Here is a 63,280-nt window from a genome sequence, read left to right as displayed (position 1 = left end):
AAATAGACTTTATTTACACCATGTGGCCTAAAATTGCAGAAGCTATTTATCTCGAAGATGCGGAAAGTAAAATCCTGGCACTAGATTGAAATGTTTGAAATCTTTATTATATTATAATATTTTGCCGTAAATTGAAGCTTTACGCTACGTTTATACGCATTGTCAATAGGAATATTTTAAAATGAAGAGTTTTTAGAAAAGTAATTTCACCTTTACTTTTTTAATGTTCAGATCCAATAAAGTGAATAAATTGTTCCATGTTGAACCTGTGATGTATAGAGAGGTAAGTATGGAGTCAGTAAAACAGGCCGATATTTATTTTTTTCTTTTAGGCAATCCATTTCGGACTAGATCCAGTCCATCCTCAGGCCGTAACGTCGTGAGCCTGTTTTACTCGAGCATTTCAGATCCGGGGCGACCCCTACAATATAAATATGGGCAATATTAGGGGTCGAAGGACCCCTCATTTTAATGGTCATTCCATTGTCCTTTCGACCTTGCCCGACGGATATGCTGCACCTTTACAACCAAGAGGTGCATTCGAAAGCATAAAGTCTTTGAAATTCTTCCGTGGGAATACAAGCGTGGGTGGCACACTGTTGCCGCTCGCACTAACTGTTAAGGCCATTGTCAATAGTTGCCCTCTCTCTCCTGACGTCATGGCACCCACTTGTTTGGTACCTCTCTTAGCTATTACTTTTGACGGTTTCTGCACTATGGTTAACCCTGTTTCGTCAACGTTGTATACACTTGACGTTTTGACGATTAAATGCTGTTGCACGAGATAAACTTGTGGCTTCAGGTTCTCTTATGGAAAGGTCCTTATTTCTTTTTAGAAAACCTAACAGCCAGTCTTTTGACACCATATGGTTGTCTTTCCATACTTAGTTCACTGGGATACCATTTGCAACAGCAAACAGGTAGGTACGCTAATTGTCGTAAATCCTTTGTAGTAAGGCCAAAGTATAGTTTTTCTGAATCTGCAGCATAGTTAGCAAGTTCTACTTCTCATGAAAAGCGAACTAGTCAGCTGGGATCATTAAAATCCCAACAGCCAGTACATGATGTATCGAAGTGACGCTAAGAAAATTCCCCATATAATTCCAAAATATGGGGAAGGTTTAGAGTTTCATTACTACATTTCCATTCAACCCCATTTTGAGGAACGATGGATACAGTTCAACATTTTTGCGCTCACCGAGCTTCAACAATCCATCAAATTATCAAATTAGATGGGGAAGGTTTCGAGTTTCATTACAAGTAGACGCAATTCAAAGAAATGAAAAGCAGGCGGCGTACAAGATTACGATTCCTGAATTGCTAGAGCAAAATGAAAAAGAGCATCAGGAGGAAATGAAAGAAACCGAGATTCAATGATTTATTAGACATTCTTATAAATAATCTTAAAAAAATGGACCGTAATGTAAACTTAAAAGAAAACAAGTAAAACATTTTCTGTTGTTTTTGTCCCTATGTAACGACAGTATACGTTACCACAATGAATCCGAATACTGGAAAGAGGATATTGGTAGGTACCTTCTAATTTTACGAAGCACATGAACATTTGCTTAACAAATAGATTACCCGAAACAGGTGGCAAAAATCAAGGTAACTTATTATCATTTGTACAGGTTGAAGAATAACATCGCCGAAGAATCCGCTCCGAGACCATCAACCGGCACTCTAAGGGACGAATGTGATTTGGAACCGGTTGCAGAAGTATCAAAACTTGATAAAAATTTAGAACGTCTACAAAAATATATGAAAAGATCCGAAATATCTGCGCTGGGGTTTCCCAGCGAAACATTCAACACCAGCCACTCGTTTGGCAATAAGCTTTAAGAATTGTTAGAAAAACCAATTAACATTCTCTTTACCCTGGTTTCAGCATGAGCCTGTTGGCCAGGAGCGTGGCAAGGTAAAATTGCGCCTAGTGCAAAGTTTGTCCGAAGCGCCTTTTTTAATAATAATAATGTGGTCTTTGCATATTTTTTATTATAAATAATACTGCACTTCTTAAATATATAAATACAGATTTTGCATACTTTTTATTTAAAAAAATGTTTGACTAAATGTTTATTTAAAATTTACTTTAGCAAATTCGTCGATCACTTTTTTGTAATTGATATTGCAACATAATTCGTTTTCAATAGAAATCATTGCGAAGTCATTTAAACGCAGTTGAGTCATGACTGATCGAAGAAAAGTTTTAATCAATTTTAACTTTGAGAAACTGCGTTCCCGGTAGCAACAGAAACAGGTAATGTCAACAAAATTCGCAACGCAATTACAACATTTGGGAACACAGATTCGTAGCCATTGGTTGAAATATAATTTAGTGCTTCTAATTGATCCTCGAGCCTGTACGCTGTACGGCTGTTGCTGTGGCTTTTATTTATTTCTCTTATTCACTATACTTATTTTACAATTATTATATTACTTATTTACGATCAATCCTGACTCAAGTGCACTTAAAATTGCAAAATAAAAACTTTGTAAAATACTTTTGTATAATTTTTATTTTAAAAAATCTTAGGACTTTTTGGCGCCTAGGGCACTTGCCCGGTGGCCCTACTGTATGCCACGGCCCTGCTGTTGGCTTTGGCTGTTGTAGCTGATTTGGGCTTCACTTTATCTCCGTGAGTTCAGGATACTCCTGGGCCGCTTTTTGATTGTTTGTCGAGTACCAGCTATGGGGGCGATTGCTTTGATGGGATCTGCGTCGGAGTTGTCGATATTGCAGTACGTTCTTTCCGCCAACTGTCGCATGTGGTCTTTCAGAGTGGAGATGGCTAGGTCCGCCCTTAGCGTCTCGTTTCGCACAAACCATGGTGTTCTGACGATGGTTCGGAAGGTCTTTGACTGTGCCGCTTTTAGTCTCCTCGCGGTCGTGTCCGATACGTACGTCATCCAACCAGCAGATGCGTAGTCCCTGCGTTATATTCTTATATTCAAAGGATCTAATACCCAGTTTTGCTAAAAACAAATGTTTTAATTTGTAAAAAGTATACACTGAATTCCACATATATAGGTATATAATAAATCATTATAAAAAGTGTTTGTCCTTAAGAAAATTACAATTCATCATCCGTGTCGATCTGATTTATAGAAAGGCCAGCGACTGGTAAGTTTTTCCAAAAGGGTAACCTATTAACTGGAATAGCTGCAGAAAGCTTGGTTAACAAGCCATCTTTTCTTTCCTGTGATATACCTCGGTGCGTTTCAAGTGGTTTGGGAAGGTTTATACCTGATTTTAGAGCTTTGGCAGTTAAGAAATTTAGTGATATAAAGTCCTCATTAAGATTCTTTCTGTACGCCAGTGTGAAATCGCCTCTCGTAAATCTGACTTGAACCATAGACTGCAGGTAGGGTCGAGGAGTTGTCTTGTTTAACTTGTATTGCGATGAACAATCACGCCATTCGTAAAAATGTTCTAATTCCATAACACCAACAACCACATTTTTTCCAGCATTTTTAACGCAATCTTCAAAATCTTGAAAGTCATACACTTTACCTTTATTCTTTAGTGCATGCTCTACTTGGTGATGAAATTGATCAGCACTCATAAAGGTATGACCTGGTTCGAAATACTTTGGGTCAATTACCGTTGCAGAAATGTCACTCGAATTTATAATATAGACGAAGAAGGTAAACAATCCCCAGTTCTTATTTTGTGAACTGCAGTTATCAACCCAAATCGTTATAAACAGCACTATTTGAGCGGTCATTTAGCTACACCATTGCTGTGATGTACAATGCATTGCCGTCGCCTCTTAAGAGTTTACCAACTCGTCAGTTCATAAAACAATTGTTTAATCTTTTATTTCACTCTTTAATTTGATTTCGTGTTACTGTTGATTATTCCTGTTCGTATTGTCTTTTATCTTTCAATCTGTTCATTCATCATTTCACTATACTTTAGTAAGTAGTTATTCTAAAATAATTTTGTTTTCTTTCGCTGTTTTGCTCTGTACAAATATTCTCTGTTTTGTCATGGTGTAGATGGAAGAGCAGCGTTTTGCTGAATCTATGCCACGAGGCTCTAAAAAAATTTTTTTTTGGAATAAATATGATTATTATTATTACTTTCAATCATGGGTAAAGGGTAACTGTCCTTGGTGGTGTATTGGTTAACCTTTCTGAAATCAATACAAAAACGGTACTTTCCATTAGACTTACGGACCAAAACGACGGGCGAGGACCACGGGCTATTAGAGGATTCAATCACGCCTTCTGCAAGCATGGACGCGACCTCGCCTAGAAATGAGAGCAAAACAAGTTTTAATTATATTTATTATCAAATGTGCAACATATAGAAATAAATGAACAAAAATATTACAAGTACCTACAATCGAAATGTACAATTTAAAATATACAATACAAACCCGTTTCCACACCACCCAGGAGGTAGAGTTAAAGCGCGTTTTTTTTATCGTGGTTTCCCCAGGAGGCCTAATCCACGGAACGTATTTACAAGTTAAAACTAAATATTTACACTACGCTATGGAGAAAAACAATTAAAAAATAATGTTATATATTGTACGTTGTGGGTCTTGTTGATGATGGTAAACGGGTCCGGGAATGGTTTTATTTCAAACTGACTTAAGTAGAGGATGTGCGCGCTTCGCGTGGCGCCCGTAGGTGTCTGAACTATCGTGTTCCTGTTTGTAGTGATCGGCATGCGGCGTGGGTTTGTTATAGGGTGGTTCGCTCATGCGGGGGTAGGTGTCGTTATTCCACTAATTTTGTTTAGATACAATTTCTGTCTACATGCCATGTGCAGAGCAGCCTATGTTAACTTTAACCTTTACGAGCATATAAAGCATATAAAATGCAGTTTATTTTAATCACACCTGTTTTTTGGTTTGTTTGGTCCTACCAAACTCCTGATAAGTTATAAGTTAGTATCTAGGTAGTATACATATTTTGTCGGTACCAAATTTAAAGCGTTCTCGGAAATTTAGATATTAACATCAACGCAAAAACTTCATTGTTTAAAAGAGTTTCATTATCCGCTATGTCTTGTCCTTTATAATAATAGCAAAGGACACTGTTCGTTGAGCGTAAGAAATTCTTTCACCCAAATCTGCATCATTTTGATGACGTTTAGTGTCATATTCAATCTTGTAATCTCTTACAATATTTGTTATAGATCCTTTGTTTTAATAATACATAATCGTTTATTACTGTTTTGTTGTGTCTCTGATGATGTCTAATATATGATTGAAAGTAATTCCGCCAGAATGTGGGAGCAATTTTATCGTGCCACAAAACACCAAAAAAACAACGAATAAATCGTAAAGCAGTAATATAATGGATAATTTCATGTTTTCGTTATACACTTTATGTTGCTTTAGAGTCCGCCTAAGTTTAAAAACGTGTCGTGTTTATTTTTAGTTTATATTCCTTATACTGTTGTAATATGATGGATCTAAGGTGCCATGTATTTTTATAAATAAATACATCTTGATAATCCAAGGTTCTATGTTTATTTTGTATAATGTTTATAAAATTAATTAACAATAAATATTTTATAAATTTACGAGTAACTATTGCCACGTAAGATTAATTATCGTAACGGTAGCGAAGTATACTATAAACAAAAAGGATGTCATAGTTTTAGCATGATGAAATTTCAAACGCAATGTTCTCAAAAAGTTTTTGTAACATATAACTCCAAGCAAGCGAATTGTCAGTATTGCTGCTGCTGAACATATTTCCGATAAATAAAGACGACGCTCCTTGTGCACTATATTCCGTAGCATGAAGGGTCAAGCTATTTTCTTCTTCTGTTTGAAATGTTGAGTATGTCGAGACTGTTAATTTGAACTCAAAATCTTTGGCGTATCCTGCAATATATCATCTATTAAGAGCGATGCAACGCGATTGAATTTTAACCGTATGTAAGGGTTTCGTGCATTTTTAAGAATTTGCCCATTTTTTTATTATGCAGACAAGGGACGAAACTACGGACGTGTAGAAGCACTTTTTAAATAATTGTTATATAACGAAAGATAACCGGCGCTAAAGTTTACTTAATTTTGATCATATTCAAATTGAAATAGAAAGTATACTAGAGTTAATTTTGAAAAAGTGTTTGTACAGTACGTAGTTTCATCCCTCGTCTGCACAAGAATTCGTGCACGGAACCCTTGTAACTACGCGGTTTGCAAAATTTTTCGTAGTTTGTGGCGCCGCTCATCGACATATGCAAAACCAAATAGACGTCGAATGAAACGTATTCAGGAAATTTTTTGTACCTACTTAGGGCTACTTTAGTTAAGCTTCATTCATACAGTGGCGGATCTAGACATATTTTTCGGGGGGCCCGGTGCTTTTGTGGATTTTCAAAATAAAAAAATAAACGCCAAGTTAATTTTTTTATTTATAGAGAGTTCATGCGCGAAAATTGTACGCCGCTTTAGGGTAAAAGGTTGTCCATGCCAAACTCCCAATCGGGGAAAATGATGTAAATTTTTTATATAGACGGGGGGGTCACCGGCCCCCTGTGACCCCCCCCCCCCTAGATCCGCGCCTGCATTCATATGTATATTAATAACTCAAGTGTTGAAAATGAACAATTCTGTATTTTTATTACCTTTTTTTATAATTATAATTAAATAAAATTATCCGGATTATGGATCTCGTTTTCGTTTCCTGTTTTCTATTGCCCTTAAAATATGAGTAGTTTCAGGATCCCGAATTTCCATGTTTCGCGTTTGTCGCGGATCAACTAATTTGGGCAATAGGCAGTCCATATCAAAGGAGCACAATTTTTCTTCCGTTTCACTTTTCCAAAACTCGTCGTTCTTAAATATAGAGAGCCATTTTAGCAAAATTAATAAACTTGTCAAAAATCTATCAATTTTACAATTAGGGTACACCTATCGTACTGTATAATTTTTTGTTCAATCCTGTCTCATCTGCGTATGTACCTTAATTTGTTTACGTAGAATTAATGGACTTACCAACGTGTCTTTGATTAGCTCGCGTATTTTCTTTGAAAAAATTCTTAAAAGATGGTTCTTGCACTCTAGCTTTTCTACTACAGTTGTTTCATAGGCCGTCAGTAATTAGCTTGTTATAAATTATGCCATACATTTCTAGGCTTCTGGAAAAGCCTTCTGCAACTATGTCCGCCTCCATAGCAGCCGATGAACGACTCCAGTTTTTATAACATTTGTGGGGTGATGACAGCTCTTTCAGATATTTTGCAGATAGTGCAGAATTTATTTCTAACGCCTAAAAAAGGCACTTTCTTCGTTTGATATCCAATGATTACGGCTGCCCGTGCCAGAGAATTAAAATTGGTGTGGTACGACCTTTTGGACCAAGTATCATCAGAGACAACAGTAATTAACAGAATTCCGTTTTTATCCACATTTTTATCGCGTAAGGCGATTTCCTTTTCTTCTTCGGCGGCTTCTCTCATTGCTGTAAGACTAGCTATCCCATACGCGTCCCAACACAATGGCGTCCATATACAGGGTGACAATTTGAAAACTTACCACCCCCCATATCTTAGTAAATAAACGAGATATTTAAAAAAATCAAAATCCGTTTCGGTAATTCGGAGGGGGAATCACAATGACATAGTTGGCGACGCACCCCCTCCAACCCCCTGCGCCCCAGCCACCCCAACTTTTAAATCTTAAATAGTGACCCCCCCATGTGTGATACGTCGTTGGAAAGCTCTGAAAAAATGCTTTCCAACCATACCAAATAGCATTACATTTAGGTTAGTAAATATCGTGCAAATCAAAAAATAAACTAATATGATACATTTGAAATCTGTCGTATTTAAAACGCAACCGACGAACATAGACGAACTAAGACAGAGAATAATTCAAGAATGTCGAAATATTGCAAAACCAACATTTGAAAAGGTTCGACAAGAGTTTGAGAATAGATTATAACTGGCGATCAAAAATGAGTTGATGTCGAGTCGGCTTTGGAAGTTCAAGTTAAATACGATTTTCCATGTTTATTTTTTGATTTGCACGATAATTACTAACCTAAATGTAATGCTATTTGGTATGGTTGGAAAGCATTTTTCCAGAGCTTTCCAACGACGTATCACACATGGGGGGTCACTATTTAAGATTTAAAAGTTGGGGTGGCTGGGGCGCAGGGGGTGTGAGGGGGTGCGTCGCCAACTATGTCATTGTGAGTCCCCCTCCGAATTACCGAAACGGATTTTGATTTTTTTAAATATCTCGTTTATTTACTAAGATATGGGGGGTGGTAAGTTTTCAAATTGTCACCCTGTATAGATGGAAATATTTTATTATGAAAATGCGATTACCTTTATTGAAGGTGTTTCAAAGTTTGAATTTATTCTTCTACTCGATTTATCCGCTTTCGAAGTACCAAATTTTATGTATATAGAACATAAAAGAAAACTCTTTCTTCCTGGTGGTATTTTTAAACTTTTACTGATACAAAACACATGTCTGACATCATTCCCACGCCATGACCAGATAAGCAACCCATCATACACTTCTTTTTTGTACGTTGTTTCCAACAGCCACCACCACAGGTATGTACGATATCGTTCCGACCCTTTCACAGCTGCATACATCTATTGTTTGCAACCCTGCCAGTAGGTGGTTGTGTAATGCTTGCAAAATTGTTCACAATTTTTCTAAAGTATCCCGCCAAACCCAGAAATTGTCCGACTTTTTTCACATTACTTCGTACAGGCATCTTTTAAATGGACAACACTTTCCTGCTGTCGAACGCCAGATGATGATATGTCCTGTCCCAAATAATCTACGTTTCTTGGAAGAAACTACATTTTGACAATTTGAAGTCCGTTCAAAATCGGATTCAATAATTTTTGGAATTCTGCCGGATCCGAAAGGCACGTTCAAAAACTCATAGGGTCCATCGAGCGTCACAAATGCGGTGTATTCCATTGAATCTGGACATGCATTGATACTTGATAGTATCCCGAAGCCAGGTCTGGTGTGATGTAAAATTGATATCCTACTGATCTGTCACATCTATCAATGGCAGTGGATGTTTGAATCCGTAATAATTTTAAATGAACTCTCTAATCATGGCTTTGACCACACCCCTTCCACAGGGTAAACGATACGGAAGATAGACAATAGGTTTTACGGTGGATATAGGTACTTTATACTATTTGCCTATGTTCCAGAGGCAAAAAATCGGATAGATTCTCTTACCTAAAATTATATCGAAACGATGGTATTCTTCAGAGAGTTCCTAAAAGATATATCAATGCGAGAAATTGTATTTTAATCGTTTACCGTTACCGTTACATGATCATTTATAATTTGAACAAGATGGCGCCAAATCATTTGGTAAGTCAAATCGTTAATCCAACGCATCCCCTTTATGTAACGTGGGGCTTGTAAAAACACCAGCTCCGCACAAACTTACCGTTACAACTTCTTTACTTAGCTTAACTTGAACTGTTTTTTTAAATATTGGTAACGAAAATGAGTTCAGAAATGTCATAATTGTTATTATATAACATGCACATAATTTTAACATATTTTGAATGAGAATGAAGAAAAACCGTAATGTTATTACAAGGTCAAAAATAATGAGGATGGGCAGGATTATCCCATTTGGTTTTAAATTTGTACAATGACAACTGTACAAGTAGTCAATACTGTTCTCCTTCAATAGGGTACTTTAAATGAAAGACGTGATAGCAGCAGAAACAAACATCCATGTACACCTTTAGAATCGATGGTACAATATAAAAGGTAGGTATTATCAACACTTACATATACATGGTTAATTATAGTACCGGTTCGCTCACCAATAATAAATTGTTGTAGAACTAATCTTTCTTTTCATAATTTATCTCGCTTTTGTCTTGCATTCTTCCTGGTAACTAAAAAATTCCGTACCTAGCGTATAACAATTCCTTCTCTACATTCTTGAACTATTGATTCCATTGGTTTTTATTTCACTCACATGTTCTCTTACGTCTCTGGAATTCAATGTGGAAGATATTTCTTGTATTCTGTTATGTAGGTTAAAGTCGTAGCAAGTAGTCCCTTCTGAGGATAATTTCGACATCCGTCCTGTTAGAAGGGGACCCTCTGGCGGCGGCGAGATTGGGCTTGTTTTTCAGTTTCAGCATACCATCGGTCCAACCCTTTGCCTGATTTCAATCGTTCTCCAAGGTCTGTTTAAAAAAGCACTCGTCAGTAGTTGTGGAAAGAATAGTACAGCGGAGCTGACTATTTAGTCCTTATGCTGCTATTATTCGTTTTGAAATAGATTCCGAATGAGGAACTTATCAAATATTTGGATATTTTGACAATAATACTGCTCGTGCTTCTTCTCAAGCGCGTCCTTCACAAGTTGGTTCCATCTCACAGCGACTTACCTCCTTACCGTAAACGACCAGATGTGTCTTACTTCTGGGATAAAATTTAAACAAGAATTTCGCATTACCTAAAATGGAAAAATAACGCAGATACAAATTCAAATGAAACGAACCAACTCTGTGCTTCGTAAATAATCCCCCGAATTTACTTAATAAATATTTCTTATAAATAGGATGTCCCGTCATTATTTTTGGTGTTTAGACCGAAGTATCGTTTCCACAACAATATCTTAATGTAGAAATCAGTATTACTTACAGTTACCTGATCAATACTATTGTAAATGATTAGCATTGCTTTCATTCTTATAGAGCAATGCTATCACGAGATTATAGGTTTACTTTTGATAATAACTGAGCATGTGCCAGCAGTGGTTAGAAAACACTTACAGATAAAATACACTTTCTTTTTGCAATATCAACTAAACCAATTTACGCTATCTCAGCGATATTACAATACTTCAATTATTAAACAAGAATCAACCATGAAATATAGATCTGCCACGTAACATTTATCTCTTGTTTATTCAACTTTATTTCTAAGAGTGATTTAAGTGATAAATAAAGGATGATAATTAAATTTTTTTTAATTTATATCTAAATTCCTACTAATTCACTGTTAATGAACAATTACTCTGTGATTAAAAACAGGAACTTCAAAGTTACTGCGCTAGTATGTACTCTAGTTTGATTTTATTCAAACAAGTTCGAAAAGACGTCATCAACGACTCTTTTTTTTTAAATCGGTTACAGAACAAGGCATACTAAAACTATTTTTTATCCGTAACCACGCATCGTATACCGCATTTCGGATTATCAACTAGCAATTCCAACAGATAGACGCTTATCAGGACAACAGATTCCATTGCCGTTTGTTTTTGTAAGGGATGATGCTTTTCCTCTTCGACGACACTTAATCAAACCGTACCCAGGAGTTCAAGTCAAACGCAGCAAGGAACGCATTTTCAACTACAGGCTTTCTAGAGCTCGTCGCACTGTTGAAAATGCGTTTGGTATCTTAACTTCGGTTTTCCGTATATTTAGAAGCCCAATGCTATTGCAACCGGAGAAAGTATCTACCATTATAATGACATGTGTCCTCTTGCACAGTTTTTTAAGGCAAAGTAAATCCTCCTCAAATAGTTACACTCCGCCTGGTAATGTTGATACCGAAGTAAATGGAGAAGTAATTCCAGGTTCCTGGAGAAATGAGCAAGCCGATACATCATTTTTACCATTCACCAAAATCCCCAGAAAGGCCACAATGGAGGCGAAGAATTGTCGTGACATGTTTGCAAAATATTTCACAACAGAAGATGGTAGAGTAGAATGGCAAGGCGAATATTGTTAGCACTTCTTTGCATTGTTGCGTACCGAAAGAAATATATGTAGTTATCGATATATTGATGTAACGATAATTATCGATGATAAATGTTGTGGTAAGTACAGCCAGCCGGAAAATACTTAAACTAGCGTTTTCAAACTTTCACAATTGTATTGGCAATTACTTCATTTTTATCTAATAAAAATTGCAATATGAAATTTAACTAAATGAGCTCATTGTCTTTTCTTAACCGAGCATCATATATTTATTTAAAGTGAATAAAAATATACTTTACCTCTTCTGTGCGTAACGTCGCATGAGGTTTTCCAAAGCTTTTCAAGAAGTTATGCATGATTGGGAAAGCAAACCACGTGGGTTTGTAGATGTCATCTGCTCCACTTCGGGAAGGTGCAGTATTCATTTTTTTCTTTATGGTACGATAAGTTGCCATGAGAGACTCCTTTTTTTTTTAATTCGGTCACTGTAACCTGTATACTCATTTCAGATTTGATCGCACTCCACGCGTCTGCCACTGCATTTCTATTTTTATGGGCCTCGTGTTGAGGGTTCCAAATTACGGGATGTTTTTCGTATAATTGTAAAAACTCAATAATGGCACTATTAGTCCACTCCATGTTGGACCACAAACACAAACAACAACTTGAACGACAAACGTTTTACAAATGTGTGTAGCTTGAAAAATCGATTCGCAAATAACTGCGTCGATTCGGCAAACTTCCCTTTGATTCGGGTACAATTTACCGACTTTTATCCGAACCTGGACGAACGCAAACGTTGGGCGAGTTTGGCAAACGTGTCACCGTACACACTACTTGACAAACTTCACAAACCACAAACGTTTGTCTAGTTTGCCATAGTCTGGGGCCGGCTTAAGCTATTTGTCAAATGGCAATTATATTTCAAGCCTCGTTCTTCGAGATTACACATACGTAGTACCATGTTTTCGTACATCAAGCCACTAGTTCAAAGCATGCTTAAAAGTTTTCAACCTCCCGCTCTCCTCACACCCGCCGACGGCCCGGTCGGTCTCGTTTCCCCTAACCTTCATACTTGTTTTTAGTGCGCGTCAAGCTACATCGGTGTTGTTATATTACGATTAAACCTTTTTTTTTGTTGATAAATATGAGTAGTTTGAAGGATACGGAGTTATTAGATCGATTAAAAAGATTAGAAGATAAGTGTTTTAATCGACGTGCGAAAAAGCGTCCACGTGTGGTGCGACCGTTATCCTCCAGCTCTGAGTCAGAGAATGAAGAGTACAGCGGACCAACTATTTCCCCTTCGTTACATGACGAGCCGTCAACACATAGTCGTTGGCATCTAGAAAACTTTACAGGTTAGTTGTATTTATTTTTACTTAGCTACCTGATGTATAGATGAAAAGGAAAGCACGATTTGAAATTTATTACGTATTTAGCTAGTGATATTGTATTGTTTGAGTTCTTTCTTAAGAAGAAACATAAACAATTATTTACAAGGTGAGCTTATTCATTAGATAAGACATACCTTAACAAGGCAATGGGAAAAATACTGTTTTTTATTGGGCCATAAAGCTGACACGAGAGGTCAGATAGGTACCAAATGCAAATTTGCTTTCCCAATTTCTCATACCTGTGTATCATAGTAATATGCCTTCCTCTAACTTCCTCTAATATACCTTTGAAACAAAAAAATTATCTCACTTCAGTTCAGCTTCATCCTTAAAATCCTTCATCCCCCCTCCCACGCCCCCCCAACCACGGTAGGAATAGATATTTAAAGAGGAATAGAACACATAATATATAATAAGCGTTGTACTCTCTGACTAACTTCACAATCGCCACAAGAGCGTTTAATTATCTATTTCTACCACGCGGGGGAGGGGGGAGGGGAGGTGAAACTGAACTGAAGTGAAACAATTTTTTAATTTTAAAAGTATATTAGAAAGCGCTACAATCTCACAGGGATTCAAATATCCCCACTAGCAAGGGTTGAAAGTTGAATTATTATGCATCCCCTTTGGTAAGGGTGCAGGGTAGGGGGGTTTATACCACGATAAGTTCAAGATATTTTCTCATAAAACTCTTAATTATAAAAATAAAGTATAAAATTTGGTTAAAACATCTACATAGAAATTTCAGAATTCTTCAAAATACAGGGTCCGGCAATGAAACGGGAAGATTTGGGGTGGGGCTTGCAGCGGGCGGTGAAGTGGTAGGGAGGACAGTCACAGACCTGTCGGGACCCTAGTGGCTTGCCATTTAGTCTACAATGGAGCGTTGGACGGGTGAGCATCGCGGTTACGCAATTAAGGCTTATTACCAAAATGGCGAGAGTTTAATGCAAACGCGTCGAGATGTTAGACGGCATTTTAACATACCGCGTAACCAACCGGTTCCGTCAGACCATGCGATTCGAATGTGGCTAAACAACCTCGAGCAAACTGGATCGACGTCTAGAGAAAGAGGTGGTAGTGCCAGAAGGATTCGAATCCCTGAAAATATTGAACGTGTTCGACTCCATGAGTGCATACGTGTCAACGGAGGCCATTTGACAGATGTAATTTTCAAAAAATAATGTTTTTTAACATTGTATATCAAATGGCTACTCTTTTATTTCCCAGTATGGTATTACTAATTACCAAAAAAATATTTTTTCGATAATAAAATTATTTACGAAATCTTCCCGTTTCATTGCCGAACCCTGTATAACCAACTCAAGCTCTATATCTTTTTTAACAAACATTATACAAAAAAGTAGTGTATATCAAAGTTCTGTAGAATTTTATAGTCTACAATTTCTGATAACAATATTTTTTTGAAAAATGAATCTATACAAAGATATGACTGAAAAACTAAAAAACCAACCAAATTTCTTTGGTTTTAAGGGTGGTGCGGGGGATGCACAAGGTGTGGGAGGTCGAAAACTTGGATTCTTAACCACCAGATATTCTTTCATGACATGCAAAAAAAATTGGAACTACTTCTCGTTTTGCAGGGAATGGTCCATTTTCAGTCTCTATTTCCTGGACTAATGTAAAACCTCTCGCCTCTAACCAACACATAGGTTTCGACACGTTTTGTACAAACGCTTATTATTATTTTGTCACCAAGGAGGATTGAGCGTATGTCCATTTCTAGGTGTGGAGTTCTTAACCAAATGGTTTCCGGTGATCTTATTTTGGCAGATAAAGGTTTCCTTATCAAAGATATTTTACCAGAAGGTGTATCTTTAAACATTCCACCATTTTTAAGTAGGTACTCCCCAGTTCGCAGAGCAGCAAGTGTACGAAACTACAAAAATGGCAAAAGTTAGGATACATGTAGAAAGGACTATCTGATATTATATATATATATATATATATATATATATATATAAAAGTAAAATACTAAACGTGCCTACAAAACTTTCCTTGGATCAATGAAAACCTGCAATGTGTTAGAATTGCTTCAAAACCATCTAATTTTGTTTGGAGGTGTTATAATATGTGACAACAAAACTAAATTAACCAACACAATAACAGAAGCTGACAGTGTTCCAGCTTTGGGCTTTGGAAAGAAAATTGAGATTAATTTTCAACATGGTGATAAAATGATGTATTCCAAAACCAATACCTATTCGAGTATTTACCTACATGTCATGTAAATTTTGATGATTTTAAATATAATATGGATTTTGGAATTGAGGGGCCCAGTGCAAGAACCGGCTATCTCCACTTTTTTGTGAAATTGATTTATCTATATGGAGTTATACTTGTTTACGTTCTGCATCATTTGGTGTAAGAACAGGGCATCTCCTGCCAGTAGTCACTTAGTTATGATGATTTGTGGAGATGCCTGAAATATTTTTCCGTGCAATAATCAGGTATCTCCAGGAGATACCCTTTTCTTGCAGAGTACCAACGTGCAACTTTATACTGCGTCGCATCCGGGCGCAAGTCATATGTTTTGATGTGTCCTATTAAAGATTTGAAATTTTAAAAAAAGGAGAAAATCCTTCCTTACCTGATGCTGATGAAGCACTATACACCAAACAACGCATTTTAAAACCAAAAAAATTCAAGCATTTAATGGAACTAGCAAAGGAGTATGTACCACAAAATGATATGTGGTTGTAGAATAATATAGAACAGGCACAGAACCAAGCTGAGGCAGAAAAATCAGGAAATACAGACTCCGACCATTCCGATTATGACACTGAATAATATAAAACACTTTGTTTGATTTGTTGCATTAGATTGAAGTGTAAATGGGCCTTACGTATTTTTCTTTTATTATTAATAAAACATGTTTACTTATGTTCTTCCTTATTAACACACCCGTTTACTTACAAAAAAATAATAATTTAGACAGTGCGTTATTTATTTTATATTACTGGGCAAAAAGCAGGTATTTCCAATATATATATTTTTTTTTCTCAAAACTGAATACTCAAAAAAGAACAAAGAAAATCTTAATCACCGTTATTTACAGCTACGCGTATGGTTTTATAGAATACAAATTTATAGCAACGTTTTTTACGCCTCCTGTAAAATTTTAAAAAGTGGAGATACCCGGTTCTTGCACTGGGCCCCTCAATTGGAAATTCAAAAATTTTGGAATTGAGTAATTGCCTATCTTTTAATTAAAAAAATACCAAAAAAAGTGGCACAAGGAAGCAAAAAAAAGCTGTTATTTTCAAATAAATCAGATTCAAAATTTTTTGTTTGGTGACTAAATTTGTGTCCCTTCTTTAATTTTCCTTTGAGCAACTAGAACGCTTAAGAGGCTGTACTTACATGATTTACCTTTGAATATGTATTTTCTGATTTTGAGTCAATAAACGATAAAAGGATGAAACCTTTGATTGTTCATGGTTCCTGACAAAAAAATTAAAGAGCAAACACAATTGTGGAGGTGCACCCTCTTGTTTATTTGAGAAACAATGTTTCTTTTGGTTCCTCGACCAATTTCAGTGGTTGTTGCTAGGCCAAATCTACAGTCTGGTAAATCCAGACTCAAATCAGTCTGGGAAAGTGGCGATTACTCACTCTCACTGCTGGAAAATTTATCCACGCTATTAGCAGTAACATGCATATCTTGAAACCTTGAGGAGCCACTAGCAGTATCCAAACTATTTGTATCTGATAAGAAACATTAAATGTTACCATCTATATGTGTGCTATCCTCATTGCCCACTACGTAATCAGGATCACTATCACTACTATTTGCATATGGATCACTCTCACTACTCGAAAACTCTACATTACTCATGGATGATTTGTTAATCATACTATTCATATATTTGCTCACCTAACACAACACCTCAAAACAAAATTTTTAAGGTTAGATTCTCTTCGCCGTTGGGAGAAAAAATCGGCAATGTGAGTAACAATTGGACCTTTTGGATCAGATTCATATATTTATCTGAATCGTTGCCAACTAATCCCATAGTCCACAATTGTCGAGGATGGAAAGGATATTTAGTATATATTTTATTTAAAGTCTGAGCTGCCTGGAATTTCGAAGAGCCGTAGCAGTTCCGTATATGAAAATAACCGCCTGCAGCAAGCGTAATACTAAAGCTCAGTTTTGGGTACAAGATACGATGGCTTGAAGCGCCTCCTTAATTTGCGTAATGAGCAACGACGCTGCCAACAAAAAAACTGCAAGACTACATCTTAAGTCGTACTGTGCGCAATGTAACGTCACTCTTTGGGCAAAATGTATTGTTCCATACCATACTAAATGATGTAATACATAAATAATTATAACAATAAATATAATTTACAATCAATTATTTGTACGTATTACTCTACCAATGTAAAAATAATGAATTTGATATAATAGGCAAATATTTTTAGCATGGATCTTGGAAGTTCCCAGTGATCTATATTGTGTAGATCACCCCATATGGCCTATACCTAACCAGAGTTTTTTTAATTTTTTTTCTAGCTATAGGGATGTAATTTAATTCAATTTCCAAAGATTTTTCTCGATTTTCGAAAAAAAAATCTTTGGGCTGTAGTGGGGTAAGAAGGTGCTACGTAATCAGTTTGTCCTCCGACTGCGGAACCAAGCAATGCAAAGTCGTCTATTGGAACATAAGGATTTAAGATGCGAGCGCCTTCCGGGATAGGACCTTGTCAATAATGCTGGATAAAAAGTTAACGTTTCGCCCACTTTCATTAAAGGCGCGTATCCACTGGCATTACATTTGTAGCAACATTTGTAAACGTTTGCGAATATTGTTAAACAGCCTTGCAAAACGAAGTACCCACCGATCAGAACATGTTGTTTGAAATTGTTCACAAAGCAGTTTTGAGAGCGTTTGTCGCGTATCCAGGTTTTTTTATTTTGAGGAAAACCGAGAATAGAAAAATTGTAAAAATGGCCCCGTTAAGTAGACAGAAACTTGCCGCCTGTGCTGCATTAGTATTTTGTGCACTAATAGAAAAAGAAAAGAAGAAAAAAAGAAGGAAACATGGATTTTGGGTGTCTCATTTGATTTCTGATATCAAAAGTGACAGGAGTAGCTTATTCAAAAATTTTACTTGAGTTTCGCCAAGAGATTTTGATTTTCTGCTCTCAAGAATTTCTCCAGAAATATCTAAAATTGACACGAACTACCGAGAGTGCGTCTTTGCCGAAATTAGACTGGCCATCACACTTCGCTTTCTAGCGACAGGAGATTCCTATGTCAGTCTTATGTACCTCTTCAGAGTTTCGAAGCAGCTCATTTCTAGAATAATTCCTGAAGTATGTGCCGCCATCATGAAAGCATTAGCGAGCTATGTAAGGGTAAGTAAATAACCATATAATAAATTTGACCTTTATTGAGAAAACTAGTTACTGTTGAAATGACATTTTTGACATACGTCCAGTGCGGTTTTACTCAGCGTATAGATCATACCTATCTATGCGATGATATAAATGGTATTTTATTTTTATAAGTAATTAGTATTTGTCTGTGATTGAAATGGATTGAAGTTTGCTAAATAAATAGTTTCCTGCATTCATGGATGCAGATTCTAGGTCAGGATTTTCATCTGGAAAGTTTGTTTCCCAATGGTCATTTTCTTGTGGCTGCTGACAACTGGTGGTATATGTTGCGTTGCTACTTGCATTTCGATGGGCTTCGAGCTGTTGAAGGATTCCTGAAGTTGGCAGAACATTAGTGAGTAAAGTTAAGTTTCGTTGTGGTTGCTGCGAGGGTTGCTGATAGCTGGCGAACGATGCGCTAGTGTTAGCACTTGTATTTTCATGGGTACGGAACTGTGAAGCATGATCGGAATAATGAGAGCTTGAACCAGCAGGTGAAGGAGCAGGGGTAGTTAGTGCATGTGCTAGCAGAAGTAACGCTTCCAGAAGATGACAGATGACCAGAGGTGTTCTTAGGCACCACATCGTCGTAACGTCCCATATCAGCATTAAAGAGGATATTACTAAACATGTGCTGTACCATGGCCTGTGTTCTTTGACTGTAAGTACGTAGCTTTGATGCGATATGCTCCCCATAAATATCACAAGAATCCCGGTCTTGAGCTGACCGCATAATATCGACTACTGCAGAAATACGAGGATCCTCGTTTGGGACGTTTGAATTTTCCTTATTCCGTTTCGCTCGTTTTGCTTTTTGCAATTGTGAATTTGGTAATTCATTTGTAGACGTTGCAGAAGTAGATGGTAATGGTTCCTCTTCTAAGGCTTTTTTTTGATTAAGTTCTGGTTCTGTTCTTTCTCCAATTGGTTCACTGTTTTCATTGTATACTTCTTCGGCAACTACTTCATTATCATCAATAACCTGAAAAAAAAAATGCAAAAATAAAAAATGTTTAATAACAAAAATAATTAAAATATGCATATTCTAAATTAACGTTGAGGTGAAACACATATTTTAAATTGACGCAAACAAACGCATACAAATAAAAAACAATTCTTTCTTTGCAGATGCCAGAAACCGAAGCGGAATGGTTGCAGACATGCGAAGAATTTGAAACGTTATGGAATTTTCCACAATGCATTGGCTCGATTGTTGGGAAGCATGTAGTTTTACAGTGCCCTAAAAAAACCGGAAGTGACTTTTTTAATTATAAGTCGTTTTTCAGCATCGTTCTCTTTGCCCTAGTTGATGCTAATTATAATTTTCTATATGTTGGTGTTCAAGGAAGAATCTCAGACGGAGGAATTTTTAAAAACACAGAGTTGTATGAACGTCTTCAAAATAATGCTTTAAATTTGCCATTACCAAAACCGTTGCCTGGTCGCGAGAAAGCTATTCCCTACGTAATTTTAGGAGACGAAGCGTTTGCCCTGGCTGATAATTTAATGAAACCTTATTCAGGAATTTATGAAAAAGGTTCAATACAAAGAATTTTCAATTACAGGTTGAGTCGAGCACGCCGAGTAGTGGAAAATGCTTTTGGTATCCTAGCATCTGTCTTTAGAGTTTTAAGAAAACCAATGCTTCTAGAGCCACATAAAGCAGAATTAGTTGTGATGACTTGTATATATTTGCACAACTTCTTACGCAAAAGTAAGTCTTCAGCAAATATTTATTGTGCACAAGGAGCCCTGGATAGTGAAGTAGAAGGGAAAGTTATTCCTGGTGCTTGGAGAAATGATACTGAAATGTTGTCCCTGATTAATATTAAAAAAGTTCCTCGAAAGTCTGCAAAAATTCCTCAGGAAATTCGTGAAGAATTTGCAGCATATTTTTCCAGCAATGGAGCTATTCCATGGCAAAATGAACATGCTTAGCTAAACGTACAGTGTTAGTGTTTTTGTAAAGAATGAGTTTTCGCTTGTAAAATTAGAGTAAAATAAAAAATATTTCTCACCTCTGAATCTTCTATTTGGGAATGAATCATCTTTTTTGTACTGCTGACAGATTTCCTGCATTTATTCTTATCCATAAGAAATCCAAATGCCTCATAGGCAAACCAGTGGCTTGTGTATACCTCCTCCCGCCCTCCAAATTTTCAGTTTTATTGTTGGCCATCCTTATTAATAGTAAGCCTGGATCCACATGGGTACGTGATCACGGTTTTAAAAACACAAAAAACTGCACTCTAAAGCGATAATGCTGGAAGCTCCTCCAACTTTCATGTCAAAACATATAACAAGAAAAACAGGTTCACTAAATATACAGACCTTTTCCTGTTCCCAAACTTTGAGTTTCTTTGTTTCTTTCTCTTCTAAATGAAGTTGTCAACGAGTTTATTTTAGCCTTTACAATATCGATGGTTGCATTCATATTTTTGGCTATATCGGCCCAGGCGTCATGTTTCTTAATTTTATTATAATAAAAACCATGTCTGGCATTCCATAGTTCCGGTTTTTGTCTATATAAATTTATTAAGTAAATACACTGCTCGTGGTCCCATTCCGTAGTAATATCCATCGTAAATAAACAAATTAAATAAAAAAATAATGATTATTGTTCGAGTTATTGATCAATCACTTCAACCACAACTTTTAAACACTAAATACAAGTAAACAAACACTTATCGGATCTATTTATCTACAAACGTAGAATATCGCGTCTCCACTAAAATCAGGCAGAAATCCACAAACAAGTCAAATCCTTTGAAGTTACCGACTTTTCGCGGAACAGTGACAAACGCCTGCAAACGTTTGCAAATGTAAGTGACCGACGTATCCACCGGATAAACATCGTGTTTGTAAACGATTGCAAATGTTTCTAAACGTTCCGTTTGTCAGGTGGATACGCGCCTTAAGAGGCTAGAGGGAAGCATTTAACCGTAAAAAAAACAGTCGAAATTGCGAAAAGTATGGAGGTGTCTTAAAGAGATACACCTCATATACACATGTTCACGGAGGGACAGTACAATCCATTGCACCAGGGTATAAAAACTCGTAAGGTTTAAAACCATTTCCAGGTTCAGAAGGCTAACAAAACATTTTGTTACAGGTGTCGAGATAGTAATGATGTAGCATCTAAATGCGGGAAGAAAGCTAATTACAAATTTTCTGGCAGAGTTACAAGTAAAAGAAGGCCCAACGCCAATTTTCGTTAAAGCACGTAAAGTTCCTTCTGCACTTGTACCCAAAGAAGAATTAGAAACGTTGGAGAAAGAGAGGGTTAATTAAAGTAAATAGATCAGAATGGGCAACACCTATTGTCCCAGTTGTGTAAAATCAAATGCTAGAATTAGGATCTGTTGAGATTTTAAAATTACCCTTAATACAAATTTAATTGTAGACGAGCATTCCATACCAACAGTAGAGGAATTATTTTTGAATTTAGCCGAGGGAGACAAATTCACAAAACTTGATTTACAACAAGCGTACTTTACTTATTTACAGTTAGAAGTATGTCCCGAAGAGATTTATCAAAGCATGAGGTTAATGTTTGCTATAGCGGTAACACAATAGAAACAATACTACAAGATATAATAATAATAATATTGCCTTTATTATTCAAAAGAAAAACAAAAGATTTATTCCAGTACATTAAAATTAAGGGCGAAGTTCAGCACTGCGGCAATGCCACAGTCTGCTCTTGCACTTAACCCCCTTAATGGAAGGGATAACGGTCTTTTTAGACGATATAAAAAATTACAGCACCTAATAATATAGACCCCTGCAGAAACTCGTAAACTAAAAGTATTACTGTAATTTTGGTTTGAATTTATAACATATAGCAACAGTTCTTATCCGTACACAACAAAAACGTTATTTTCTAAAATAACAAACATTATTTTACACAATGTCTATATATATATATATAAGGTAATGTGGCCATGTACAGCAATAAGGCCAGGGCATAGTATTTCAATAATTTGGGCACTTGAACCATAGGTGTCAGTAGGTATCCTTAAAAATGATAAGTATATGATAGAAACACGTGCATGGTGGGGCTTTTTGTCAATTGTCTGTTGTTACATGAGCACTTGTAATAAAATATTTTGGCGGGACCTGTACGTATAAGATCTTCGCTCGTTACTAGAGGTGAAAAAATTAAAACAGGTAAGTTCTTAATTTTTTGTTATTTATTACATTTCATATTCAGACCTTTAAAAAGTATCTGTATACTTGCTTTAATTCTATATTTGTGTTTATTCCATTATTATAATAAAAACAAAATTATAGGTTATGTCGAGCAATATGGCCACTTGACATGTAGAGTAATATGGCCATGGCCATATTACTCTACATTCTTTGTGTGTGTGTTTAGAATAATGTTCCATTCATTTATAGCATGCCACGCCGTCTGTGTATGGGGTTGCTGGGTATGTGGAGCAAGGAAAGTATGGATGGTGCTCTAGCATCTATTGCTGCTGGAATGCCACTCAATAGAGCCAGTATTACCTACGGGATACCTAGACGAACCCTTCGAAGGTATGTAGCAGAAGGTAAACAGGAAAAATCATCTCTTGGCCGAAAAACCATACTAACAAGTGCCCAAGAATGTGAACTAGCTACGCGCATCATTCGTCTGGCAGAAGTTGGTTACCCACTTACTTCAAGGGTCCTGCGTAAATGTGTATATCGTTACACCAACAAAATAAAAAACCCTTTTCGTGTGACCACGGAAATGGCAGGGCGCTATTGGTTGTGGGAATTCTTAAAAAGAAATACTCAGAAAGTCACAAAACCTAAACCCAGGCAGGGCCCAGAAACTCAATAAATTTATTGTAAAGGACCATTTTGAAAAGCTTGAGACAATTCTTAAGAAACTCGATATCATCGATAAACCGGAGCGGATTTATAACGTGGATGAAAAGGGCTGCCGCTTGAGCTTACATCATCAACAAAAGGTGCTTGCAAAAAAGGGGGCTCGGCGGGTTCATATTGTTGCCCATGAACACGGAGAAAGTGTCACAATTTTCTCATGTGGCAACGTATTAGGAGCAGCAGTACCTCCAATGGTACTGTTCAAAGGAAAACGAATGAAATCTGAATGGCAAGATGCTCTTCCCCCCGGGGCCATCGCACACATGACACCAAAAGGTAGCATGAACGTTGACACATTCTCCCTGTGGCTTGAACATTTCGCGAAACTCAAAGTGCCTGGACCCTGCATTATAGTCTTCGATGGTGCCAAATGCCACTTAGGGCGGCCGTACACGGACTGCTCGAGCAGTTAGCGGCTGAGCGACGTACACGGACCGCTCGAGCGGTCGGTTGTTGGCTGCTCGAGCTACGCTACCAACCGCTCGAGCAGTTGATTTACCACAGTCGAGTCAATGGATTCTGACGAGGAAGCACTGCTTTTGCTGCTTCCGCTCAAGCGGAGACGACGACGGCGGCGACGTCAAAACAGAAAATTTTGGGTTCATCCAATTTTGGAATTAAGAGAACAACATGGACAATTCCATCATTTGTTTATGGAACTTATAAGTGATGAAGAAAAATTTTTCAACTATTTTAGAATGTCAAATCACTTCGTTTGATGAATTGAATAATATACTAAAATCTAAAATTAAACGTGAAGACACAATTATGAGGAGAAGTATCCAACCAGAAGAAAGACTAGCAGTAATATTGAGGTTTGAAAAATATATACCTAGTAATTATTTAAATTTTTATTCATTAGAAATATTGGAAATGACATCATCGGACAATACTGAAGATGATGAAAGGTCTTCAAATTGAGAATTTTGGTCATCAGCCACTGACGTAGAGGGGCCAGACGCTGATCTAGAGAGGCACTGATGTAGAGGTTGAGGGGCCTGTATTATAACCCCATTGTCCTCGGTAATCATTAAACGATTTCAATTTTTTCTGTATTAACATGGCTGTAACAACAACAAAATATTTATTAGTATAATTGATTGATTTAAAAATATGTTTTTACAGGTATTTGGCAACTGGATGTACATTTATGGATTTGCATTATAGTTTTAGAATAGCATCAACAACAATAGGTAAGATAGTGAGGGATGTTTGCAGAAATATATGGATACATATGAAGGATATGTGTATGGAACAACTAACTGAAGATAAATGGAAAGACATAATAAATGGTTTCAAAAAAACTGCTAAGTTTCCGAACTGCCTCGGTCCCGTTGATGGCAAACATATAAAAATAATACAACCCGCGCAAAGTGGATCGGCATATTATAACTATAAAAATTATTTTTCGATAATACTTCTAGCAGTATGTGATAATAATTATATGTTCACTTTCGTGGATATAGGCTCATATGGAAGGCACGCTGACTCGACTATTTTCGAAGAGAGTTGTCTATATAAAATGTTACAAGAAAAAAAGTTAAATATACCTCCACCTTCTACAATATCACGTTAAGCAAGCGTTGCAGGAAAATTTAATGCGTCCATATGGTGGCAAGAATTTAGCAGAGAAAAAATTAATTTTTAACTATCGGTTATCACGTGCGAGGCGATATATTGAATGCACGTTTGGCATATTAGCTAATAACTGGCGGATCTTTCATAGACCACTTAACGTCAGTGTTGATTTCGCAGTGGATATAGTAAAATCATCATGTGTTCTTCATAACTACGTAAAACAACGAGATGGAAATAAATTAGAGGATACGTTTGAGGGTCTTTCTCATTCTATAATACATTCAACCCAGCAAGTTCGTCCAGGTGGACCTATGTTAACGACAATCCGTGAAGAATTTGCTAATTACTTTGTGAGCGAGGAAGGCAAACTAGATTGGCAATGGAATATGATATAAATCAATAAATATGTGTGTGACTTTATAATATGACATAAACTTAATAAATGTGCGTGTAAAATGACTGACTTTTTTACTTACCGACTTGATTTTTTTCTTGAACTGGTTTTTCATCAAAGTTCTCAATTACTTGGGCGCAAATAATTGCCCATGCATTGTTCTTCTTTATTTTGTCGCTGTGTTCCTTAAGTTTATAGTTCCAAATAAGTTCTTGCGTTTTAATTGCACTAATAAGCGCATCACTATCGCACACGCCCTCCATGTTCAAAGATCAGTCGACAAATGAGACGAGCGAGACAGACAGACGCCGCGAGGCCACAAGGGCCGGGGGGAGATCGGAAAGCTGTCGACTGCTCTAGGTCTAGCGCAGTCAACGGCTCGAGCAGTCGGTGTATGCCTCGCGACCGCTCGCGCGCGGTTGACGGCACGATGGAATTTCGTCATGCAGTTGACGGCTTGAAGCGGTCGCGACTGCTCGAGCAGTCGTGTGTACGGCAGCGAATGAATGACTATAGTTCACCGCGCGGTCGCGGCTTTAAGCAGTCAGTCTCAACTGCTTGAAGCAGTCCGTGTACGGCCGCCCTTAGACCACAGCATCGTAACTACAGCAGATAAACATGACATTACATTGTACTGTCTTCCCATAGTAGGGGAGCTAGCACGAAATCCGCTGAACGAGAATGATCAAAATTTTAACCGATGGAGTTCCATTTTGCCCTATCAGAGTATGCTAAAATCGATCATCTGCCGCCTCAGGTCATATGACTTAAGGCGCTGCGGGTACTTCTTGCGGTACCAATTCTGAAAGGTGGTTTTTAGAGAAAATAAGTTATACACCAAATGAAAACGTTGATAATAGCTCTTAAAAAAATATTTAAAAAAATCGCGCACATTTGATAACTCCGTCAAAAAACAATTCTTAGTCGGTTTTTCACGAACTTTCTACGGATATAACTAGGTTACCGTTGGATAAATGAAGCTGATTTTTTTTACAGACTAATGATAGGTACAGCCAATGACTATGAGAGTGTTTCTTTTTTAAATTTTTTCTCTAATTATAAGATATCTTATTAAGATAATCTTATAATTAGAGAAAAAATTTAAAAACGAAACACCGTTAAGTCATTAGTAGTACCTATCATCAGTCTGTAAAAAAATCAGCTTCATTCGTCCAACCGTAACCTAGTTATATCCGTAGAAAGTTCGTGAAAAACCGACTAAGAATTATTTTTTTACGGAGTTATCAAATGTTCGCGATTTTTTTAAATATTTTTTTAAGAGCTATTATCAACGTTTTCATTTGGTGTATAACTTATTTTCTCGAAAAACCACCTTTCAGAATTGGCACCTCAAGAAGTACCCGCAGCGCCTTAAGTCATATGACCTGAGCCGGCAGACGATCGATTTTAGCATACTCTGATAGGGCAAAATGGAACTCCATCGGTTAAAATTTTGATCATTCTCGTTCAGTGGATTTCGTGCTAGCTCCCCTACTACCAGTAATACGGCACATAAGCTGCAGCCCATGGATAAAGCAGTATTCAGAGCCTTCGAGTATTATTGGGATGACGAAGTAAATATTTTTCAAACCATAAGGATCGTTTCATCACAAAGCAACGGTTTGGAACAATATTTGCTACTGTGTGGGATAAAACTATGACTCCTAGTACATTAAGGCTGGATTTTCATCAACGGGAATTTTCCCATTCAACAAAGATGCAATTCCAGAAGTCGCCTTTGCACCCAGCACTGTTACACAACAAGATCAGGAACGTGTGCCAATGGCCGAAAGCAATCAAAATCGTCCAGTTCAAGGGCACAATGTTATAGATGATGCCATTCCATCAACCTCTGGTTTACAGAAGACAAATCGACGTTGTCTATCACTTACACCAGAAGACAGTTCTAATTCCGGTTCATCTTTTAGTGTGCATGATTCTAGCGACAATGATACGGGTTTAGAATCTGAACAAGATAATGAAGAGTGTCAATTGCGCGAATCTTTTACGGATATGCTGAAAACCCCAGATGCGGCGGTCGTCAAAGCCACCAAATCTGTTCGAAAACCTGCCATTAATAGCAGGGCACAGATTGTGAAAAAAGATTTGTTTGACAAACAGGAGAAACCAATTACACCTAAAATTCATAAAACGGCATCTTTGAATAAAAGATCACTGAAGAAACAGTCTCTTGATCTTAGTGAAAATTCTGGGTCTGGCTCAAAAATCACTCCCAAGGCACCACCAAAGTCTAGACAAACAAAAATCAAGGAATCGTGGTATTGCAAGTTATGCCAGGAAGATAGAGTTGCCGATATGAGGGTATGCGTCGCTTGCAACGTGTATATGCATGAAGAATGTCTTGGCCTTACAGCTAAAGATAAAATACCAAATTTCCTTTGTCCTGAATGTGACCAAAATACCTAATAAAAATTCGTTTGTTTGAGATTTTTGCTTTTTGTTATGAAAATATCGTCTATACGAATTAGACCATGGCCATATTGCCAACACCCTGTCGGTAATATGGTCAAGTGCCATTTTTTTATTTTGAGCTTGAAGATCTGTTTTAGTTAAAAAAAATTAAACTTGAGTTGATTTAACGACCTGTACCTAAGAAAATAGTAAATGACCTTAGCATGGCCATTTTACATATATATATATATATATATATATATATATATATATATATAGCTGTTAAGTTGTTACCTCCGGTACGTTCAGCAGGCGACCTAACCTCCATAACTCCAGATTGTGTTATGACACATCTTTTATCAAAATTACTCTTTATAGACCCCCCTTAATAACAATCCCTAAAGAGGGGTATCAATTTCTTTGATTAGAACATATATATATTTTCTGTATCAAGTATACCAACTTCCTTCCGTATATTCATGCAGTCTATGTATCGTTTCCACCTCCGGCAATGTTGCCACGTTTATGGAGGGAGCAACCGGCACTATATATCAAAGGATATATTTTTATTTATAGATGTGATTTATCAAACAGATTTGAATAGTTTGGAAGTCTATCATTAGGTTTTGTAAGTGATGCTTTATTATGTACTTATAAAACTTTTGCTACAGTAGTCATCGTAAATGAAATCAAAGCCAATGTCATAAATATACACGACTTCAGCAGCAGGAAGCATTTCCATACGGTAAGTAACTATCGCTTTTTAGTTAAAGATATAAATAATTTTAACTTATTTCTCTTTTTCAGATAACACAATTGACGAATATGTTGGTTTAGACCTTACTTGCAATGGTTATTCTAAAAATACTCTCCAGTTTGCTGCAGCAGTCATTGCTAATTTTGACCAATATCGTGAAAATTATTTTCTACTTCAAGGAAGATGCATTTAGATAAGGTAAAGTTCTATCGCTTTCTTTGTAAATTATTAAATTAATTTTCTTTTTTTTCAGATAACAGTCAAGAAGGAATCCATTGGTAATATTGTGTGTATTGTGTTGTATTGTGCATATGGTATGGTTTATGTAAAAGTGTCAATGATTATGTAGTTAATTTAGTGATTACATTTGCTTGCATTGTGTACTTATTTTAGATTTTACATAATAAGACACACATCTCCTTGCTTATGCTAGAAAAAATAAATAGCTTTACTGACTGGATTTTATGTTTATTGCAGTGTTGTAACTGTGTCCAAGATAAGGATGTCTACCATGGGGTTCTCGGACACCATAGAAGACACAAAAATGGTCAAATTAAGGAAAAGTTACTCAATTAAAAAATTTACATGCTGTAAAGACCGCCAGAAAATTCTCCTTACTTCCGAAGATATGCCAGAAAACCGCATTCAGCCGATTTTTTATTGATGTTATTTGAACAGATTAAAAAACGCTTTTTCATTGCCACTATTAGAGTACAAGAAACCGTTGAGAGAGTTAAACAGAAGCAATGAGAACGTGTTTTTGTTACATCTGTTCAAATAATGTCAGCGAAAAATACAAAACGAAATCGGCAAATTTTGGTTTTTCTGGCATATCGTCGGAAGTAATCTGAATATTCTGGTTTCTTTACAGCACGATAACTCTTTAATTGTGCAACTTTTTTCTAATTTGGCCATAGTCGTATCATCTATGGTTTCGGAAATCGGAATCGGAACGTTTGGTAGGTGTAAAGCGTGTATGTTTTGGGACACATCTGATTATGTCTACCATGAAGAGCCCTACTCTAACTTTACTACATTGAAAGATCAAAGCAATTGATAATAAAAATTGTCCGGTGTCCGATAGTAAAATTTCCCGTAATTTTTATTTCAAAATTTCATATAAAACTCTAAAGTTGACTATCTTGAATATCAAAGGCATTGACAAGGTCATCACCGATTAGTTCTCTTGGACTACACAACTTTTCCATTAAACTTTTTTCCAAAAAATATGATCCCATCAAGTTATTAAATAATCTCAAGATAAATGAATCACTTTGTATTGCTTAGCATAAGGTATAGGTAATATTCAATAAGATCATATGTAAGTAGAATTTATTTATTCATTATTTGCCATCTTTATCAAATGTTGTAACTTAGATCGCACAACTAAAACTGTACGATTGATTTCGTACTTTTTGAGAAATTGTTGCATTAATTCTCCCGAAGGATAAATTTTTTTTTTAATATAAGATGCAAATTCTTTTTGAAGTAAATCCAATTCTCGATTTGACCAGCCTAAAAAGCTTTATTAGAATACAATTACTTAATTAAATAGCTTACTTTTTCTTGTAAACTTTTTGGGATTTTTGCCCGCTGGACCGTTACTGGTGACGTCTATGTCTAAAACGGTAACAAAATGTTTTGAAAAACAAACGAATCAACTATAAATAAAATACCTAAAAATGTTTCTCCTTGTTTTTCCTCTCGTCTGATTTCATTCTCTTTGGTTATAGTTTCTAAATCGTCCTCGTTGGGTGTCTCTAAAAATGTTATTAATTAGTTGAACATTTTTTTTAGATTCTTGATCAATGATCACCTATCTGTGGCATCTTTTTTTCATTTCCTTTTCCTTTTTCAGGTTTGTCTAAAAATTTTACTTGGTAAGTATTATAAAATTTTTCTTATTCACCTACTCATATTATATGTTGTGCTTCTTTCTGTTCCTTCCACACTGTGTGTGGTTTTCATGGAATCCTCTTAGTGAAGTAGTTTGTGTGACTTCGTTTATCTTAGTTTGGTTCTCTTTAAATGAACAATGGTATGCTGATTCTATGTCGTTTAGTAATACTGTACCTACCTTCTACATTGTCTTCCTCCGCGTATTCTAAATCCGGATCGATATTGATTTCCGCTAAAGATTTTCCTTTATATTCTAATGGCAAACGACCCTTTTCCATCATAAGAAGCAGTTTGGATACCTTTGCAGTTTGATACAGATCTACAGGCAGTCTAAAACAGTAACATTTACGTTTCCTCCAAATGTGCAATGCTCAACTAACGTTAAATTTTACATTATTTGTGCCAAGGTTAAATTTTAAACAACAAAACTTACTCATAAAATTCATCGTGTGTTTTTTGGGTGTGGCCCATAAAAGTAGAGAATTGTTTAGCTTCATCTTTTGATAAATTCAGCAGCTGCATTATTGTTGCTATATGTTTTCTAAGTTTATTGCTCGTTATTGCTGCAGGAGCTTCCAGGTTAACCATCGTTGCTAAATTCCTAATTGCAACATCTCCCTTTCCCCACTTTATCTTGCTACCAGGCATCGCAAAAGCATACTCGTTGTCATTTGGAATATATTTTTCTCGATGTTCTAACAGGACGCCCATAAAATTTTGAATTAGTTCTGGGATTAAAATTACAACTGGCCTTGAACCTTTGCCACCAGTGACAACTCTCTTATACTTAGTCGTTAACGCCTTTTCCATTTCCGTTAGAGCATTTTCAAAATCTTTAATGTTGCTTTTTTTTCCAATTGTATAATCCTTAATTTTTAAATATTGTACATCTCCTATGCGTCTTCTATTAAAAACAATAAGCAGTGACAGAGTACACTGCACAAGTAATTTATAGGTATGTTCATTGTCCTCTTTCATGTGAAATTTATTCTGGCATTCTCTAGCTATTTCCATAATCCCATCTCTAAACTTCTTGACGTCACTGACCAACGGTAACAATAAAGGTTTTTGCCATCTCTTTTCAAGCAAATCTTTGTTTGCTAAAGAGGAAATTTCGGTATTCCATCGTGAAATAACTAACTTTTTAAAATTTTTTATATCCTGCAACCATCTTTGAGAATCATCGGTAGATTTACATTTAAACCCCTTGCTTTGCTTTAAAATCAAATGAGTGAGTTCATCACACACCATCTTGAGGGAAGTTCCAAGATGCATCGCTAGACTAGGTGCCTTAAATGTTTTCTTTTCAAAATCATACCCCACAATATGTCGGACGGCCGTAACCACGTTATCAAAATTTTCGGGGTGTAATAAATCTTTAAAGGAAGTTTCTGGTCCCTTATTAAGAATTCTTCGATAAGAAATCAATAATCGTGCAAGTTCTCGCATTCTGTTACTACATGAAATCGCCATCCTCTCTCTTTTGTGTTTCATAAGGTAAGAGTTTCCAAAATGCACGATAAGGAGGTCTCTTTTCGCTTCGAAAGCGATGTCATCTCCTTTCATAAGATTGAAGACCTATCAAATAGGGTAATTACTTAAAGTATTATTAATTAATTAAATTTAACATTAATAATAATCTAAAAGTATTAATTATTCCAGTATTGCTCATACATAATTAATTTTTCAAAAATGTAAAAATATAGTACCGTGCATTAAGATAGAAACACCAAAATAAAAAAACTTAAAGAAACGGTAGGCGCTTCGATAGCAAAGTTCTCATCAGCAGCGACCAACTGCTGATGATAACACCGTTGCTGTCGAAACGCGTACCTACTTTTTATAAAAGTTCTTTTTTTGTAGTTTTTAGATATGGGTCCGATTGTGTCACATAATAAAATATTGTTATCTTTTACTTACTTGCTCCTTCACATTTAACCGGGAAATAACGTTAGTTGGGTCCATTGCACATGCAGTAATAGTCATCGAATGAGATATGTGGTTTATTCTCCTTTCACTCGAACCAGTAGCAATATCCTGGGATTTACATGACTTTGCGTGCCGTTTTAAGTAGCTTTTCAAAAATAACCCCTTACAATATACGCATGGATAATATTGTGCTTTTCCTGTTGACCTCTTGGGATCAGTACGGTTAGGGCGAGTGGTTCCATTTACAAATAACTCAAAGTTCGTATTGTTTCTAAGTAAATGAAGAGCAATGCGCCTTTGTTTACTTTTTGTAGGTAACGCTAACATATCTCTAACATCTTTTTCTGAATAATGATGTCTCTCTAAATGACGGACAAAATTTTTTATTAATACGTCATTATCGCAATAGTTGCAACGATTAATTTTTCGATGTGGCAAGCGGTTTTTCTGAAACAAATGTATAGTTTGTAACTGTAGATAAGTACGTTGTGTTCGTTAAAATGTCACCCCGAGTGACAATGCATAGCGTCTGTAGTATTTTAGATGCATCTTTCAAGATTTTGTGCTGTTCGGTAATGTAAATAATTAATTATTATATACGTTCTATTCACAAAACCGGACGAGATGCATAACAATAAACATAATTATAGTATACAGGGTGGACGACCCAAATGGAATAAATTCATTATTTCGGTTGCTTATAGAAAATCCTGAAACACGTAGAACTTAAATTTTATGTTGACATTCTTCAACGTGAAAATGTTATCCCTACATTTAACTTCTTTCGAGGGATAGCTAAAACCCCAAGCTTTTTAATTGCTCTGAACTACTCTTCATCCTCTATCCATAAATGAAATTGTTTTCAAATTTATTGCAAAAATTCACATAAAAGAATAAAATCATCCGATACCGGAATTCAGTAATATATATTTTTTACGTGAGCAATACGTTAGAAAAAACTAACATTTTTTGATAGAGAATGAAGTCAGCTTTCAAACGGTATATAACAAGCCCATACTTCACCTTTATACAATTGGGGTTTGTATCTGTCATTCAAAGGGGGTTGAAGATAGGGATAATATTTTCACGTTGAAGAAAGTCAATTTATAATTTAAATTAGACGTGTTTTGGGATTTTCTTGAATTAACCGAAATAATGAATTTATTGCATTTGGCTTGTCGACCCTGTATACTATAATTATGTCCATTGATTTGAAATCTCGGTCGGTTTTATGTATAGAACGTATGTATTAATTAATTATTTACATTACCGAACAGCACAAAATCTTGAAAAATGCAACCGACCTACTGCAGACGTTACATTACGCATTTCCACTTGGGGTGCAAAATTTGTGTGTATGTAATTAAAGGAATGAGAGTTGCAAGTATTCTAAATAAAAGTAACTTGAGTAGGAAATTAGAGATACCTTGATGATTATTAATATGTACCTACCTTTACAAATACCGTTTCTGATAATGGCTGGTCAATGTTTTTGTTACTAGATGCGGTTTTGGGTTTACGAACTTCAGTTTTGATATCGATGGCATCAGATGATACACTAGATGTAGAAGTAGTGTCTGAGGCTGGGTCACTGATTTGGTAATCTCTGTCTCTGCTGTCATCATTATCAGAACTTTCTGCCTCTATTGTATTTTGGCTAAACTCATTACAGGAATTATGTGGACCACCCGTAAAACTTTCACTGATCGATGGCTTTGGGTCAAAAATCTCAAAGTTTTCTTCTAAAATACCTTTTTCTTCATGTGATATCTAAAATTTAGTGATGTTATACAATTACATATCTATTAATTTGAAAGAAGTGCGAGTGTGACCCCCGAAGTTCCCATCTTAGGTTTTTTATTAATACATTTTTTTATCTTTGATTTTGGCATCAATTTTTGCTTTGATTTTTTAAAAATACCCTAAAAATTTTTCTCGCGAATTTCAACTTTGTGGAAAAATTTACTTCAGCTACATTGAAGCAAAAATTAATGCCAAAATAAAATTTTGAACAAAATTATTAATAAAAACATACGATTTGGATTTCGTTGATTACACTGTATAGTTTCAAGTCATGCAAGTGATTATTACACTTTAAATTTTAAAATAGCGTTTTTAGATAGAGTATGGAGATACCGTTGAAACGATATACCTATCACAAGCCCATACTTCCCAATTATAAAATTGGGGGTTACAACTGTCACTCGAAGGGGGCTGAAGGTAGGGATCATATTTTCACGTTGAAGAATGTCAATTAATAGTTTAAATCTGACGTGTTTCGGTATTTTCGATAAATAACCGAAAGAATGAATTTATTCCATTTGGCTTGTCTACTTTGTAGGTATGTAACTAAAGGAATGACAGTTGTACGAATTTTAAACAAACGTAAACAACTTGAGTAGTTGTTTATACAGGGTGTTACACGACCGTTCGAAAAAAAAATCGGGTTGTAGAGGGCATCAAAACAAGCACTTTTTCCAAATAAACTGAGGGTCCAACGTGTTTCGTTTGGGAGCCACCCCCCAAAGAGTGTTGAAATCTGCATTTCTTCTTTAATTTTTTTCTCAGCAACCATAAGAGTTACAAAGTCGGGTGGCATGTCTTTGAATAGGTTTTTGGGTATGCTCTTTCCGATTTTGCAATTTTTTTTTCAAAATTCCTACCCCTAAAGGGCGCACCCCTAAACTAGGGTGCAAAAAAAAATTCTGATTTCGACGAAATTTGGTATCTGGGGGTTTTTTAACATGAAAATCACGAATCTGAAATTAGTTTTTGAAAATTCGAAAAAAAAAGTTCCACTGCAATTCTTGGGGTGACAACGAAAATAGAGATAATTCCACGAAATTTGTTGTGTACATACTAGACGAGTTACGGAACAAAACTGTCGAACAGTTTTTTAAAATAACTTTTCAAACAAAAGTTATACTCACTTGAATGTTGGTCCGTCGGGTCTAAAAGTGTACACATTCTACTAGTCACTAGTAGCAAGTCGTCTAATTTCGCGTGTAGTTACTTGAAAATATCGCAAATAACAATAAATTAACGTTCTGTTTGAAAAGTGATTTCAAAAAACTGTTCGACAGTTTTGTTCCTTAACTCGTCTAGTATGTACACAACAAATTTCGTGGAATTATCTCTATTTTCGTTGTCACCCCAAGAATTGCAGTGGAACTTTTTTTTTCGAATTTTCAAAAACTAATTTCAGATTCGTGATTTTCATGTTAAAAAACCCCCAGATACCAAATTTCGTCGAAATCAGAATTTTTTGCACCCTCGTTTAGGGGTAAGAATTTTGAAAAAAAATTGCTAAATCGGAAAGAGCATACCCAAAAACCTATTCAAAGACATGCCACCCGACTTTGTAACTCTTATGGTTGCTGAGAAAAAAATTAAAGAAGAAATGCAGATTTCAACACTCTTTGGGGGGTGGCTCCCAAACGAAACACGTTGGACTCTCGGTTTATTTGGAAAAGTGCTTGTTTTGATGCCCTCTACAACCCGATTTTTTTTTTCGAACGGTCGTGTAACGCCCTTTATAATATGTACTTACCTTTACAAATTCCGTTTCTGATAATGGCTGATCAGTGTCTTTGTTACTATCTGCCGTTTTAGGTTTAATATCAGAGTTGATATCAATAGGATCATATGATACAATAGATGTTGAAGTAGTCTCTGAGGCATTAATTTGGTAATCTCTGTCTCTTCTGTCATCATTATAAAAACTTTCTGCATTTTGGCTAAAGTCATTATGGCTTAATGGATTAATACTGATGACTGATAATATTTGCACTTTACAGGAATTATGTGGACCACCTGTAACACTTTCACTGGTCTGCGGCATTGGGTCCGGAATGCCAATCTTTTTTTCTAAACTGCCTTTTTCTTCATGTGATATCTAAAATTTAGTGATGTACTGCAATTACAAAAAATCAAATAAATTGAAAGAAAAAGTTATAATGTGACCAGTAAAATTCCCACCATTGCTTTTTAATTAATACATTTTTCGATCTTTGATTTTGGTATCAACTTTTGTTTTGATCTTTTTGAAAAATACCCAACAAAATATATCTCACAAATTTCAAATTCGTGGCAAAGTGTAGGTACTTAGCTGCATTGAATTAAAGCCAAAATAAAAAATTTGAACAAAACTATTAATAAAAAAATACGTGATTTAGGCTTCGTTCATTACACTGCAAACGTTCACATAAATGAAATAATTTAAGTGTATTAACTAGATAAAAACAAAAACAACTTCATAATTTCGGTACCTTAGGTTTCGAAAGTTGTTGAACAGGTATTATTATTGAAGTGCATTCACTAGAAGTGGTATCTGATACATATGAACAAGAGCAATTTGTGGAAGTACATGCCGCAGCTTTTTTGCATTTGTCAAAAATCGTCTTCAAAACTTCATCATCCTTTGTAGGGCGCGTATTTTTTGTCACCTCAAGAGTCGTTTCAGGATCTATATTTTCCTTACATACATCATCATTACACTCATCAAATTGACTCTCTTTAATCCATGCCTGCAACGGAATTCAATACATTATCGAATCAATTGTAAATATGCCGCATCGAAAAATACGCGATTATGCCAGCTTTAGGGTTAAAGGAATATATTTGTGTACATTGTAGGTGGAGTCATTAGTAATAGTATTAGTATAGTACAGTGAGTATAATTATGATAAAAAAGCAAACGTTTTATATAAAGTGTTCGCGCGAAAGCTTTAAATGAAATGATATCTGGTGTTTTAAAGAATATGGACTTGAAATTTTCGAATTTCATCAAGGACGTAGGTAAGAAATTAGTAGCATATGAAAAAATTCGATACAACTGAATACCTAACGATCCTCAAGATCGTTTTTGGGCTGTAACTTTTTGGCACAATAGTCTACTCAGCTTAAAAAATAGCGAATCTTTGTATATCCTTAAGAACATGTGTAACTAGTTTCAAAGCGATCGAACGTTTCTAAACACAAGGACAGACAGACAGCACTCGAGGTGCGTACACACAAAATTACATGTAAATATCTTAAGGAATAAAAAAATTGGATTGAGCATGCGTAAAACATTTTTTTTGTTTTGGCATTAGTTTTACTTTTACTCGAAGTGCCTACACACAAGATTACATGTAAACATCTGAACAAATAAAAAAATTTGATTGCTCATGCGAAAAACGAATTTTTTGATTCGGTTTTAGTTTTAATTTTACTCGAGGTTTACAAAATTACATGTAAATATCTTAAGGAACACAAAAATGGGATTGAGCATGCGCAGACAATTTTTTTTGTTTCGGAATTAGTTTTACCTTTACTCGAGGTGCCTACATTCAAAATTTCATGTAAATATCTTAAGGAATACAAAAATTGGATTGCGCATGCGCGAAACAAATTTTTTGATTCGGTGTTAGTTTTACTTTTACTCGAGGTGTCTACATTCAAAATTGCATGTAAATATCCGAACAAATAAAAAAATTTGATTGCTCAAACGAAAAACGAATTTTTTTATTCGGTTTTAGTTTTACTTTACTCGAGGCGCCTACATTCAAAATTTCATGTAAATATCTTAAAGAATACAAAAATTGATTTGCGCATGCGCAAAACAAATTTTTTGATTCGTTGTTTGTTTTACTTTTACTCGAGGTGTCTACATACAAAATTACATGTAAATAAATAGCTTAAGGAATAAAAGAAATTGGATTGAGCATGCGCAGAACAATTTTTTTGTTTCGCCATTAGTTTACTTTTACTCGAGGTACCTAGGTACATACAAAATTACACGTAAATGTCTTAAGGAATAAAAAAATTGGATTTCGCTTGCAAAAACAAATTTTTTGTTTCGGCATTCGTTTCACGTTTACTCAGGTGCCTACGTACAAAATTTCATGTAAATATCTTAAGAAATAAAAAAATTGCGCATGCGCAAAACAAACTTTCATTTGGCATTAGTTTCACTTTTACTCGAGGTCCCTGCATACAAAATTTCATGTAAATATCTTAAAAACAAAAAAAAAATGGATTGGGCAAATACAAAAGTTAGGTTGCGCTTTTGATTCTGCATAGTTGCTTGAGGTTTATGGAATAGTTACTTACACAGAAAACGGGACATTCATATGTTCTTTGTAACTAGAATTATAAAAGAAACACTTTTGGTACTTACAGAAGTTCGTGTATGGCGTAAATCCTCATCCAGTTTAAGTGGTGGCATTGGCGGCGACTTTTCATTGTTTTCTACAATATAAACATTACTAAGATTGTTCGAGATAAATTAAAGTACACTAATACAGTCGAAAAGCGCAAAACACGTATTAAAAATATTGACATTGTATATTAGATTTCGATATAATACGGAAAGTATATCGAAAGTTTAAATTTTTGAAAAACTGTTTTCGCACATTTTAAATTCAAAACGAGAACTTAAACAAAATATCCACATATTTCGTATAATCAACATTTCATAACCGCCCCTTATTGCCGTTGAATATGCGTTGTATTTAAAAATTCCCAGTTAAGCATTTCATTGCGATAACTTATTGCACGTGCAATAACTTAATTGTTCAGCAAATTATGTTTTATAAAATGAATAAAGTTTGCCTAATTATCTATAAGAACATAGTTAATTAGAAATACTTACCGTAATTGTTTCGCGCCAATTTAAGAATTAACTTGCTCCTTCGATGCATGGTGCTCGGACAGCGTTAACATTCATAATATTCAAAATTAAATAAGCACGTATTGCGATGCGATGCTGCCAAACGTGGGAGGCGATAACGTACGAACCATGTAAAAGAGATATTGTTAAATATAGGCGGAGGTAACCTCACCCTTCGTGCATCGTTTCCGTATATACGCAGTGATACACCAGCGCCGGTGTTATATATGTGAACTATTTCAAAAAATTGCATGCTTATAGGCTTCGATATCACCTCCAACATAAATTTCGTATTTGAGTTAGTACTGTCTTCTTATCGTGGTTTCTGTTGAAAACATAGAGAAACGTTGTTACCTCCGAAATCGGAGGTAACAACGTTATATATGAGGGAAGAACGTACGGTACGTATCTATTTTGGAGGTAACTTGGTACTCTCAATATGTATATATATATATATATATACTTGTGAACGTATAAGTCGAAATTGGCTGTTGCGCTCTACACATTAGGTGAGTACAGTGTTTATTAAGGAAACCTAACCTCTGTAAGCAGTTAAAAGTATAAAGTGGACTTTGATTGTGACGTTGGCCATCTCTACCTAGGACTCGGGATAGATGGCCACCAAACGGAAGGGATAGATTACCACTTATTTTTCTTTCGTTTCCCTACAGTTTAACTCATTTCCGATTAAGTAATTGCAAAAACAATGCCGACGGAGTATAAAAGACTCTATTCAAATCGTGGAAATTATACTGAAGAAAATCTTAGGCTGGCATTTGAAGCTGTGAAAAACAGTTCTTCTGTAAACGGTGCTTAAAAAAATTATGGCATTCCTAGGAAAACCCTTGAAAGGAAAATAAAGAAAAATGTATCTACGACTGGGAAAATGGGACCTGACAGCATGTTGAGGGAGGCCAATGAAAATAAATTAGTGCTACACATTAAAAAGGCACAAAAATACGGTTTTCCTATGACGGTATCGGATGTTTTTAATAAAATTATTAAGATGATTTAAATTCAAAATCAATCGATTAGATCCATCTGGCTTAGGTACAAGAAAATTGTATATACTGATAGCCCTCCTAAGCAACAAATCTTGGATTATATTATTTAGGATTCTTTTTGTGACCATTTTGGTTCTACAGGTACACCACGTTGACTTGGTTTAGTATGAAAGGGAATATAAAATCCATTAATATAGGACACTATCCTATTGTCAATAAATAACTCACTCCCATCTAAAGCAAACTGTTTGAGTCTTCCACAAGGACTACTAACCTCTAATGATCCCTCTGTCCTTGTTTGGATTGGAAATGTTTGTAACGTTCCTGCCTCTTCAGGTGAGTGTAAGCTGGTGCTTCTGCAACAACGGACGTTTTTCGTTTCCTTGTTTCGAAGGTAATGACGGTCCAGAGAATATACGCTTCTTAGGTACCTATATTTGATTTGCAGATTTTTCCAAATCTTTTACGGTCTTTATGTCCAAATCCAAATAACCACTCGGTTATGGAAGTATTTTTAAGGTATTCCGTAAATCCTTATTTAAATTGAGTGCGATCAGGTTCCTCCGCGATATGGAATCGGTATGGTAGATGTCACTCAGCAAACGTCCTACATCGTTCAAAACTTCAATGTATACGATATGTGTTCTCCGCTTCCTTCCTTAATTAAATTTGTGACAACACCAGAAATCGCAGCACTTAACTGCGGTTGAAGTTGACTCAATCGTATGTCTCTCCGAAATGTTCCGTCTTGCACCGCAACTTTTACCTCCGGGTTAATTTTTGGAGGTAACAAATCCGGGCAGTTTTTCGGTGGAAGATACTTTTTGATTAGATTTGTTTTATGTCTTCCGACAACCCTAATTTTAACAATTTTGTCCAGCCAAGTCCGGATGGAATGAATCGGAAAATCTTTTTTTCATAATGTCATCTTCACCTAACAGAGTTAAAATAGCTGGCGGAAGCACGTCCTCAGACTCGTCTTCACGAAGCTCCTGAATTGTTTCATCTGCAACGCCAGATAATTATAAGCAACAAATCAAAACCCCCGGCCTTACACAAGCAAAAACTATAAAGCTTGTAATGGGCAAGACCGTATTAGATTATAAAAACCAATATAACAAAGACATAACTGAATTTACAGTCGGTCTTCTAGGGTAAGGACCCCATTAGTGTCACCCTAGGCACAAGAACTCCAGCACACTAGGTATAGGTACCTATGTTAAAAATTTAACAAATGCGAAATAAAACAGGTTCACCTCACTCGGCGAACAACTGTACGTACTCACCGACAGCTAAAAGAAGGCAATACAGCCAACAAGTGCCACACTAGGCACGTTCACCTCACTCGGCGAACAAACTGTACTCGATGACAGTTAAAGGAAGGCAATAAAGACAATAAGTGCCACAGCAAGCACGTTCACCTCTCTCGGCGAAGTAACTGTTCTCACTGACAGTTGTAAAAAGAAAACGCATTCCAACTTTCTACCCCGGCTGAGCAGTCCAACAAATCTGTATCTGCTACATCCTCATTAACACCAGAAGGGCCAGGCGAAGATAAGCGTGACAATCTTTCACGTACTCTTGACGGCGAAAAAGGTGACCGGCTACATTCGCTACCAAAAGGATACGGAGACGGTGATTTCCACCGGCATCTTATTTGTTTTTTCTCAACCTTTTCTACTCACGGTAAGTAGAACTTAAATCTTTTAGGCATCAAAGTAATTACTTATTTTCCTATCAGAAATCGAAATTTGGGACGTGGTCCCTTTCGAATTGTGGATCGACCGGGCCGCAGATACCCCCAAGACGGTCATCGTGAAAAATTTTGAAGGAACACCCCTATTTGTGACAACGGTTCCCCCCACCGGCCCGCCTATCATAACATCATTTGGGCCGATCACATTCACCATGCGTGAAACCAATAATACACTGGAATTTTTTTTCATAAATACTTTTGAATAAAAACTTTCCGATTTCTATTACATTTTATTGCCTTTTAAAAATAAACCCTTTACCAAGCATTTCGTTTTAGAATAAAAGATAACACACCTTACATCCATTCAGTAGTCATGTATAAAACGTTAATAATAATGGGTTAAGTATATCGTTTTGTCTATAACAGGATTTACTTTGTAAAAGATTCACCAAGTTATGGGAAAAAAATTCACATCATTCGAAAACTCTTCGATCTAGGCTTATAATTTTTATTTAGTAAATTTATTCAGTTACGTAAAGTAATAAAGGAAAATAAATGAATCCCATTCAAAAATAGCTAAGTGTGTGTATGGCTGTCAAGCGCCTGCAACCCTTAACGCGAACACGAAACAATGACTAAATACGAGTGAAGTGAATGTTTCTGTCCATTTTTACGTTTTATGAGAAAGCTGTTTCATTCTAATTTAACTTAGAGACATCCAAAATTCGATTATTATTTTTATAATCAAACTCACATTCAAACGAGAATTATTACAATAATAAATTGTAAATCCATTAACTTTTACGCGTATTTCAAGTATGTTACTCATACACCGTCTTCCATTAAGACGTGTTAAATCATGTGTAATTAAAATATTCATAGTAATTTAGTGCAGTAATAAATTAGACATCCATTAACTTAATACAGTCGAACTATGGCATCAAAATAATCATACGCGATTTATTCCATTAAGATTGAATACACTGTATATAAAAGGCATTGATTAAAAAATACCTACTTTACTATCTAAATAACCTAAAAAAAGTTAAACGACCTCATTTTTTAATAGGAATGGAACTAAATTACCTAAAAGTGTTTTAATTTTATTCACAACCCCCCGCCTTAAATGCGCGCAACATCTTATCTTTACGTTCATCATTTATCCCATCCCTTAGATTCCCATTTTTCTTAATTCCATATAAATACAGACTCTCACATAAGATATTTATAGTACCTAACATATTTCGTCGTGGTACATTCTACAATGGGGCATCGCGATAAGTTTAAATCTTTAAGACACTGAATTACTTACTTTTTTTTCTTTATCAGAAATCGAAATATGGGGTTATTGCCCACCTGAGTTGTGGATCGACCGGCCCGCAGATACCCCCAAGACGGTGATGATAAGAATAGGTGGAAATCCAATCTTTTTGGTAACCACCCCCCACGCCGGCCCACCAATTATGACGACATTTGGGGCTCTTACATTTACAATGAGGTGCATTAACAACACCGTAGAATTTTTTTTTATAAATATATTTGATTGAAAGATGTCTATTGCATTTTATTTCCTTTATTTTCTTCCAATGAATCGCTGTAGTGCCGATAATCATAAGATCAAACGAACTTACCCAAGTGATGTTCGATCCTAATTATATGAAGGCCTTATCGAATTTACAGTAAAAGTAAGTATTCACGTCACTGTAAAACTTTCATACAACACAAAGATGCTACATCTTTCACACGGGAAAAGACAGTCTGGTGAATCAAGTAATGTGCTTTTTTTTCAGAAGGATGCTTGCCCTTCTCCGCCCTCCGAAGGTTTCTTAATGTAAAACTGTTTGCACTTGATATTTGTATTTTATCTTTACCCATAAGTGTCCACTTAACTAAAATTTTATGATTCCTGAAAATCCGAAACAAATGTATTAGTATAGATTACGTTATTTCAGACCCTTATTGAACTGAATAAGGAATGAACGACAGTTTTACGATGGTTTTTTTCGCGTTTCGGATCACATTACAATTAATTGTATAAAATTCCCTATAAAATATGTACCTAGACCCCTTTTGCTGTGATCGATAGGTGAAATGAAATGCTACTTCCACTTAAATACGTATACGCGAATTTGTATTTATCACAACACCTAATTATGGGTGATTTTGCTTTACGTAAAACGGATTGGCTTGATTACGTTTATTGCTTAATGTGATTTGAAGTTCATAGACGACGATTCATTTTTACTTATTTATTATATTTAGGTCCAGGTTTTTTTTCCCTATTAATTATAGGCATCCATTAAGCACTACTGCTATGTTTACTTTAAATTAAATTATTATCACTTTATAGAGGAAGACATATTTGGGCATGTAATAAATTGTAAATGCGTTATGTTCCATTAATTGGTAACACTTTAATTTTTTTCCTGTATGTAAAACGCATTAAACTTACTTTACTACATAAATTACCTCACATTCCCTGCGCTAATTTAACTACATCAAACCCAAATTATTATAACAGCGCTCGGGTAAACTGTCATTTAATGACAAGCACGGTCTACAGAAAATGTTCCTGACCAGTTAATACTGAATAGATTTCAAAAAATTAAGGACCAGTTAAACGAATGCACTGTAATTTACTCCGGCGAAATTTTGCTAAATTTTTGTTTAACAGGGTAGCACACTCATGAACGTTGATGTTTTTCAACTTCATTGTAAAGTGAAATACCCGAGCGCTGTTCAGGAAATTGGGTATTGCATATCGATCGCTTAAGTGCAAAACGTCGTAACCCACCAAAATTTCAAAAAATCGTTTTTCGCGCCATTCGAATCATTTGCCTCACGTGCAGATTCTAACAAATCGTCGTAACTCACAATCGCCTAGAAAATGCATTTTACGCGCCAAAACAAAACGTCGTATCAACAAAGTGCTTAAATTGGTTTGTTAAACGTCGTAAGCCACAATTTGTGAATGCGTTTTACAGTGTCAAGTCACAAGTGCATCTCGACTCAATATATTAAAGTGTTTTGTACCGTTATTAGGTAAGTTTTATGTTAGTTATAGAATTTATCGTGTAATAGTTTGCTGTGTTTACTTTTTACATAAAATATTTTCTAATTTTTCCACTATTACCTTAATTCAATTGAATAAAACGTGTTCAGTTCGATACGACATTTTACGTGTTGAGAACTTACAACCTGTATTTGCGGCTTACGACATTTTGTATCCCTTGAACGTACCTACCGGTAATTATTGTTCCAATTCTGCCTAACTTTAAATTGCGTTTTGATACCAAATGTGATGTTACCTAATCATTAATTTTCGATTTTATACATATAATCCCGTACCCACCGCTACTTTTAAACCTTAAAACTGATTTTAAAATTCATGCAATTTTAAAGGTCAATTTAAGACAAAGAATGAGTAGGTACCTATTTTGATCTTTCAGGATGGCATACCGAACATTAAAAATTATGGCTCTCGCCGCTGCTATTAATTCTGATAAAAACAAGACCCCTGATGGAAATCATGTGAACTTTGAAAATCATGAACACTCAACGTCGAATGAACCACATTTAACTACTCTACAGCCTGTATCATTAGACTTAGATGTTAACCAGCATGTCATGTTGGATGAGATTCCTGTAATATTTGACGACATAAATCTTACAGAAGATAATTCGTTACAATACAATGTGATAAGTAACGAAATTATCCTTCATTCAGTTGATGGAGGAAGTAATGAAAAAAATGTTGAGGATAGCCATCAGACTGCGCAGGTAAATGATCATGGTGGCAGTGTGTTGAACTAGGTAAGTCTGGCAATCATTTTCTTTTTGTGTTTCAGGAGATACTACCAGACGACCACATGAATAGGAAAAATATTAATCTAATAGAAGCGATTGAATATGACGATAAAGAAAAACACGATAGTGAAATTCAAACCGATTATGTGCCAGATGATCAAGACAGTAGCAGTTCAACTGATGCAACGAAGAATGAGGAACAATTAACGAAGAGACCTGTTAAAAGAATTAGGAAAAGAAAAAAAGACACATCCACATGGAAGAGACTAATTAATAAGAAACTGAGAATGGAGGGTAAAGAATATAAGTCTACTATAAAAGATCAGCAAGGAAATGAAGTGAAGAAGTTTGCTCGAAAATTAGGAGTTGTATGTGAGTGCAAGTCCAGCGCTAGATTTTGTAATAAAATAGATGAACAAGTAAGAATGGAGATATTTGAAAAATTTTGGAAATTGAATTGGGAGGACAAAAAAAGTTATGTCAGGTCCCTTGTAACTTATGAAGAAAAAAAAAGATGTTATGTACAGGATGACTCTAGAAGGAAGGGGTCATTTTATTATAGCGTTCAAGTTGGAATTAATGTAAAACTGAAAGTATGCAAAAAATTTTTTCTAAGTACCTTAGGACTAAAAGAAAGGTCAGTGAGAAGTTGGGTGACGAATGAAAGTATACATGGGATGCCGAAGTGTAAAGAAACTCAAAGAACTCGCACTCATCAACAACGAAAGAACTACGAACTAAAAGGCATCATGACCAGATTTATAAATTCAATTCCTAAATTACCATCTCATTACTGTCGAGCAAATACTAAAAAATTATACTTTGAGGAATCATTCAAAAATAAAACGGAGCTCTACAATTTATACAAACATTACTGTGAGGAACAACAAAGTACACCGCTTTCTATCTGTGTCTTCATGACTACACTGACTGAAATGAATATTTCCATTCATCGTCCAAAAAAGGACCAATGTGATCTCTGCTGTTCTTATAAAGTACAGCAAGTTTCGGAGGAAGATTATCAACATCACATAGAAAGGAAGGAACAAGCCAGAAGGGAGAAAAACAACGATAAGGAAGCTGCATCACGAGGAGAATGCTATGTATTTACTATGGATGTGCAGGCAGTTAAGCTGTGTCCAATGTTATATGCCAGCAAACTTTATTTCAAAAGCAAATTGCAAGTTCACAACTTTTCTATTTATAATTTGGAAGATCACAACTGTGTAAATTACTGCTGGAATGAAACGGAGGGCGAGCTTGTATCATCAATATTTACTACCTGCATAATCAAGCACTTGGAGGAATTTTGCCTTATGGAAAAAAAAACAGTAGTAATTTACTCAGACGGATGTGGATATCAAAACAGAAATGTTGTACTTGCAAACGCACTTCTTAATTTCGCAGTAGAACATGATGTAACTATTTACCAAAAATTTTTGGAAAAAGGTCACACACAAATGGAAGTTGATTCGGCTCATGCTTTAATAGAGAAGAAGTTAAGGTGGCGAGAAATTCATCTTCCAAGCCAGTACCCGATTTTTATAAAGGAAGCTAGAAAAAAACCCTTCCCGTTTTTAGTTCGATATCTAACCCATGATTTCTTTATCAACTTTGATGTTAAAGATGGTTTCAGATATCAATCTATTAGACCCGGTCGGAAAACAGGTGATCCTACTGTTAATCATTTAAAATGTTTGCGGTATGATCCAGATGGAACTATCTACTTTAAAACAGACTACCAGCAGGATAGTTATACACCACTTCCACAAAGAGGAACCAAGGTTCCAACTACTTTAATCAAACAGCAACTGGATAATAAAAGAATTCCAATTAGTAAAAAAAAATTTGATCATCTGCAAGAACTCACACAAGTTCTGCCATTAGAAGTAAAAGAATTTTATAAAAACATTCCTTTCTGTGCCAAGAAAAAAGATACTTAATTACCTTTGTAATAAATAAATAAATAATGTTCTTGAATTCTGTGTGGAGTATTATTTCATATTAAAGGGTTAAAAGGTCGTAGGCCACAAAACATTTGAGTACCAAATGTCGTAACCCACCACGTTTCTGAATAATAAACAGAAGGGTAAATACGTTGGTAAATAACGTTGCCAAATCACATAACTTATATTATAAAGCAATAAATGCAATTGAGTATAAAATTCTCTTAAAATCAGAAGGTTTTTTGTTTCCCCTGAACAATTAGGGTTATTGGGGATACGACTTTTTGCACTTAAGCCATCGATATACTGAAACACGACTTCTTTGAATCTTCATAATTTATTACACACTTAAATGAGATTACTAAGAATTAAATGTATGAACTTTTTTTGTTCGAAATACAATTAATTTACACACTGATACATTTATAGGTAATTCTTATAATTGGTTATTCCGGAGCATGCAGACGGGAGGAACTATAAAATTTGCTTACGGATGATATAGATTACAAGTCCGATTCAATTTTTGTGACGGTACCAAAAACCAAAACTAAACGTCCAAGGCTATTTGCGATTACAAATGCAATGCGGATAGGCTTAATCAAACAGTATGCTTGCTTAAGACCTGTACATATAACTCACAAACGGTTTTTCATATTTTATCGACAATGACGTTGCACAGTGCAACCAATTGGGTTGAACAAAATAGGCGAGATGCCCCGAATTATTGCAAAATATCTCAAGTTGCCGAACTGCGATGAATATTCCGGGCATTGCTTTCGCCGATCAGCATCACATTTGGCGAACAATGGTGCAGATATAATGACAGTTCTTCAACAGCAGAGGGTTACGTTGATCAATCTACAAGAAAAAGAATTGAAGTCGCAGAATTACTTTCGGTTTCGACTACTCAACCCGAAGAACCTCAAGCTGAACCCTCCACGAAACCATGTACTGTTACTAGCGGAGAACAATCCACCACCGTTAACTCGCTACAGAATGTCCCCGGAATTGCTATAAATGCAGGTGAACATTGCACGGTGACTGTTAAAATTTATAATAATTGTTCTTTTAATAGCGAAAGTTAGGTTGAGGTTAGGTAATTTCGAAGAAGAAATCGTTTATGCAAACTTGTTTAATGACTTTATTGGTGTAACTTAATAATAAATCGTAGTGCGTGTGCATTTTTCATTTAATATGAGCTTTGTTTAATGAATAAACATTGATATTAGTGTGAAAAAAGTAACCAACTTTAACTTTACCACAGAACACGATCATAACCGTACTCTTGTGCTGACGTTTTGTTGGCTGTCACACATAACAGGGATACCAATTCCTACACAAATAAAGCCTCCAAAAATCGTGTTAGAATGGAAAAGTTACCAAAAATCGTGCTAGAATGAAGTTCATTCTATCATCATAATCCGAATCAGAACAACGACATTATAAATGCGAAACATAGAAACTCCAATTTTACCTTTAGAAACTTGCGCTTCTATATTTGTTATATAGCATAAGGATACCAAATAAAAGAATCATACTCTAATTTAGATCTCACATAAGTAGCGTATAGCAAAGGTGTTAGAAAAATCACATTAATAATGGACCGTTCTACAAATGAATTTATTGCCCCCTGCATTATATATATTATTTAAATGATGAGTTTACTGACGAAGAATTAAGTTACAACTAAATATTTTTTCAGTTGGCGCCCTGCTTCAATCAATTATCATTATGAAGAAAATGTTATATTCGTCGTTTTTCCGACTACACCCGAACTAGCCATGTACACGTCACTATTCTTTAACAATTTTTGTAATTCCTCTATGCGGTTTCCTTCTTTAAAATATTTTAAACAACGTTGAGGTAATATGCACTTAAATTCGCCTGTATCTACCATTATCCGTTCCCCGTTCTGGGTATTCACATTATTATTATCACATTAACGTCCAACAATTTGTATTTTTTCGATATTTCGTGTTCACTAGGATTTTTAAACGGTGTACACACAATGTATTACGATTTAAATCGGAGAAATCCATCTTTTATAAATGCAAGGCGCCGACTGACTGAATTATACATGAAGGCAGGCCCACTTTATATCTTAATAATACGTCCTTGAACATTCGAATTTTGGTATGCTGGACCACTATCAGAGGAGAGCAGGGGACTAGTGCCATTCTCCTTAACCTACTTGTGACCTTTGAATTTCACCTTGACCTACTTTTCAAGGTCACCTTCGCGTGACCTTTGGATTTGACCTTGACCCACCCCCACCTGCATTTGACTTGACATTGACCTAAATCCCAAGTTCATCTTCAATTGTCATTTCCCTGCTCCCCAAAATCACCTTCATTTGACCTTGGTCTACTCCCCAAGGTCACCTTCATTTGACCTTCCCCTACTACCGGTGACCTTGGAAATCAACCTTGACCTACTTACCAAGGTCAGGTGGCGAATTACCTTGAACTGGTCCAGAACCGGCCCTATATGACTACTGTCCGGAATAGGTAAAGATCAGTCAGATATGTCTGAGTATAAAACGTCTCTGTTACACATTTCTTCATTGTCAACGGCTTCTACGTCAGCACCTTCATCATCTGTGTTTTCTTCATTTGAATTTCTTTTTTCTTCCCATTCATCTTCTCTTCTTTTTCTCCATCCTCAAAGGCAATGTCAGCTAGTTCGTCAATCCCAACTCCACTCTAGGTCTCAGATTGAGATGATGTAGCAGTAGCGGTATGTGCTTCGTTACAGTCTAAAGCTTCAGTATTAATTGTTGATGTAGGTTTTACAAATTTCAGCATCGAACTGGCAAGAGACCGAGTCTCTAAAATTTTTAACTTCTGCTTTTTCCTCTACTGAGCTCCACTCGGGCGATTTAGTCGCTTAATTTTGTGTCTGGATGAATTAAAGACAATTCTAAATGACTAAATATTGACGAATATTTTTATTATTGTACTGATTTTTGGAGATAGAATTTTGATTTTGAAACCAAAGACTAATTTAAAGTAGTTTAAGTTATTAGGTCTTGTTATTGTAATACCCACACTAATGCCTGTTTACGTGCAAGTGCTAAAAACATTATAATTTAATACATCAAGTGTGTAAAAAAAGAACAATATTGTCATAACAACGAAAAACTAATTTCAATTAAAGTCCATTTTCAATTGCCTTCATTTTAAAGATAAAAACCCGCGTACGGGCCTTAACAATGGTCCTTCGTACCGCGATGGTCGTTCAAACAGACTCGCGCAAAATCCACTGAAATTGACGACAATTTGATCATCGTAAAAGCAAACCGTTAGCACACGCGGCAATCCAAGCCTTCAGTGTTGCTGGTCTTATCTTCTTGGAAGACACCTACGATTACCAACCCCTACAGGGCTGGCACCCGGGGCGGTCCGCACCCCCCTTCCTACGCCACTGTGTTGGTACTTTTATTGTGGTAGGGAAAAATAAAGCTGCGCCGGGCCATCGATAAATCGAAAAAAAAAGACCATTTAGATTTAGACCGGCGTCTGAAAGCAAAGGCAGCAATGAAGAGGTGTGAAGATTCTGCTGGTTAGCCGAATCGTTCAGTAATCGATAAAATGTGCGACCAGCGGGCGCTCAAGGCTGAATGTAGAGAAAACGACGAACTAATTTCGGCACTTAGGTCCTCGCCTAGAATGCCTAAAATTTCATCCGGGCAAAACTACGTCGTTGTGTATAATCAGCTCATCTTGAATGGGCGATCACATCGCACGGAATGCGAGTGTCACGTACTGCTGTTTCAGTTTCAGCGGCGCCGCGCGGGTTACCGCTTGCGCTTATTACACTTCGCCTATCGGTTTCAAACGATGATCTCCGTGAATATCTGCTGCTGGACCTAGAGGATCTAAAACCGGGTGACTGAGGAGACTCGCGAATCTGCGGAGTTCCTCTCGAAGGCGATAGCGAAGATGTTCGCTTCCGGTCTCTGCGTCTCGCACGGGAACGCGATCGAGACCTTTTATTGCGAACGTGTTTATTATACAGTTTTTCTATCCGATTAATCCACTCTCTATGAGAGCTAGAATCATCCGAATCGCTGCTAAGCGGCCGGAGCTTCTTCTTCCTCTTGCTTACCTTTGATTTTCCGCCCATGTTAACAAAGTTAAACGCGATTAGCGCAGAACGTACCTACTCACGTAATATAGCTAAAAAGGCTACCATACAGCAAAAGCACAAAAAGAGGAATGACGATTTACCTACCTCTGCTAGCGCGGCGGATCCAACGGAGCATGCGCTCGTTTGGTCTTTAAAAAATTGTGGAATTAAGTGATAAATGTGCTGCACATACTGGTCGTCAACAAGTTGAACATGAGTTACGAGTTGCTTTGATAATGGCTTGCTGATAATCAGACCGAAACATATGTCAGCTTTTGTACATCTTAATCTGCAACAACTGTGAATACCATAGCAGAAATATAAATCTATTTGGGGAAGACAACATCTTGTGTTCTTAATGAGTTACGAGTTTTGCGTTTTCTTTTGTCTGTCTAGGAGTAAGACACAAATAGTAAATTCCTTTTACTGTTTTGTGTCCACGAGCATCTCTTGGTTGTGGTTGGGTTCGTGCAGCTATTATCTTCAAAGGCTCTCCAAGAAATAATTCGATTGCGTTTCTCGTTAACTTTTGGTTCACAACTCTTGGAATCTGGGATCGAGAAACAACATTCTTCGTTCATAATTCGTCCGCAAGAGAATTGAGAAACAAACGGTGAAATTGCTTGCAGCACTTATCTTTGTGTAGTTCCTTGTATATGATGTATGCCGCAAGAGCGATAATGTCCAACATATTGAAAAACAGAAAACAGAGAGAGGGGCCATCTTCTGATCTTACGTTGACAGGAATAATTGGACAACATCCGATCAAGCACACCCACGCCTCCTTTTGTTTGGTTGTAGTAGTGTATAATCTGTTTAATACCAAAAGAGATTAAACAGAGGAACAAGGAAGCTGCGGCAAATACATCGCTGTCGCAATAGTATAATTCTGTGGTGGGTGGGGAAAAAGGTATAAGTCAAGAATGTTCATTTTTAGTAAACTGGAAAATAAGTTTTTGTCAACCTTAACATTATGCTTTAAAATTGGCAGGGTTAGAATATTTTATAACGAGTTACATACTTACACAGGGTTTAGAAGCACCGTTTTGCTGGGGAAATATAAATTTTCAATTTTTTATAATAAAAAAAATAAATGTGACATACTGTTTGTACCATGCTAATGATTGACATGTACTATAAGTGCAACAACTTCAAATGGGTTATTTTTTAAGGTGGCAATAATTTGTAACTAAATCCTGTTTATTAGCTGAATTTGTTTATTTAAAAAATAAGGTAGTACAAAAATAAACACAAATTTGTAATGTAGAGGTACTGTGCAAAATACTCTATGCTTGTGTAGCATTATCCATCAAATTCTTCGATATCTGGATAACTGTCTGCAATATCATTGGACGTTTTTAAGTTTACATAGAAATCACGGAAAGGTAAGGATATTAAAGGCAGTAGCTCCAACAAATTCGATTTTTTTTCTTTAGTAATGGGTAGAGTATCTGTGTAGCACTTTGTTGGACTTAAGGTTGTGTTTTTATTACCACGACGTTTTAAATTCAATTCTTTAAATGGCTCATCTTCATTAAAGGATGTTTTAAAAAATACCTTACTAGGTTCTCTAGTATAACGAAACCATTTGGCATCGTGCCACTTAAAAGAGTTCCCCTCCGAGTCCTTTTTCCTTAATGTCAATGAAGTTCTATACAAAGCAGAGAAATTCAAAAACATGCTGTGGTCTAATTCTTTCACCAGAAACTTTTCTTTTTTGCCCACACCTCTAACGAGTTGGTACCAATCATGTGGATGGGATATTTCAATGCCTAATTTTTTCTTTTGCTTTTCAATCAAAGCATGATCGACATCACACTCCATATGACTGTGGCCACCATAAATTTGTGGTCAATGGCTTCTAAATTCTTATTTTGTTGCATAGCACATAAAAACATAGCAGCAACATGAGAGTTTTTATTTTGCCCTCCGCACGTATCAGAATAAAGTACTACATGCTTAATATTAGTAGGCAAATCTGTTAACTGCTTAAACAAACAAGTTCCGATTTGATTACCACCACGAGCTCCTTCGGCCTCATGCCACATGTAACATGTAACACCACCACTTCCTAAATCGTGCATTGTTAAATTGTAAGTCCAAAGTTGTCTCTTGTAGAAAGCAATAGATGAGTTAACATACGGGGTTGGAAGACACTGCTGTAGGTCGAAGGTGTAGCATCTGATGTCATCGTTTCCCTTGGCAAACTTTTTGTCCGCATCTTTCTTCAGGTACGCATTATCAGCCTCGGCATGGTGAACTTCTATCTCTTCTTGAACACGTTTTCTTTCTTCTTCGTTTTCTTCTACTTTAAGTTTCATATGGAGCATGTCACATTTATGGCATGTATCAATTTTTGGTTGTTTGAATGCCAAGTTCATATTATGAAATTCCCTTTCATAAATTCTTCTAGAAACTCGAGGCTCGCGACCTTCGCAGTATAGTCGATACATTATTTGCAACGTTAGATGGGGGGCCAAAAAATTTTTGTTGTTATCTCTCCTGGTATAATGCGATTTATAAGACGGAAAGGATTTTATATGATCAATGACATCTTGTATCATATTGGGTGAATGCTTATTGGCAGGCTCTGCTCGACCCCTCTGATCGTCATATGTAATTCCAGAGGTAAACGAGTTTGAATTTGAAATAGCCAATGTCACAAACATTTGTGTCTCGGCTAATGTTTTCATGAAACAGCCTCTGCACACTTTCAATCTTTCGCCGTTCACCTTGAAGTGATAGGTGTGGGTAATCATTCTATATTTTTCCTTATCAGGATCTGCAGTCCTTTTCCTCTTAGTGGCGGTTTCTGTTGTATCCACTAGACTTGCTACATAAGCAACACGTTTGTTGCGGTCTCCTAATGACCAATATTCTCTAAATATGCTTTTACGTACCTCTGGAGGTATTCGATCAGTACATTTCATCCTACAAGTTGGCAACTCTTGCATTTCTCTTTGCTTTTTTTCTTTTCCCTTCGCCGTAATGTAGCTTTTTCCTAAATTTCGCTGTTGCTTTCTTTCCCTTCTGTTTTTCCTTGAATGGACCCCTCCTTTACTTCTTTTATTTGATTTGCTGGTAGATTTGGCTTCGGATTGCATATTTTGTGAATTCTCCTCTACATTTTCCTTTTCAAGTAGGAGTTGATTTTCAACGTTTATTTCATCACTCTCACTACTGTCTTCTTCCTCTTTATCAGGTGTATAGTCTTTATCAGCATCACTATCGTCATATTCGGTATCGCTGTTGCCATAATTGACTTCATTTGTATTAGTTCCAGAATCAAATTTCACCAGAGATTCTACAATGTCGTTTTCAAACACATCTCTAATCGTTTTCACGGGTCTCGGGGACGAACTGCTAACCTCAATATCTATATAATTTATAATTTAAAAAATACAATCTAAAATACAATTTATACACACCAATATCAAGTTCAGCAAGCCTTAGAATGCGTTTCGTTCTTTCTGACGCCATTATTTGCATAGAACTGCTGATCGGTGATGATAAAATCGCAAGCACACGCACCCACGCACAACCAACATGAGACTGACTTGACGGGGGGAATGAAGTACAATCCAAACTTTCCATTAGTAGTGTGTAAAACAGTATAAGTCAACTTAAACTATTTTTCTTTATTAAGATGATATGTGTAAAATAGTATAAGTCAACTTATACTCCTTTTCTCATCAAAGACCTTACAAAAATGAAGTTATACTAAACTGTGTATAGACATCCTTGTCTTAAATTATAGAATATAACTTATACTGTTAGTCCCAACTGATAGCCAAAAATAATAACATCTCGTTAATGACTTAAACTAATTTTACCAAATGTGAGACTTATACTCTTTTTCTCTCCCACCACAGAATTAGAACTAGGTTACAATTATTACATTATCATGAATTCATAAGGTAACAATTTATTAAGAGTTGTGAAACGCAAGCCAGCAATCTGGCCGCGAAATACTACAAAGGCATCAAGTTTCAATGGAAATTTAGGTACTATAATTGCATAAGGTAAAGTGGGGTAAGTGCAAAATCGGGAAAAGTGCAATGATGGATTACTATTTACCATAGAATAACCTAAGACGTGATATTTTTGGTTGATTTGAAACATTTTGGTGTCCTCTGGAATGTAGCAAAGCCGCCGTATGTTTTACTCGCTTCTTTACCGACAGGTGGATTACAATGTAAAAACAGCTGTTTTAAGTCAGTCATAAAGTGGAACAGTGTGTCAGAAAAAAGCGTGTAACGGTGTGTATATTGAAATTAATTTTGACTGAATATGTGCAAACACCATTAAAACCCTTGATTGAGATATGTAAGTATTATATTTGAAAAAGTTGCAATTTTTTAGCCATTTATTTACATGACTACATTTGCCCCGCCATAAAGGCTGTTAGGGAAAGTGCAATCAAGATGGCAAGGGAAAGAGCAATCACATGACTGCACTTTCCCACCTAAAGAAAATAATGTTACTATTTTGTTTCATTATTGCAGCGTTCATTAAATACATGATGGTACGACACTACGTTCGTAAAACAACTAGGGGCACACAATATACTTCGGATACTCTCGAAATAGCAATTTCTGATGTTAGAAGGGGAGTTACAACACTAAGAAGAGCTGCAGAAACGTATAAAGTTCCATACAGTACCTTGCAAAGTTACATAAAGGGCAGACGCGGTAAAAAAAGCCAGACTGGTGGTCGTGCGCCTGCATTACCCATTGAGGAAGAAAGGAAATTGTCCGAATATTTGAAGATTATGGAGAAATGGGGATTTGGGATGTCCCGAAAAGAGGTAATGGACTGCGTGGAACAATATGTATTAGAAAATAATGAAAGGACACCTTTCAAAAACAACAGGCCGGGGGAGGATTGGTTTTGAATTTTAAAAAGAGACACAACCTTTCTGTAAAGAAGCCCCAATCTGTGGAGTACTCAAGAAAGAAAATGACGGATCCTTTCATCGTGCATTCTTATTTTGATTTACTCTATAGCACCCTAGAAAGTTTGAATTTATTTCAGAAACCAGCACAGGTATGGAACCTAGACGAAACATCCGTATGCACTGATCCGTCTAAAACTAAAATTGTGGGTGCCAAAGGGAAAGCCAGTTCCAGAACCACCGGTGGCTGCGGTAAAGAAAATATCACCTGTTTGAATGCAGTGAGTGCTTCTGGTTCGAAAGCACCCCCGCTGATCATTTTTAAGGGAATTAACGTGTGGAGCACATGAATTCCTGACCAAACCAAAGGAGAGGAGTCATACCCCGGTACGGTTTATGCTGCTAGTTCAAACGGCTGGATAACGTCGGAAATATTTCTGAATTACTTTGAGAAGACTTTGATACCTGCATTAGGACCTGAACGTCCTAGTCTGTTAATATATGATGGACACGCTACACATCTTTCATCTAATGTTGTCAAATTGGCCCAACGTGAAAATGTAATTATATTGAAACTCCCTCCCCACACAAGCCATCTTTTGCAACCTTTGGATTTGTGTGTCTTTAAATCTTTGAAAGTACAATGGGATCAAAAGCTTTGCACATGGCAGTGAAATCATTCTGGAATGCGTATTCCCAAAAAGGAATTTGCTACTTTGCTAGGATCAGTTTGGGGAAACGTTAAACCTGAGATTATTGAAAGTGGATTTAGAAAAGCCGGAATTATGCCATTTAATCGGAATGTAGTGCCTAAAGAAAAATTTGATCCGGAGGCATGGAAACGTTGGGAATTGTCTCAAAACAAAGAAAATAATATTGAAATTGATGAGGTTAACCACAATCCCGAAAACCAAAATAATCGTCTTTCATTTGAAGATATATTATTAGAAACCGTTAAACAAAGACCTTTATCCGCCACAAATCAAAAGAGGAAAAGAATTGCCCAAGGCGCTGAAGTTATTACTGCCACAGAGGTAAGTGAAAGGATTGAGAATGAAACCCAAAAGAAATTAAAACAGATGTGTAAGAAAACCCAACCTTCACCAAAGAAAAAAGTCAAAACCAAAAAGTACAGCACCAGCGATACAGATTCGAGTGAAGAAAATCTGAGTGATCCGCAATATATAGACACAGAGGATGATCTAGATCCAGAAGATTTTGAAGAAGATGATCTGAATACAGAAAATTCTGAAGACACGCATCACGAAAATTTTGAAAATCTACGTCCCGAACATGTTGACGGTCATATTCCTGAAAATTTTGAAGATATGCATCCAGAAAATACATCACTTGACGAGGGTCAATTGGAGGAAACAAATAATGACGATAAAGAATGTAATTCACACAGTGAAGGGGGAATGAATATTAAAAAGAACTCGAAAAAATGGAATTTGAGATTGGAAGATTTTATAGTGATCAGATTTGACCGAAAGGACACTGGCATCAAGTGCTATATTGGAAAGATCTTGGAAATTGAACATGAAAAAGATACCCTTTATTGCAGTTTCATGAGGTTAAAAAGGCACAACAATGGATCACATTCATATGTTTTTCCAGACAACGAAGATTTATCCATCGTAGAGAAAAATCAGATTGTTCAAGTTTTAGACACGCCCCCAATCCGACGTGGGCATTATTATTTTAAAGACATTTTTCAATAATTTCTACTTCTAGTGTTTTTTTTGATTTTTTTATCGATTGCACTTTTATTTTGACTTCATTTAACTCTAATTTTGATGTCTATGTAGTTCACAAAGTTTAATAAAGTTTTCCTTAATATTCTCCCCTAATTCTTCTTGTTACATGTTTCCACACTTTGTACACTGTACTCTTATCAAGTGTTAAACAGCGATTATATATTAAAAAAAAATATATAAAAAATTTTAAAGCAAACCTCATGTGATGAAGATTATATTACACTTGCCCCGTCAATTTATACATATGCGTAAATGAGTCTAATAAGCCGTGGTTGCACTTTCCCACTTTGGCTGGGAAAGTGCAATCAGTCACAGGCTAAAATAAAAAAAATTATAACATACTTCTGTTTTGTGTTGTAAAGGAAATATGAGCCAAGTCAGTTAAACAAACTTACAAGGAATCAATATTAACTAAAAATCATTTTTTTAATCTTAAAACTGCACATGTTATACTTAATTGAAGTTGAACTATTAAAAAACATGGTCGCACTTACCCCACTTTACCTTACGTAAAATGCAACGTATGTCAACTAATGCAATAAGAAATAAGGACACTATGTCAAACAAACACAAATACGTCATAATTAATGGTATATATAAACTGTAAATAATACTCAATAAAGCACTATCGATTTGAATGTCGTTTAGGTTGCGAGGTCTCCAGTCTTTCAATTTGTACAAGTGACTGTGTACAGCCTCATCTAGCAACCCCCCGTCAAGCAGTCTTCTATTATCCAGAAGATTGTTCAATAATCTCTGCCTTGTTATGTACACGCTCTCCTCGGTCTCTATGCATACTGCTCAACAAATATACAGATTTGTTCTTTTTTATAACTACTGATAGTAGAGTTGCATCTTTGTTTAAGATTTCAACAAACCCCCGAAAACTTGTATTATTTGTACCAAAACCGGTATTGTAAGAGTACCTAAAGGGACAGGTAAATTGGTCAGAAGCGTATTGCTACTCAAGGTAAACAGTCGTGTTTGCCACCGTATCGCGTTTACAGTCCACTAATAAATATAGTTTAAATTCTATATATTCGTTTTATTCAACGACAGTGAAAAATAACCAACAATCTTCCTGAAATGCATATTTTACCGCTCCGATTTCGTCTTGGGATAAAGGTTTTAGCTCCCTCGGTATGTAGGGGTTGTTTTTGCGTATAGTGCCAACTAAATTCATTTTATTGCGAGATAAATGGCGAAGAAGTGGTAAAGATGTAAAGAAATTGTCTGTCGTTACGTTTCGTCCAGAGTTTGCATACTTCCGTACTAAAGACATAATAACTGTTTCTCCAACATTCACCTGGCGTTGTTGACCGGGAAGCTTACCCTTGTAGATGGAGCAATTCAATGGAAAATAGGTGCTCGAGTCACAATAGGACCAAATTTTTATGCCAAACTTTCTTGGCTTATCCTTGATAAATTGGGTAAATGGAGTGCGTCCCCTGTATCCAGAAAGCTGCTCATCCACAGTCATTCATTCGTGTGGATAATAATGTACTCAACCGACTGTTCATCATCTCCCATTGTAATGGGTGCAGCTTTGTCTTGCAATCTTCTCTCTGCCCTGGTATTTACATTATCAAATCGAATCACTCGAAGAATTTGAAGAAAGCGATCTCTTCCCATAGTCCCTCGAAAAAGAGGTATGCATCTTGGAGTCCACATTTTCTTGAGATGCATGTCATTCCATTTGTTAACTCCCATTGCTAAAAGAATCCCAATAAATGCATCCAGTTCTTATTCTTTCAGTTGCTGCCAAATTTTATTTTTTTCTGGGTTTTTCTCGTTATAACCATTCACCAATTGAAAACATTCGATACCTATTTTGTATTAACTTATTGCGTGGATCACTTATAGACAAGGAATTATTCTGCGACTTTGCGCTCGTTTTAACTACATGGTATTAGAATGTTGATATGCTGGTAATAGGTATTTTCGTTACAGGGTTATTGGACGAAAGTCAAAATTCATTATCCATAAATGGAGATCAAATCAATCCGTATTTACAACCCACGTGCGAAGCATGATATAACGCTCATTATGAAATATACATTTCTGTGGACGGCGGTTATGGTGCCTTTTTTTGGATACGGGCATCCAATTGCTTCCTTGTCACCTGTTGAAACCGATTTTACTCAATTGAAAGGGGCTATATTAAAGAACCACTTTAAACCAATGCGTGTCAACGCATTTGGAATCGTTTGGAGGGCGTATTAAGCTTGCTTTGGCAGTCAACGAACCCAAATATTTCCAAATGAGTCAAAAGGCACAGGTCGGAGTAGCAGAGAAGTGTGTGAGGCTAGCGACGAAAATTACAGGTTTGATAACCTGATCAGTGAACAAATCACTCACGGAAGTTACTACGGCAAGGGCAAGCGACCAAATCTATGTTGGAAACTCTCCGATGACACGTAGCTTGAAAAAATTAGTAAAAGCGCTCACCGAAATGACACGAAAAGTGATCTGACAGCAACATGATGTGTAATGATAGTAATGCAAGATTCTTATTACCAACGCCAACCGAAGTAATTTTATTATTGTATAACTTGTGTCTGAAGAAGAATGTCGTCGTCGTCTTCTTCTGGTAATGAAGATGCTTTAACATTAGTAAACCTAGTGAATATTAACAATAATCGTGAAAAAAAAACGCTCCCAATCGTAGGAAAATGCGGCTGCAAGTCAACTTACGTTTCAATTATCAACAATTTTTAGTTAAGTTTCAGTTTTGCACTTAGTTGACCTCGATCTGTTTATTCAAAATACATTAAAATTCATAAAAAAGGTCTTTAATGGGTCTTTTTTGGTAATCTGCACCCAAAAGAATCTCAGAAACACCACTTCAACCAAATTTTCTCGTACAAGAGGGATTTTTTTTAAATATTGATTTATGAAAAAAATTTATTCTTCATATTTTTTGCTTGCTTTGAAAGTACCAATAACGTTTCGATTGTTTGTGGTTTGATAGCAATACGCTATCTTGATTATAATGTGATATGATGTAATGATAACTTTCTATAAAAAAAATTAATTTTATTATTTTTCCAGATTTCTATAAATAAATTTTAGATTATCGAAACGTTATTGGTACTTTCAAAGCAAGCAAAAAATATCATGAAGAATAAATTTTTTTCATAAATCAATATTTAAAAAAAAATTCCCTCTTGTATACCCCATCGCTTTACACCCTGTATAATAAATGAAACATGCTTTCCACACAGAAATTAGCTTTGGTTATTATTTTTGTCATATTCGCCGTCGGAAACCTCGTAAACGTCACCCCAAACGTCCGCATTCGACCATGTATTTGTCTATATTGCCTACCATTTTTAGTAGTATAAGTAGGATCATAATCTGAATGGACTACTACATCCGTGGAATCTCCTGTCTTGTCTTCATTATCATTATAAGTCAAAACGTCGTCTCATCGACTATACTTACTTCATCACATTCTTCGATATCACTTGCACCGTCCTCTAATGCCAAATCATCAAAATAATTATCGTAATCATCTGTCTCTATTATTTATCGCCAGTAGTTCCTTGTCCGTCAGTTTATTTTCATTTCGGAATCGCCGTTTTGCACTTATTTTTACACGTGACACTAGAGAACACAATACAATACAACACAATAGAATGGCAGGAAAGAATACCATGCAATAAAACTAAACGTGTGCAAGTGTTGTAGTCGGAATTAGCAAAAATTGTAGCGCTTACTACTTATAATAGGTCATGCTAAAAGGAGATGACCATTCACCAGCTAGCGTCAGCAGGTCGCGGGTATTTCTGTACACAAAAAGTGTAAGCTGCCTAAGGGCACTTATCTTGCTGTTTGACATTTGCTTATTTGCTCAGGGCGCCAGATCCACCAAGCACTTGACTCTGCTATTTATCCGCACCCTGTATAACCCGGTTCACATAAATACATAACCTAAAGGTTTACCTTTAACCCAACGAATTCAACCCTGACAAATTTGTGATGAGAATTGAAACACAAGATAATTACGAATGAGATGATATGATAATTGTACTTCGCGGTCTTCTTTAGATGGTAATGTACGTAGTAAGTGTAATAGATCTGGCCTTTGCCTTCGTAGGGGGAGGTAATTTCATAGGTTGGAGTCTGGGGTCTTTTGCGGTCTGTTAGCGTAGTTAAATAAATAGGCAGAAGTGTGAAATGCTCCTTGTTCCTTGGTGGAAGAAGGGTGAGCGGTCCAGTCGACAACGAATGCTCGTAGATAAAAGGAAAAAAAAAACAGCTAGAATAGAATAGTCGATAAGCGACTTAATCTCGGACAACGGTTACCTACCTAGATGTTATGGCTGTTCCGACTTGGTACCGTGGTTTTTTTATATGGAAATAAATTCTAATCTAATATTTGCCAAAAGGAAAAACACTTTAACTAAAGGTATAAGGATAAGGAGTTTATGTTACCTACAGTGGTGACACATGTGGCCTAAAATTCCGCAAATCCCAAAATATGGGTAAGAAGCAAAATACTACTAACTGTTAAGCACCAGAACAAAATACTGCTTCTATTTTGCTACTACCCAACAAATCCTGATAATTCAGAAAATACTTAATTATATTTTACAGATTTGGGTAGTAGTCTCATGGAATCAAACATTCCATTTTCTCTCTCTCTCTGCCTAAAAATTTCCACCACCTTTTCTCTATTTCGCAAACATTCCTTGTGATAAGGAGAAGAGAACGTCATTGATTCATAGGACATAATTTAGAAAGTTGGTACCTGGTTTATAGGCAACTGATCTATCATAAGATTTTTGAAAATGTTATGTTACAAAATTCCCACCCTATAACCTGTTTCGCTTGGTATTTAACGTAGTCAAAATATCTACCTGCTTTAAGTACCAAGCGGGGTAATAATGCACCCGAGAAAATAAAAGTCTTTATAATTACTTTAAAAAAATAGCAATGTATTTCAGCTTTTGTAATCAAAATTGGAAATATGTTTATGAAACATAGTTGAGAGGAAATTAAGTAAAAAAATATACGCTTGAAAATACACTTAAAAAAAAGTCTGGGGTGCATT

At 36.0% G+C, this 63,280-nt stretch overlaps 4 protein-coding genes and 3 long non-coding RNA genes across 10 annotated transcripts; 4 read left to right on the top strand and 3 right to left on the bottom strand.

The window, feature by feature from the left end:
• Window positions 1–16,727: 16,727 nt before the first annotated feature.
• LOC116160192 lies at window positions 16,728–20,545 on the top strand. Of its 2 annotated transcripts, none has more exons than XM_031473330.1 (2): window positions 16,728–18,472; window positions 19,622–20,545. In XM_031473330.1, the coding sequence occupies exons 1-2, from the start codon at window positions 18,380–18,382 to the stop codon at window positions 20,429–20,431; spliced, it is 903 nt and encodes a 300-aa protein (XP_031329190.1). In that variant the 5' UTR covers window positions 16,728–18,379; the 3' UTR covers window positions 20,432–20,545. The 2 variants fall into 2 exon arrangements, 1 of the variants encoding a protein (XP_031329190.1); XR_004143159.1 differs by lacking the exon at window positions 16,728–18,472 and adding an exon at window positions 19,249–19,357.
• On the bottom strand, window positions 18,919–20,626 carry LOC116160193. Its single transcript, XM_031473332.1, has 2 exons — window positions 20,512–20,626; window positions 18,919–19,475 (listed from the first exon to the last, which is right to left on the bottom strand). The coding sequence occupies exons 1-2, from the start codon at window positions 20,584–20,586 to the stop codon at window positions 18,933–18,935; spliced, it is 618 nt and encodes a 205-aa protein (XP_031329192.1). The 5' UTR covers window positions 20,587–20,626; the 3' UTR covers window positions 18,919–18,932.
• Window positions 20,627–22,481: 1,855 nt separating this feature from the next.
• Window positions 22,482–26,040, top strand: LOC116160699. 2 transcript variants are annotated; one of them, XR_004143294.1, is made up of 4 exons: window positions 22,482–22,663; window positions 22,895–24,186; window positions 24,234–24,394; window positions 24,497–26,040. It is a non-coding gene; the product is annotated as an uncharacterized LOC116160699 (long non-coding RNA). The 2 variants fall into 2 exon arrangements; XR_004143293.1 differs by having other exon boundaries at window positions 24,234–26,040.
• A 2,027-nt stretch (window positions 26,041–28,067) lies between these two features.
• LOC116159753 lies at window positions 28,068–28,849 on the top strand. Its single transcript, XR_004143044.1, has 3 exons — window positions 28,068–28,500; window positions 28,563–28,710; window positions 28,766–28,849. It is a non-coding gene; the product is annotated as an uncharacterized LOC116159753 (long non-coding RNA).
• A 1,022-nt stretch (window positions 28,850–29,871) lies between these two features.
• On the bottom strand, window positions 29,872–39,637 carry LOC116160353. 2 transcript variants are annotated; one of them, XM_031473543.1, is made up of 14 exons: window positions 39,267–39,637; window positions 38,975–39,088; window positions 38,501–38,571; window positions 36,609–36,866; window positions 35,891–36,235; window positions 33,793–34,110; window positions 32,332–32,787; window positions 30,845–31,989; window positions 30,590–30,741; window positions 30,426–30,534; window positions 30,329–30,376; window positions 30,189–30,272; window positions 30,073–30,132; window positions 29,872–30,027 (listed from the first exon to the last, which is right to left on the bottom strand). In XM_031473543.1, the coding sequence occupies exons 2-10, from the start codon at window positions 39,021–39,023 to the stop codon at window positions 30,431–30,433; spliced, it is 2,898 nt and encodes a 965-aa protein (XP_031329403.1). In that variant the 5' UTR covers window positions 39,024–39,088; window positions 39,267–39,637; the 3' UTR covers window positions 29,872–30,027; window positions 30,073–30,132; window positions 30,189–30,272; window positions 30,329–30,376; window positions 30,426–30,430. The 2 variants fall into 2 exon arrangements, with proteins under 2 accessions (XP_031329403.1, XP_031329402.1); XM_031473542.1 differs by having other exon boundaries at window positions 38,975–39,637.
• Window positions 39,465–41,995, top strand: LOC116160354. Its single transcript, XR_004143190.1, has 3 exons — window positions 39,465–41,200; window positions 41,247–41,682; window positions 41,738–41,995. It is a non-coding gene; the product is annotated as an uncharacterized LOC116160354 (long non-coding RNA).
• A 10,921-nt stretch (window positions 41,996–52,916) lies between these two features.
• On the bottom strand, window positions 52,917–55,306 carry LOC116160704. The gene is made up of 2 exons (XM_031473967.1): window positions 55,002–55,306; window positions 52,917–54,949 (listed from the first exon to the last, which is right to left on the bottom strand). Exons 1-2 carry the CDS (start codon window positions 55,165–55,167, stop codon window positions 53,370–53,372), a joined length of 1,746 nt encoding a protein of 581 aa, XP_031329827.1. The 5' UTR covers window positions 55,168–55,306; the 3' UTR covers window positions 52,917–53,369.
• Between the last annotated feature and the right edge of the window lie 7,974 nt (window positions 55,307–63,280).

This window comes from Photinus pyralis, unplaced genomic scaffold, assembly GCF_008802855.1.
Source record: "Photinus pyralis isolate 1611_PpyrPB1 unplaced genomic scaffold, Ppyr1.3 Ppyr1.4_LG1, whole genome shotgun sequence".
NCBI lineage: Eukaryota > Metazoa > Arthropoda > Insecta > Coleoptera > Lampyridae > Photinus > Photinus pyralis.
This window is presented reverse-complemented; position numbering and strand designations above follow the sequence as displayed.

What these genes read in the sequence shown, in the direction of transcription:
- LOC116160704 (XM_031473967.1), bottom strand. Translation starts at nt 55,167, where the DNA reads ATGGAAAGTTTGGATTGTACTTCATTCCCCCCGTCAAGTCAGTCTCAT. An exon ending in GCTTGCTGAACTTGATATTG is followed by an intron (nt 54,950 to 55,001) that starts GTGTGTATAAAT and finishes TAAATTATATAG; the next exon opens with ATATTGAGGTTAGCAGTTCG.
- LOC116160192 (XM_031473330.1), top strand. Translation starts at nt 18,380, where the DNA reads ATGTACCTCTTCAGAGTTTCGAAGCAGCTCATTTCTAGAATAATTCCT. An exon ending in CATTAGCGAGCTATGTAAGG is followed by an intron (nt 18,473 to 19,621) that starts GTAAGTAAATAA and finishes CTTTCTTTGCAG; the next exon opens with ATGCCAGAAACCGAAGCGGA.
- LOC116160193 (XM_031473332.1), bottom strand. Translation starts at nt 20,586, where the DNA reads ATGGATAAGAATAAATGCAGGAAATCTGTCAGCAGTACAAAAAAGATG. An exon ending in CCCAAATAGAAGATTCAGAG is followed by an intron (nt 19,476 to 20,511) that starts GTGAGAAATATT and finishes TTTTTTTTTCAG; the next exon opens with GTTATTGATGATAATGAAGT.
- LOC116160353 (XM_031473542.1), bottom strand. Translation starts at nt 39,023, where the DNA reads ATGCATCGAAGGAGCAAGTTAATTCTTAAATTGGCGCGAAACAATTAC. An exon ending in ATTGGCGCGAAACAATTACG is followed by an intron (nt 38,572 to 38,974) that starts GTAAGTATTTCT and finishes TTTATATTGTAG; the next exon opens with AAAACAATGAAAAGTCGCCG. An exon ending in CAGAAACGGTATTTGTAAAG is followed by an intron (nt 32,788 to 33,792) that starts GTAGGTACATAT and finishes CATTTGTTTCAG; the next exon opens with AAAAACCGCTTGCCACATCG.